Here is a 59687-nt window from a genome sequence, read left to right on the forward strand (position 1 = left end):
CCAAATTCCATCCAGATCGAAGTTTTTATTAGGGCGTGTCAGCCTCACCAATGTTCCTCACTTTATCCTTTGTTGTGGCCCATATGAGTTATGGATTACGATGGGTTTTGGGATCTAGGTTTAACATTGAGGGCCCATCTAATGTATGGGTTGGATGGTGGTTATACATCATAGTGAGCCACACGCAACTACAATGTATGGTGATTACAAGACATTCGAACGTATCGGATCATTCCCTCCGGGCAATGCTGCAAATATTGCGACATCCAAACCCTTCATCAGGTGAAGCTCCCGAATCGTGGATTCGGTGAGGCTGGGGAAACACCGACTTCGGTGAGTCTGTGACCATGGGGCTCACCTTGATGTATGTGTTGTATATCCACACCTTCCGTCCATTTTTTCAGATCATTTTAGGGGATGATCCCACAAATGAAGTAGATCCAAATTAATCTCACGTGAACCACACCACAAGAAACATTGGTGATTGCACGCCGGCTATTAAAATTTTCCTAGGGCTCACGCTAATGTTTATTTGCCGTTCAACATGTTGATAAGGTCACACCGGCGTAGATGAAGGAAAAACAAAAATATCAGTTTGATCCAAAACTTTTGTGCCTATAATAAGTTTTTATTGATAAATCACCATTGTTTCTTGTTGTTTGGTCCACCTGAGATTTGGATTTGCTTCGCTTTTGGGTCCATTATGTAAAATGAGCTGAAAAATCTAATGGACGGTGTGGACATAAAACCCATACATTAAGGTGGCTCCCACGGTGACGGCCTCACTAGTGCTGTACATGAGCCGAATGGGTTGAGCTGGACAGCTCGGCTCAGCCAGTAGCTAACCCCGCTCGAACTTGACTCGGCTTAGTTCTCGAGCCCATCTTGTTAGCTTGGATTGGTTCTGTCAGTATCTCAGGTCAGTTCAAGTTGAGTTCAAACTTGTTCAAAATTTTCTTAAACAAGTAGAATGCAACTTTAATTTATCATACAATCATAATGTAAAACAGTAACAATATTTCACAGGTATTTTATTAAACACCTAGACAGCAGTATTAAAATTAAACATCAGGGTGAGCAACATCAAAATTAAATAGCCCACATATTCATTCCTTTCTCACTAACACTTTGTAACGCCCTGGAAATTGGGGGTCGTGCATATACTCGATTCCCGAGTTCCCGAGGTCACTTATAGCCAATTTTCATTAATATGCAATCCAGTCTAAATGCGCAGCCTGGAATCTCCTGGAACATGAAGTACATCCACACAAGTCCACTGAAAAGAAAGAGACAGAATACAAATATATATATATACAAGTCCAAAGAATACATGAGTCGCATAAGACGCTACTCAACAAAATCTCAAAAGAATAGTAAGTCTAAAAAGGAATAAAACTGAGCCCTTGCTCAGCGATCCAATCCCGCCTCTCAAGCTAGCGGAGAACCGCCATCAACTGGGAGTAGGACAGCTCGTCTTCCTCGTCGAAGCTCGCCTCACCAGGCTCCTCTGCCCCTGAACCACCTGCATTTATAAACGGGTCTGGTTGGTGTTTTAAAACACCGTCCCAGAGTGGGAGTGAGTGATCAACTTAGTGGGTGCTATTAGTCTTAAGTTATCACAGGCATCAATTATAATATGATCTTAATGAAAAGCATGCAATCACATACATCTAAGTAATCTTATTAATGCGCATGTATGCAGCATGACATGATGCATGCCCTCACCACAACGCTCCCTCATGTGACACCATCTAACGATTGCCAATGCCAACACTCCCTCAGTGCGACCTCGACTGCCGAGTCGCCACCCTAACTAGTGCGATGCAATGATCATGTTAGCCGTGTGATTAGTTAGGTCCATTCATCCAGCAGATTTGGAAATCTGGTACACCCTACGTATCAATGCCCTAAACGGGTTGCGGGGCCAAGACCCCCCAATGCGTGAGGCCGAGACCCCGCGGTCCGTCATCCCGTCGGGTTCCTCATCCCCGACTTCAAGCACATGAGGAGTGCCATGAGAAAGGGATCGCTCGCGGTCACTATGGGGAGGCGCGGTACCCCAGCATAGGCCGACAGCTCGGATACAGTGTCTCATTCCACCATGCCCGGCTTACGAGGCTGTGGACCAAATTTCAAGTAGGTTATTGATGAGCTTCAACGGTTGCAGGGTGTTCCAGGTTCCATACAAGTGTGAACAAGCAGGGTTAACAATCAAGGTTGGTCAGACAGTAGGCTAGACCTCACGAGTCAGGCGAGCGTGAGACGTGTGACATCGGGCACGAGGGTCCCATGTAGTCGAACTACAGCCACCCGATCACACCCGCCCAAACTCACAAGTCCAACCATAGCGTAGTCCTACCGATGGGACTACCGTCTCTCCTCAAGTTCCTGACCAACCTAAGGGTATGGATAGGGACTCATAGCATGCCAACTACCAAAGTAACATCAAGCATATTCAACACCATATTCTCATGTTGCTCAACATACAATTTAAATTTCTCTAACAAGCAATTATTAATATCATGAATAAAGTGTATGTGTGTGGTGTGGGTTGGTGAGGAAGTAAACACTTCCTCCATGTTGAGAAATCATATGTACAAGAGTAATAAATCATACATCCAATGAAGCAACATCACATGGGAAAATTAAACAAGGCATGAACATGTAATCATCCATACACCAAATCATGTGAGAGGCAAGAACAAGCATCACAAGAGTCAATCCAACAATTCCATATTATTTCAACAAACCTAAAATTTCTAGGCTTTCTCTAGATTCTCCTAATATGGCATCCAAGCAATCAAAATCATTAATCTCATACTAGAATTGGTGCTAGGCCACCTAAGATCAATAGTCCGCACCTATGGATCGTTGGAGACTTGGAAAACGACCTAGGAATGAGGCTTTTGGGGTCGGACGGCCGGATTTCCTAAAACAAAGCATTGCATGTTAGAATCTCATGTAAACCCCTCCTCATCATAAGGTTTTCAAGAAAAATGGGTGATAGATCTTACCTAGGCGATCAACGGAATGAAATGGTGGTTGTGGTGGAGGTTTTCTTGGAGAAGAGGTGGAGAGTTGTAAGGTTGAGCTCCCTTGGGCCCCACCATGAATACCACCTTCCTTCACTCTCTTCTTCCTCTCTCTTTCTCCTCTTTCTCTTCTCATTTTCCTCTCTTCTCTCTTTCCTTCTATAGGGCAAAATCGTATGGGGAGAGAGAGCCCAAATGAGGCCCTTTTATAATGCCAGGTTTGGTGGAAATGGCCCCAAGTGTTGGGTTTTTACTATACTAGACCTATGGGAGGGTCCTTTCAAGATCTAGGGCCCACTATGAGGTGTACACATTGATTTACACTGTAGAATAGTTAGCCCTAATGATGATCTACGTATGGACATGATCGGCCCGCCATTTGGATGCGGCGATCAACAGATATGATTAGAAGTCTATTCAACGGTCACCGATGGTCGATCGGGGCCAAGACTATACGGATATGAGCAGGGAAATATTCTTACTCCACGTGCGAAGTTTGGTCACAAACCGACGGTCCGAAATCCTCCACTTTGCATAAGAGTGGATGACTCAATTCACTTAAGTTTCAACTCATTTCTTTAGGGTATTTGCGCTTCTCATGCACTCGTCCTACGGCTCAAGTTGAGCGGTTCTGGACACTACCCAGGTCCGACTCCCGCGATGGACATCGAGCCCAGTAAGACGAACATTACTCTATAATTTTGGAACTAATGGCCCACCAACAAGCGGTCTAGAGCTTGTTCAAAAAATCGAGGCAGTTCTGGTGGCCCTCTGACCATGAAACTTATTGGATAGGTGCTTCATGGCCCGATGAAGGGCCATGCAAAATTTGAGAATGATCAGATATGGGGTTTGGTCACACGGGTCTGATTTGCGATCAACGGTCACCGTGCCACGATCGGGTCCCAGAGTTTGTGGGCGGGTGTAGAAAAATTCATTAGACCTCCACCGTGAATGTGGAAGAGATCCGATGGTTGGATAGTCTGGTATCTCGATTTCATTTGCAAGTGCCAGATTTCGGTCCTGGCATTGGTGGGGTGCATTCAGTCAGTGTCAGATCCCTCTTCTGGGTGTCCGCTAGGTCCATGGTCCGCGATGGTCCACAAGGCCAGTGAGATTTATGGTTCCCTTTATTTTTAAAATTTTCTGACCTTCCTGCGTCGCGGTACAGCCCGTACGGGCTGTCGCTAGGTGTAAACGGTCATCTAGCTTGGAGGCCCGCACCAGGTTCTATCAGGACCCATCTGGCCTAATCAATTGGGCAAATCTTGGTCTAATTTATTTGTGATATCTCACTACGAGTAGCTTAAACGAACGGTCTTGTGGCAAATCCTTCGTGGACGCCCCAGGACACTGTTCTGGTTGGCGGGACGTTACACTACACCTGATGTTCAAGTGATCGGGCGGATTTATTGGCTTCCTACGATTGATTAATCGGACCGGTACTGTTCTTTACTGGTACTACCCCTGTATAAACTAACATTGAGTGTTAATGGTTAATAAGTAATATTATAAGTTAATTAAATTAAAAAAAAATTTAAAGGAATTTTGGAAATCCAAAACAGTGAAAATTCAGGATGTTACACACTTCGTTGAGTTATTTTATTGAACACTCGTCAAGCAGCATTCATATTAAAATAACTAAGTCACTAAGCTGGTTTGATTTGAGTTTATTCAAGTTGAAGTTCATTAGAGCCGAGCCAAGCTCGGGCAAGTCCGAACTAGGCTCGAAATTTTTTTGAACTGAAAAAACCAACACGACTCATTCTGAATCCAATTCCGAGCCGAGGCGAGGAGCTTTTTCGAGTCGAATCTAGCATGTTGACCGAGGTAACTCGACTCGTGTACAGGTCAGGCCTCTCTGAATCTGCCTTGGAAGCTCAAGCGAAACATAGTCCACTCATCTGATGGGAGGGAGGCCCGTGAAAAAACAAAAGGATAATTCAAAACATCGGTGGATGGTCCGCTCATCTGATGGGAGGGAGACGTATGAAAAATAAAAAGGATAATTTAAAATATTGGCGGATGGCCCACATTGAAAGTTCATGTGTGGCCCACCTGTAATCGGACCAACCTGATTTTGGGCCTGATGGATTAACCAAGATCTAATCTGTTCATTAGTTGGGGGTCCACCATATACCCACAGCGGCCCAGAAATAGGCTGGTCCAACGATCGGGTACATCTAGGTGGAATCAAGACCGTTGGTTTATCCTTTTAAACCGTGTACTTTTTGCATCATAATCCACCTACCTGATGACAAGAGCGGACTGAGTTTTGGACAATAGCACGTAAACAGTAGATCCCACCTGCTGAACGGTCTAGATCTAACACACGTGACGTGGAAGCATGACTTTGGATCCTCCTCTCATCAGTAGCCATTCAGTTACTCTTCCACTGTCGTTCTCTCCATTGCACGTGGCCGTTGGTATGGTGATCGAGCTATCATCTGGTGTGTCCCACTAGGAATGGATTCAAAAGTGACTCCTAACCGTTGGATCCATGAACGTTTCGTTTGTTGATGTGGACGGTGTACATCTACTACCCTCCCCATCAGAGATGATAATCGAAATGGTTTCGTTTTTATCGTGTGGTCCATCCATGATGTGGCACACCAAATGGACGGTTGGATCAGAGTATATGTGGCACGTGTTTGTGGAGATAGGCCTTATGGACTTCATATAAAGAAATAAGACATCGTATTCCCATGAAATGTGTGGAAAATGCTGACCACATGTATCAGGTTTCCCACTTAAACAATCAGAACCTTACATATCTTCATGGCCCACCATAGAAATTTACGAAGTACCCTTGATTTTCTTTCATTAATCTAAAAGCCTTTTACATTCAACCCCTTTCTTTATCGTATTTGGAAATTACCCCTTATGTACGTTTTTACATGTAGGGCCCAGGTTTTAGCGATCCAGACCGTTGAGATGATGATGCCCATTATGGATAAGGGATGTCTGAAATCTTCTTATGTTCCACGTGTACAATTTGGTAACTATGATTGGTACAGTTCAATTTGAATTACTTATGTGACACTTGTACAATGTCTCGGAGCAGAGTATCATCCATCAGACTCAGCTTTCATCTTTCATTACAGCTGTGTCATGGTTACTCATTTATGGTATATAATATTGAAATTTTGGTTTTGAAAAAATAAAATATTTAAAAATTTTATTTAGCCCTGTTTAGGAGGAAGAAAAATATTTTGTGCTTTATATATGGAGTTGTGTGTAATATTCTTATTTAGAGATTTGGAGGTCAAAAAATTTTCGGTACAATTAAACACCAATGGATTTAGGATGGAGTGTCCAAAAATTACTTATTTTCAGCATTTGGATATGTATTTATTATTATAACTCTATGAGTAGTTGTTTCTAACTTTTGGAGCCCGGATAGAGGTGTGAGAGTCAATTATGGCGTAGGATAGCTGGCCCTATTGATGATCTATGTAGGTATTTGATCGCCCCGCAAATCAGACACAGGTCAGTTTAACTATCATTGATCATCGATTGAAACCACGACTATGGGAATAGGTGTAAGGTATTAATTTAGAATGGTGCCCTAAATTTGGTTGCGATCTAACGATCTGAAAGTCACAATTTTGGCAAAGACCAAACGTTGATTTTTAACTATTCAAGTTGAACAATTCGAAATGCGATCTCCGCGATTCATTGCATAATGAACGTCAAGCTCGTCAAGACGAAGGTCTTTTTATAGTTTCGCGTCTAGCAATCCAATAAAAAGAGGTGTAGAGCTTTTTTGGATAATTATGGCATTTCTGAAATGAATTTGGTAAGGTGATTTCATGTACGCAATTATTAGGGTTTAGATTAGATATGTTCATAATGTAGCCTATTCACAATTAGCAAAAAATAGTGATTCGATTATAATTACCCCAAATTTTTCGATTTTTAGATTAAAAGGGTAATTTGGTTGAATTGATTTCTGTACATAAAATAATCACGATCGAACCCATTAGTTGAGTAAGCAATATGTAAATTCTTATTAAACTTCAATTGTTCTGATTAGTTGATGATGAATTGTGTAGATCTTGGCCCTAAATGAATAAATCATAAAAATAGACCGAGCACATTCTATGGTTCATTAATGATAATTATTTGAGATTGTACAATTTTCTGACAATAACACTCGTGTATATATCACGGTCGATTACAAAAATAAAAATAAAAAATCGAGATATTACAGCGTTGGACGTGCATCATTTTAGGGCTCATGCTCAATTTAAAATAATTGATAAATGGTGTGTATCTAACACATAAAACATGTGGACCAAAGAAGTTCCACGTGTTAGAACTTGCATAGGGTAGTAAGAGCAATCTATCAGGAGAGCAAATCCAATACTTTGTGAGCTGGTGTAATCGAAAATGACAAATCCACTATTTTGTGAGCCGGTGTCATCGAAGATGACGTGGGCCAAATGAGAATCGCAATCTGTCGGTACGCAATCCGCGTCTCACGGTGGGCATGCAAAGGGCGTGAGTTGGGCCATCCAAGCACCACGTGAGGAACGAAAACAAGATCCACTCCGTCCATTGGGTGTGTTGCCTCATCTACACCGTATATACCAAAATTGGTGGGCATTGGGAACGGTGTAAAACCATAACTAAAACCACTAAATTTACCGGTGTGGCTCACATGTTGGAATGGACTGATTTTTGGTTGCGTCCTTTCATTCAGGTGGATGCGTCAGATAAATGGATTGTATGGTACATCGCACCACGATGAACCCTGCACACAATTTCCAAGGTTTTAATGGTGGGATCTCCATCCCTACCGTCCATGTGGTGTGGCCCACCTAATGTTTGGAACAGACAGATTTTTGGGATCTGGCCCAGAAATGGAGTGGCCCGGATTAGGTGAGAGGGGGTTAACAGCTTAGCAGGTGAGGCCCATGACTGTGGGGACCACTTTTGATGTATACCTTGCATATCCATCTGTTTATTTATTTTTCAGTTCATTTTAGTACACACATGGGCTCAAAAATAAAGCAAATCCAAATATAAAGGGGATGCGGTTTGGCTAGTGACGCTGACACCGGACAGGTGGCTAGTGTTCGGTGTTATGTAGACTCCACCCTGATGTAAGTGTTTTATCCACTCCATCCATCCATTTTGAAAGATAATTTTAGGGCTTGAACTAAATAATAGGTAGACATAAATCTCAGGTAAACTACACCATGGGAAAACAGCATTGATTGAATGTCCACCATTAAAAACCTCTTAGGACTACTTTAATGGTTATTTGACATTTAATATGTTGATTAGGTCATGAAGACTTGGATGAGGGGGAAAAAATGTATTAACTTGATCCAAAACTTTTATGGTCCACATCTACCTCATTTTTAGGCTAATGCCCTGAAATTAGCTGCAAAAACAGATTGGACTGTGGAGATATACAACACATACATCAAGGTGGGCCCCACGGTTAGGGACCTCACCCACTAAGCTATTATCCAGCCCTCCTCTAATCCGCGGCCACATGGGAGACGCACCTTGGATTTGTATCTGCATCAGTTTTTCGGCTTGTATCCTTAAAATGATTTGAAAAAAATGGATGGACAGCCTGAATGTTGAATACATATATCAAGGTGAGCCCCACAGTAAGGGCCGAACCATCTTGGGTGAGGCCGGCCCCACCTAGTCTGCTCCCAATGAATAAAATGGATTTGAAGCCATGACTGAATGGTTACCAACAATTACTAAATGCCACCTATCTTTTTTCCAAATTTTCTTTTTTAAATTAAAAGTTCTTTCTCTTTATTATGAAAAAAATCCAACGGAAGTCACACCCCCTGTATGTAGAGGTGTACTAGCTCGGTTAACTTGCTGGACTCGACTCGAAAAAGCTTGTATTGACTCAATTCGAAGTTGAGTTCGAGTTGATTTTTTGAGCTCGAAAATGAGTTCAATCCAAGTTCGAGCGGACCCCAGCTCGAATTGACTCGGATCAAACCCAGCTCGAATCGAACCAGTTCGGTGACTCGGTTACTTAGATATTAATGTTGCTCACCAAGTGTTTGATGAAATGACTCAAAAAAGTGTGGCTGATGGCAAGGAAGGTATGTATATGAAACTAATACCTTTTTTTTCTTGATTTTTATGTTGCTTAAAAGGTGTTTGATAAAATACCTATATAACCATTATTGTTGTCTCAAATACAGTGAGATTTTGAAGGTGTAGTTCAGGTGTTTGTGAAAGTGCTGCAATGGCAAACTCAGCTCGAACTAGGTTCGAACTAACCCGAGCTGCTGACCAAACCGAGCTGAGCTGGAGAGTCAAGCTTGAGGACCGAGCTGAGCCAAGTTCGAGCTGAGGCCAGCTAGTGGCTGAGCCGAGTCGAGCTGAGGCCAACTCAACTCGGTTCAACTCGATGTACACCCCTACTTGTGCACCTACACATGTTACGCTAACTTTTAGGGAGCAAATTAGGTGCGGCACTAGAACAGGGATTGTGTCCTACCCCGCGTGTCTCTATCCATGAACGGGTAGTTCGGCAAAAAAATGAGAAAAATCCTACAAAAATGAGAAAAATGTAATGCTTAAGTGGACCACAACAAATAATAAGCTTGGTTACATTAACATTTATATTTGGTGTGGCCCACTTGAGGGGTTTTTTTTTTTTTTTTACACATGCACACGCACCACCACACACTCACGCCATAGTGGGCTTTCACCACCTATGGGTACTCGAACCCTCAACCAGGTGTTGAAACTCCGGGGAGTCTACCACCAGGTAGGCCCACCGGATTAGCTTGTTAGTACACACCATGTCATAGCACACACTCCATGTTAGCCACCCCCACTAGGGATTGATACCAAGACCTCACTCGAGGGTTGGATCACCCTATTTTTGTGTATATATCCTAAAATGATTTGGCAGAAGGTATAAACAGTGTAGATAAATAGATACATCACGGTGGGCCTACCCACAGAACTGCCCGTTTGTGTTTGTGGCTAGAGATAGTCGGGGTAGGACTCAATCCACGTCGGCGGCCCGGCCTCGTAAACGGATTGATACTGATGCACTTTTATCGTACTTAGTAAAATTGGTTGGGCCCACCATGAATATATGCAGTTTATCCACGCGGTCCCTGAGTTTTTCAAGCTCATTTTAAGGGTTGAGTCCAAAATCGGAGCATATCCAATGGACCACATCACAAGAAATAGTGTGAATAATGATTTTCACAGTTGAAACCTTGGTAGGACCCACAATGATGTTTATTTGTCATCCAACATGTTTATAATCTTAGAAATACATGGATGAATGGAAAACAAAAACATCAGTTTGATCCAAAACTTCCATGGCCCCAAGAATTTTCAACGGTAGATGTTCAATTCACACTATTTCTTGTGGTGTAGTCCAGTTGAGGTTTATATATGCTTCGATTTTGGGTTCAAGCCCTATAATTATCTCGTAAAATGGATGAACGGAGTGGATAAAATATATAAATCATGGTGGACCCCACAAAGTTAAGCAATCTCGTCGAGATAGTGCGGCCCTTGCTGTGGAGCTCATCCACACCGTCCATCCATTTTTCTATATCATTTTAGGACATGATCCTAAAAATGAAGCAGATCAACTTCTAAGGTAGACCATACCATAAAAAACAGTGGTGAATGCTCTTGCTCCGGTGGCAGACTCTTAGGAGTTTCAACACCTGGTTAAGGGTTCGAGCCCATGGGTGGTGAAATCCCACTAAGGCGTGAGTGTGTGGTGGTTTGTGTGCGTGTGTTAAAAAATAAAAATAAAAAAATAAAAAAATAAAAAAAAATAAAAATGGAAGAAGCTGATATTTGTTTTTCTATTCATTGACATTTATGTGACTTCATCACCAGGTTGAATGGAAAATAAGCATTCCAGAAACATTAAGGTGGGCCCGTGGAAGTTTTTAACGGTAGGGTATTCAATCACCACTGTTTCCTATAGTATCGTCCACTTGATATATGGATCTCTATATATTTTGGGACCATACTCTAAAATGATATGGAAAAACGGATGGACGGAGTGGATATGTAATACATACATCAATGTGGGCCCTACGGTAAGAGCCAGCACCATCTTGGGTGAGGCAGGGCCGTACATAATCCGCTTCCAGCTTTTCTCATTTAAAATGAAAACAAAGCTTAAATATTCAACTTGAGTGGGATGAATGATACGCAGGCACTTAGAAATTAAGTACGTTCACTAAACCCCCATAAGTTCTATTACACATTTACCGTTGCTTGATACTAACCAACAAATGGACGGCTAAGATAATTTATATGTAAATTAGGCCCATTAAAAATTTTGATACATTTATTTGTTGGATCCCATCATGGATTGACTCTTGTTTCTGAAGAGTCACTTTAAAGAGATGATCCTAACCATCCCATCAATATCTTCAAAAATGGATGGCTAAGAAAAAATGTCTAACTTGTAGAGCGATGAATCATCCAATCAGTATATTTTTTAAATGGTACACCAAAAAACTTTTGTTGCACCTAATGGATAGTCAGGATGAATATATTGGACCGTCCAAATGTCTCAATGAAACTAGGGTCATTATAACTTATAAGTGCTCTTGAGAGCACTCGATTTTATCTTTTTCGCTGAGAATGACGAGAGCAGGCGCTTTGCTAAGCGAACATGCGTGTGAAAAAAGCTAGTGTGAACGCTACACACGTACACACGAGCCAGCATGGCATATATGTATGAGATCTAATCCATCCATCAGTTTTGTCCTACCTGGAAGATGATTTTTCATCCGTACAATCAGTAAGTGGGCCCCAATATTTGAAACTGGTGGATTGGCTAGAAGCTTCATACAAGTTTTTCAGATCCGTACATTTGTTTTGAAAAGTATGGTCCATATGACACGTGGATCAATCTGATTATTATTTATAGAATTGATATAGTGTTACCATTCTGATGGATGGATTGGATTGGATTAGATCTCAGACATATCGTATCACACTGGCACATGTGTGGCGTGTACATAAGCTTTATTCTACATGCGTGGGGACTGAGGAAATCTCTGAGAGCATTTTTTAAAATCTTCAAAGTCAAGTTACAAAATGCCCCCACAAACTCAACTTGCTGGTCCTATAAAAGAAGGCCCTCTTGCTTCAAACTTCTAAGCATTTCTAGCCCTCTCTCTCTCTCTCTCTCTCTCTTCAAAATTCTAAGCATTTCTAGCGCTTGATATATCTCTCTCGTGATGAAGTCTGAGGAAGGGAAGAGATATGCACTGCTCTTGGCAGCTGCTGACTCAGAGTACGCGAAGAAGGTGTATGGAGGATATTTCAACGTGTTTGTAGGAGCATTTGGAGAAGAGGGACAAACATGGGATTTGTATAGGGTGGTTGAAGGGGAGTTTCCAAACATGGAAGAGCTTGATAAATACCATGGTTTTGTGGTTAGTGGTAGTCCATATGATGCATATGGGAATGATATGTGGATTCTCAAGCTTTGTTATCTACTTCAGATCTTGGATGCCATGCAAAAGAAAGTTCTAGGCATTTGCTTTGGCCACCAGGTATGTATGTATGCATGCATGCATGCATGTATAGGTATGGTTTTTGTTCATGTTTGTGTATTTTGTGACATGGGTTTTGTATGGCACTTCTAAAAAATGCTATCTAGGCATTTGTTTGGGTATCATTTATGTATGTATGTATGTATGTATCTATGTATGTATGTGATGCTGGTGACTTTTTCTTCATTTTTTTGGAATTGATTACATGGACTGTGTTGACCCTTTTGGAAAAAATGATATGGGTTGGACCCATGCAGAAGAAAGTGATAGCCATTTGTCAGGGCACATGTATGTTATGCTTGCGATGGTGGTGATTTTTGTCTTGTATTTGTCTTTGCTGACGGACCTTTGTCTTGTGTACGGGATGTCATGCAAAAGAAAGTGATAGTTCTATGTTTGGGCACCATGTATGTATGTATGAATGCATGTATGTGTGTGTATGGGATGGTGGTGATTTTTATTTATGTTTTTGTGTTTGATGAAATGGGTTTTTATTTTTTCATGTATAGGTGTTGTGTCGTGCATTGGGTGGAAGGGTGGGGAAGGCAGATGGAGGATGGGACATTGGATTGAGGAAGGTAATGATGGTCGAGGACATGCCCCCATGCAAATTCCTTGATGGGTTAGAAGACATCCCTCCTTGTGTTTCTATCATTGAATGCCATCAAGATGAGGTACATGCTCTCTCTCTCTCTCTCTCTCTCTCTCTCTCTCTCTCTCTCTCTCTCTCTCTCTATATATATATATATATATATATATATATATATATCCCAAGCTTATATTGATGGGAATTTTTAGAGAACCGTTAGTGCGCCTAGTTGCATGGTGAAACTTAGACACTTGAATCGATCCATCAGGATCATTCGTTTGGTCTGGAACATGGATTTATGGGTACCATGAAAAAATTACACTGATCAAGTGGTTCAATCCATCTTCAATTTGGCCTTATCTTTTAGAACCGTTCATTTTCCAAGCTACGCTGGGATGGTTATGATTGCCTGATAAAAGGGACGCTTTAGAACAACAAGCAATCCACGACGGTCACCAACAAATGGATGGCTCAAATAAATGATTGATCTTGTTTTATATGTAGGCCATTGATTTGATGCATTGAAGGGTACGAACGGTGTGGGTTTTGCACGGAAGCCAATAACATGTAATCCAGACGTAATGAACGGACTGGATTGATTGATGGGATTGATAAAATAACTCGACGCAGCTAGTGCACCGAGAGCACTGGATGGATCATCACTGTTATAAAAAAAAAATGCATTAGGACGAATTATTTGATACTCTGTAAGAATATTATGCTTGATACACAGGCACTCAGAAATTACTCACGTGCCTGAAATTAAACCGACTAAATTACCGGACGCATAGTCGTTAAGTCACACTTAAAAGAAAAAAAAAATCAGATTTATTGAATAATCCTAACATCTTGACTAGTGGACACTTGACCGTTGAAATAGAGCCACTGTATATTTTATTTTTAATGGTCAGAAAAATCCGGTTAGTTTTCGGTGCATGATACATCTAACGTGGGGCCCATTTTTGGACATTTTAATTTGTATAAACCGTGCGCCAAGTTTGCAATTTCTAAGTGGCTGCGTATCAGGCACCACACTCTACCAGAGTATGGAAGTTTTCCGCACGTGGTTAAAGTCATAAAAACCTCTGCAAATTTTCAATTTAGTCGGCGGGGTTATTCCGTAAATAAAAGGTTGTATTAGGGCAAAACTGTTTTAATCGGAATAACCACTTTTCTGACGTTCGCAAGATAGTAGGAAAAAGACCCCACGTATTTTGGTCGGTGGATTTAAATGGTCCGTACAAGCTGAACGTTGCTTTGAAATTGAGTGGGCCCCACAGTGGATAGTGATAAGGCAAGAATCGCCCGGATTGGAAGATCCTCACCGTTGGATCTGGAGCCAAAAATGACAGATAATTACCTGACATTGATGTAGCTAGGTTTGCAATAGTTAGGGCCACTTGGAGAATGAGTGGTATACGGAGATTACACGTGTGTATGGGTACGTGTTAGGGCAGTAAATGGGCTGGGCCATGGTTTGCTTGGGCCTACATATGGACCCCACCAGGCCGAACTGGCCAGACCTGATCAGACTCTTGATCTTTACATGCACCCAAGGTGTGTGTATGAGGTAGGATGAATCGTGATGGAGCTAATCATGAGGTCGAGCGCATAGTACCTTTTCCAATATATATATATATATATATATATATATATATATATATATATATATATAAATAAATTCTATAAAATTGATAATTTGATTGATGAATACAAGAAATAAGTTCACAGCCCTTTAAATAGGAATACTAAGTAATAAGAGAAATTTCAGAATCAGACTATAACTAAAACTCTTAGAAGCAAAAATTAATATAAATAGTAAATTTTCTATTTATAATAAAAACAGAAATAAACATGGAATTCGACCGTTGATGTGATGGAATTTCGCAAATTCGGCGTAGGCAACCCAGCTATACCGGGTTATTTGGATAAAGTAGCTTGTCCTACCTTAAAATTATGTATGGTACATTGGCTAACTCATTCCGATTTACGAGATATACATGTTTCAAGGTTCTGATAATCTTGATGACTTCTGCTTCTGATTGGACCTTCTATGATCCATTTTGGACATGAAAGTGTCTACAACCGCTCTACGTCAATGTAGGTATGCACATAGAATCACAAATGGACTAAGATAAAGGATGTCCAAGTCCTGGCCGTTGAACGGCCAACCCATGACCCTTTAAAAGCAGACCTGGACCCAGGTTGGGACAAGCCAGCCCAACCCAACCACCCTGTATGCATGTATGCATGTGTATGTATATATACTATTGTTTTAAAAATACCATCCACCAATCAATGGCCCATGGCACAGGTATAAGAGGTCCCCATTGGATATATGTATGTATGTATGCGTGCATATATATGATGTATTTTTAAAGAGAAGATTCACCAATCAATAGACAATGGTACTAGTGCATCAGGTCACATTGTATATGTGTATGTATGTATGTATGGTGTAGTTTTAAAGAGACCATCATCAATCAATGGACAATGGCATAAGCATGGTAGGTCCCTACTATGTGTGTATGTATATTGGTGTAGTTTTAAAAAGAGCATTCACCAATCAATGGACAATGACACTAGTGTGAGAGGTCCCACTCTATATATGCATACATGTATGCATGTATGTGGTGCATTAAAGAGATCATTAATCAATTAATAGAGAATCTCACCGTGTAGGAGGTCTAATTCTATGTATGTATGTATATGTAAGTAGAGCACCTTCTTACGTGAGCAGCCATGAGCACCTTTGCACACATGTCATGGGCATAGAATCTGAATGGTCCACATGATTTGGCATCCCTTAAAACCTTGCAAGCCCAATTTCTAACCTAATCCAAGACTCTAGTGGGCCATGGAAAAGAGAAATGCAAATCAAGGGAGAAAATTGTTTCCTTTTTTCATGTTCCACCAGAGTTTTATATCCGGCTGAAAGTTGGACTTGTAAGGTTTCAAGGGGTGCTGCATCATGTAGATGTTCAAATTCTACACCCACAACACATGTACAAAGGTTCTCACATAAGGTGAGCAAGTGAGCATTCCTTTATGTATGTATAGATATAGTGTACTTTAAAGAGACCATTCACCAATCAATGGATGATGGCGCCATCATCCATTGATTGGTGAATGGCCTCTGTATAGTTATATATATAGAGAGAGGAGGAGGTTCAGGTACCATGAGGTCAACCTGCTCAATTGGAGTGGAGATTCCTCGTTTCCACACTTGAGGTCTTGGCATCGATCCCTAGCGGGGGTGGCGGGTGGCTAACATGTGTGTACTGACATGGTGTGTACTAACAAGCTAACCTATAAAAAATAAAAAAATAAAAAATAAAAACAAAAGAGGTCAACCTCATGAAGTAAAGGTTCTATGCGGATGCATCTACCCCGTCAGTCAAACCCACCATTCCATGGTGGGCCTAGGGCTTAAAAATCAAGTCAATCAATGACTTGTGTGGGCCACACCACATACAAAAGTTGAGAGGATTTCCCTCCATTAAAACATTCATAATCATTTGTTGGGCCCACTGAGATGTGGTTCACAAATCCAAATTTCAGGTGGGCTCCACCAAATGCCTTTATATGTTTTAGGCATGTCTTGGTATGATTTTAGATGGTATGACCCACTGAGTTCCGTACACAACTAATTTTTGGGATGTCCCATAATTTAAAGAACCATCAAATGCACAGTATTAATGTTTAACATGCGTCACGGTGAGGCCCACACAGCTCGACCTTATGGGAAATTCCCATGAGCTCAACCCTATAGAACCTTTTCCCACTATATATATATACACACACACACACATGATATTTTTTTCAAGAGACCATTCACCAATCAATGGACAATTGGCACAGGTATGGGAGGTCCCACCAGGGGCAGAGGTGATCGCCATTTCAGAGAAAACCGGAGTGGAGATGTTCACAATCGGGGACCACATGTTAGGCATCCAAGGCCACCCAGAATACACCAAAGACATTCTATGCAACCTTATAGACCGCCTCCTCATTAACAACTCTATAGAGGTAACTAAACATTGTATCACATGCAAACAACATCCGAGCCGTCCAAATGGTGGACCCCACCATGAAGATCATCTAACCCAAAAATCATGCGAACCCACTTGTGAATCGACCTGATCTTTTACACCACCTTTTGGACTGCTCAGATGGTGCAAGCATGTGATGTGTTGGTTGATTGTGTTATGTGAACCGTTTAATCGTCGATTATGATTATTTGATTGAATTTTTATATATATATTCAGGTAGGGTTCGCCAACGATGCGAAAGCTACATTGGAGGCAGGTGAGCCATGCAGGGAATTTTGGGAGAAGATCTGCAAGAGCTTTTTAAAAGGAGATAATTCATGATGGCATGGATGTTCTTCTTGCCATTGCATGAAGTCATTATCATGTATGGTGTCTTTCTTTAATCAAAGAAAATGTAAACATGCCTAACAATGCATGGTTAGATGTTGATTATGCTAATACATCCACATCTATCATAAAACAACTGATGATGTAATAACATCTTGCTTTGGGTATTTTATATGAGCAATTTTACCTTTTTTTTTTCAATATTTTGAGGCCCACCTGGGAGAGTTGGCTGGTCAAATCATTGATCCAGACCGTCCATTAGGTTTGGGCCGCTCTTTATCAGTCACCGTGAAAAAATTACATCGATCAAAGGGACTTTCCATGGAATCAATGGGACATATCATTTGATATTTGTGGCCCACTTCCGATGGACGTTGGGATTTGGTTGACAATGGTGGTTTTCGGCACATGATGGTCAAATCATTGATCCAGACCGTCCATTATGTTTGAACTGCATTTCATGGCCTACCATGAAAATTTTACACAGATCTGAGGAAATTTTCCGTCCAATCAATGGAATGTGTCATTTGATCTGGTCTGGACCACTGGTGTTAATGCACACCCGTGACAATATGAAATCTTCACGTTTTTTTCTTTTCTATTTTTGTATTCGTAATACCAACCGTTTTGATTGTATGTTTTGGACAGCTATGGCATGTGGGCCATGCCTTCCAAAGGAAGGTAACAGATGTGGACGAGAATAATGGTAATGAAAGAGACAGACAGAGTGAGGAATTATATTATAGTTAGCTAGCTCGAAGACATGCATAAAATGTTCGTGTTTTTTTAAAAAAAAAAATCTTGCGGTACGTTGCGGCCATGATTCAATGATCCAGACCATTGATATGTTAGGTCCGATCATGGAGATCTAGACCATTGGTATGCTAGGTTCAAGTGTGGATGGACCATTTGTCAAAAATCTACTTGGTATGATAATCCTAACCTTTATGGGTTGCAAATGGAAAGTCGAGAAGGGAAACACATGAAAGGCCAACATTCAACTGAAAAGGGACATGATTGGTGTCCAAGATCTTTGAATTGGAAAATTTTTGTGGTATGGCCTATCTATGATGGGGCCCAAATGACCAATGGTCCGGATCATTAAAACATGAGCCTCACTTGTACAAATGGAAAACTTGAACAAAAATGCATATCCTCCATTCCGAATTATACTACTGGTGTGTTAATGGAGTACAGAGGTTGTGACGTGGAATCATATTTCTTGGTGATAAGTAAATTTAAATATTACGGTTGAGTAACTGCAATGGGCCTCGCTAGGGCTGGACTCAGGGGCTCAGTGGCGCCCACAGTGATATATGTGTTTTATCCAAGCTGTCCATTCATTTTGAAAGACTAGTTTAAGGCATGAGCCCAAAAAGGAAGCAGATCGAAGGCTCAAGCGGACCGCACCACAGAAAGTAGCGGTGACAATGACCCCACCGTTGAAACCTTCCTAAGGCCCACTATGATGTTTACTTGCCATATAACTTGTTCATAAGGTCACGTACCTGGATGAAGGAAAACATAAATATCAGCTTGATCCACAACTTCTATTGCCCCTAAGAAGTTTTCTATGGTAAGCATTCAATTCCCACTATTTCCTGTGATGCGGTCCACTTGATTATCCAATTAGCCTCATTTTTTATCTCAACACATAAAATTATTTTTCAAAATGGATAGATGGCATGGACAAAACAAATACATCACCATGGGTTCAATAAGCCCCTGACAAGACATCCCTTTCTAGCTAGTTCCTAATAGTACCCAATGGTGCGCTAGCCTTGGCCCTAGCCTGCCTATAAGGAAAAGATTTAAATGATCAAAGATTTGAAATAATCTAATTTAAAATTTTCTTTTGGTATCTTATATTCACAACGTTTTTCATGATATAAACACTTCGGCCGATTGAAAAAAATGACCCAGATCCAAAAATATCTTTAAAACACATATACGATGAATAAGAACTACTAACAAATGTCTTTAAATCGCCTTTATTTTACACGATAGTGGACCACTTGATGATTGGACTAGGCTAATGGATTAGCCCTGGCCACTCATCATTAGCCTAGACCGAACACTGGACCAACTTTTAAGCTTGAGCACTTTAAGGGAGTTATGAAACTCCATAATACCCATAGTCATACGTAATTTATCGAAGTGTTAAACCTAAATATACTAACGTTCATCTTTAATCACCTCACATGTGCCACACATATGGTAAATGAGCCAGTGATCATCTTCGATTGCACCCCCGAATTGCCATTATGTCAAATGTGCCAACATGCCATATATGCCACCATCCACATTCTCTTGTCCCACATATACATAGTCCCATACGAGCTAACGTGCCACATGTGCCATTGTCCATCTTCTCTTGAACCCAGGTATGCTAATGTGCCACATGTACCATGAATCTTCTTCTCTTGTATCCCACATGTGTATACTTTCCTCATATCACATGCACTAACATGCCACATGTGCGAACTGCCAATGTGCACAACCATTACCATCTAGCTTTTTAACAGCCCACATGTGTCATATGTGCCAATGCATATCTTGTGCCACGTGTGCCATTGTACAAGTGAGAGCACTTCACATGTGCCACAGTTTAGCTTTCCAATCCCACATACATTACACATACCACGTGTGCCGCCGGTCATCTTTAAGCATCCCACATGTGCCACATGTGGTAAACATGCACATGGCAGTGACTATCAAGAAATTTGTTTACTCGGGCAAACAACAAACTTGGAAATAGACAGTAAATTTATAGAAAAATCTTATTGAAAAACAAATGAAGAAAATAATATTTCATTTTCCATGGTTCCTTGAAAATTAGGACCAATACTAGGACCCTTTTCAGTTAAATCTGGAATGTTTTTGTATCTCTTCTTAACCGTCTATCCGTGGCCCACGAATTGAAAGGTTAAGAATGTTTCATTGAGATAACCATGGGCTTTAGTATAAGAATTGAAAATCCAAAGTATGTAGACTGGATGGGAGAGCTGATAAAGAGCTGAAAGACAGAAGTTTGGTTGAGACCTGATAATGACGTGGAAAGGGTCATGAGAATGGACCAAAAGACGGTGAGAGACTATTAATGGGGAGAAAATCAACTTGTTTTTCTGAAGATGGGCCTGTTTGGACACACTTGAGCTAAAGAGGGTTTCCACAAAAGGAGATTTTAAGCCAACTTTTTTAAGTCTACCATATGAAAACCAATATCGTTGAGTCGCATTTTAGCACCTATTTTGTCAAGTGGGATGGTGAAACGGGGGTTTGCAATGTGCATCCAAACGCGTATAAAAAATTCCAGCTTGGATTAGATGGGAATTTACGCCTCAAACGCCCCTTTGGAGGGTGTTCAAACAGGCCCTAAGAAAGATTAAAAACCGATATCGAGAAAGCATATCTTACCTAACAATTTCTTGCTCTTTGCTTTCGACTTTCGACTTTGGTTTTACTAAGTTGCAAAGACTTTGCAAGCGAGTCGGGCCCCAACTGTCTAACAAACCTTAGATAACCAAATGGCTATCATTGTTTGTGTCTAGCCCAAACGACAGGCAGCCAATGGAACAGTTAGGATCATCCAATGAATGCCATTTTTAGGTTGTGGCATCTTTACACTAGACCCCACCTGATGAATATTCCAAATCATGCTGGCGTCGCATGGTTCGGCCCAATCACGAGCGTCCATTGGGTGTCTCCCGAATGGGTTTCACTAGCACCACCCTCTGTAGTTTATATGCACAGCCATTCATCTTTATGATTGATGTTTGTTATAATAATCCATCTCAAAAGACTAGATATTGCAATTCACTCAAACATGGAAAGTGAGTAGTTTACAAACTTCTCAGCTAGACTGGGGAAGAAACCAACCTAGTGAATAAAACAGAATCCAAAAAATGGAAGAGGATGGAGCATAGTTCCAAAAATCAGTGACTCAACTCGATACTTGGCAAGACAACTCGATAGTGCATAACTCACTGCATATCGAGTTGAGTCGAGTTTTCAGGTTTTTGAACTATGGGATGGAGCAATCTGATCAGCAGGGGACATCCACCATGCAACACCGGATGCGTGGCAGGTAGGTCAGCGGATCTGGACCTCTATCTAATGGTACTGTTTGCAGATGGCCCACATGAAAATCACGCTGAAAAGATGAACATAGCCATCAGTTTGAATGTTGACCATTAATCATTTACAATTTCAGGCCACTCTGCTTCTAGGTAGGATGGTCCAATCGGTGTGATTTCCAGCTGTGGGGCATGGCCCGCCAGATGAACAGAGTGAAATAAACAACCTTACCTGCCATTAATTAGGTAGCAGGCAACCGAAAGCGTCTCGCTGATCAAGCACGCCAAAGGTAAAACCTCCACACCAATCTATTACAATCCTCTCTGCATGCTCCACCAACAGATGAATGCTAACCTTGCTGATGCTGCCTCAACATAAGTCTAGAGAGTGTTGATTACCTTTAAAATCACATCTTGTTAGTATCAAAATCCGCAAACGATCTCTTCATAATCTGCATCATGCGTTGAAAAATCCACATTAGCAACATAATCAGACCTCCCAATCTCCTCCATCAGCTCCCCCAACATCTCATAAATCTCTTCGACTCGTGGGTGAGACCTATCTTCAGCATTGAATGTGTGGACCTTGTTCTTCACTTCAATCCAACTCCAACCAGGGACCTTTCTCAGCCCTCTATCCCTCATCACCCTCTTGATCATAGCTTGTTCACCCCACCTTCCGAAGCCTGCATACATATTTGAGAGAAGAACGTATGTGGAGTGCTCTTCAGGCTCAAGTACTAGAAAAAGCCTTGCTATCTCAATAGCCATCTCAATATTTCCATGATTTCTGCATGCACCCAACAGAGTCTTCCACACCATGGCATCTGGTTCGAATGGCATTGATTCTATCAGTGCTTTTGCCTCGTCAAGATGCCCAGCTCGGCCAAAAATATCGACCCCACAAGCATAATGTTCCATCCGAAGTGGGATCCCATGGACGGGTTCCATTGATCTTAGAAAATTCGAGCCTTCTTCTACTAAACCAACATGACCACAGGCAGACAGAATGCCAACAAATGTTATGTGATTAGGTTTTACCATGCTTTCTTGCATTTGGGAGAAGAGATCAAGAGCGGTTTTACCTAGCCCATGTTGAGAGTATCCAAAAATGATCGAATTCCACGTAATTGAGCTGTCTTTTTGTGTTTCATCAAAGGATCTTCTCGAATCTTCGAGGACCCCACATTTAGAATACATGAATATCAGGGAACTAGCGACGAAATCATTTGACTCAAAGCCCAATTTAAGAACCAAGGCATGAACTTGTCTACCCAATTGGAGGACTGCTAAATCCGAGCATGATCGCAGCACCACAGAAAAAGCATAGTGATCAATCTCCTGATGGGATGATCTCATCCTTCCGAAGAACCTTAAGGCCTCTTCACTCGATCCATTTTGTGAAAACCCAGTTAGGATTGAGTTGCAGGAGACATTGTCTCTTGAGTCCATAGAATCAAAGCACTTTATTGTGTCTTCCATAGATTTATCATCCGATTTGAGATACATCGCAATCAATGAATTTGCCACAAGGATTGTATGCTCAAATCCTGTTTTTGTTACTAACCCATGTAAGAATTTTCCTTAATTTTGTTGTTCTTGTTCGAAACAAGCGCTTATAACACTAGTGTATGTATACATATCTTGATCAATGCCGAGCTCTTTCATTTTGACAAAGAGCTCAATGGCATTGGCCACACGATCATGCCATGCATAAGCCGCCAACATAGAATTTCATGACACCAAATCTCGAGTGGCTTCCATGTCATCGAATACCTCTACAGCATCGTCAATGGACCCACATTCCGAATAGGCCGTGATGGTTGCATTGCAGGCGATGGTGTCAGATGTCCAGCCATTTTTAATAATCTTGGCATGGAGCTGAGATGTTAATTTATAAAACTCGGGTTCATCAAGCAATGTCAGGACACTGGCGAACGTGGCCTCGTCAGGCCGCATACTGATCCTTTCCATGCAGTTGAGAAGCCAGAAAGCATTAGCACAGTCATCCGCTAGACCGCACCCTGCGATCATGACATTCCATGACACTGAATTACGATCCTGCATCCTTTCGAAGACAGCACTAGCATCTTCAATCCTCCTGCATTTCGCATACATGTCCACAAGCACACCTCCTGAGAATACATTTTGTTCGAAACCCATCTTGATAACAACTGAATGAATTTGCCGGCCAAAACCAACGCAATTCACGCTCGCGATGGCTTTAAGAGTGCTCCCAAATGTATACTGATCAAGCCCGAATCCGCCCATTCTCATGGCCCTCAAAAGCAGCCACGCTGCTTCATAATCCCCGCCATTTACGTAGCCTGCGATCATTGAATTCGAAGAGACAGTGTCTCTTTGAGGAATTTCCTCGAACAGGTTGCGAGCATCGATTAGTACTTCGCATTTTGATTACGACGCAAGTACGGTGTTGGCCGTGTATGTGTCTGCAATCATTCCGGTCTTGATAACGTGCGCATGGGTTCTCACTGGCGTGTTCGACGGTTTGGTTTGGATGTAGCGCAGGATAAGGACAGGGCGGGTGCTGTGGCGGGAGCAACGGCCATAACGGTTTCTTCGAGAAAGGTATTGAAAGGGGCTCTTCAATGTTTCTATATAGAACATGTGAGTTCGTTGTTCTGACACCTTCTACTAACTCTTTTATTTCAATCTAGGGCTGACAATGGGCTGGGTCAAAGGCCTAGGGCCCACTGATCTCGGTCGGCGCATCTGGCCCGTTAGATTGGGCTAGGGCTATAAATTCACCGCCTTATAGATGAACAGCCCCTGTCAAAATAGGCCCATTTATTTTTAATCTGGCCCATTAAATCGGGCAACGGCTATAAATCCAGTTTTCAAAGAATAAACTGCAGTGTCTCACCCTTACGTTTACAGATGTTGTGAAAGCCCACTCAATGGCCCATTCACATTTCTAGTTAATCTGGACCATTAAATTGGGCTAGGTCATAAACCCAGTTTTAAAAGATAAACGGCCTAAGCTAGATCTTACATCTACATGTTTTCTAAAACTAGGTCCAATCACAGGCCCAGGCCCATTTATACTTAATCCAAACCGTTAGATTGCGCTAGGGCTGTAAATGAATTTTCCGATAGATAAACGGCTGGATCTTGAGCTTTGGTCTTCAAATTTTGTGAAAAGGCCCAATCATGGACCGGGGCCCATTTATAGTTAATCCTTCCTATTGGATTGGGCTAGGGCTGTAAATCCAGTTTCTGATGGATAAATGGCCTTGAGCCTAGATTTACAGATTTTGAAAAAACTACGCCCAGTCATGATCCCAGGCCCATATAAGTTAATCTGGCCCGCTAAGGCCATAACTCATTTTCTGACAGCTAGGTTTCGGGCTGCACACGAACCGAGTTAGCTCGCTCGACTTGACTCGAAAAATCTTGATTCGACTCGGTTCGAAACCGAGTTGGAGCAGAGCTGAGCTGATTTTTTGAGCTCAAAATTTTTTAAACCAAGTTCGAGCTTGCCCGAGCTCAACTCGACTCGGATCGAACCCAACTCATATCGAACCAGTCCAGTGACTCAGTTACTTTGATATTGATGTTGCTCACCAAATGTTTGATGAAATGACTCAACAAAGTGTTGGCCGGTGGCAAGAAGGTATGTCTCATCAAACAAATACATTTTTTTTTCTTCTTTCTTTTTATGTTGCCTACAAGGTGTTTGATGAAATACATGTAAAACCGCTGATAGTGTTTTACATACAATGAGAATTTGAAGGTGCAATCGATGTGTTTGTGAAAATGCCGCACAGGTGAACTTGGCTCGATCTTGGCTCGAACTGGCCCGAGCTGCTGATCGAACCGAGCCAAGCTGGCCAGTCATGCTCGAGGATCGAGCCGAGCCAAGTTGGAGCTGAGTCGAGCTGTGCCAAGCTCGACTTGGATCGACTCGTGTACACCTCTAGCTAGGTTGGACTGCAGCTATAAATCTAGTTTCCAAAATATAAATAGCTTGGCCTGTTGATGGCTTTTGTAAGACTAGGCCGAAATAAGGGCCCAGGCCCAGTTATAATTAATTTGAACGGTTAGATTCGACTAGTGTTATAAATCCAGTTTTCACTTATGTTTACTTATGTAAAACTAGGTGCAGTCATGGGCTCAGGCCCATTTATAGTTGTAATGGGCTAAGCTTGGTCCTAATATATATTTGTTGGATAAAAAATTTGAATGGCATAGTGGGCCTAGTTTTGAGCTTTAAAATAGATGGGATGGAATGGCATAGTAGGGCAAATTTAGGACCATGAGTCAGTACTGAAAATAGGCCTAACTTGAATGAGTTGCATCCTCTACTTAGATGAGTCATGATTCAACTTAGGAGTGAATGAGTTAGTTAAGTTGTTGTTCTAAAACAATGACGTATAAAGTATTTAAGTTGATTAAATTCCTTGTTTTTTTTTTCAAAGCTCGGGTTCTATTTACTGACAATAAGATCTCATTCTATTGTACGGATGGGATTAGAAATCCGTCTAGTACCTAAATAGATACGTACATAAATATACACACATGTATATATACATACATACGTATGTATATCTATGTTGGAAATTATACATATTAATGTATTTCTGTATAATGTGGAAACTGAAAATTGCATAATAATCTGAAATCAAGATAGGCTGAAGCACGTCTGAAACACTGTCCTTAAAGCGTTATTTACCCCTACTCAAGTGAATTGAGTATGCTGATAGGTTACAGGCAAACCGCTTCTAGGATACGACGAGCCTGGTGTGAGTCTGCGTTTAGCAAACACGAAGGCCTACCAAATGGAACTCTTATACACTCTATTTAGCAGAATTACAATATAGAAAAAGTCTCAAAAGAGAAAGAAAGAGAAGAAATTTCTTTTGATTTAGACCACTCCACTGGTCAGTTCTTCAGCCGCTGGTTCAGATGAATCATTTTAGACCACACCGTTGGTCTGTTCTTCTAGCAAAGGTTCACCCTTGCTGTCTTGCTGGAACCACTGGAGTATTAGAGAGAAGTAGTGAGCTGTGTCTCAATTCGTATGGGTCTGCTAGAGTGGGGTGAGAGATGGTTTGGAAACCCAACCAGACCCTCCTTTTATAGGCTATGATGGCTGGGGGTTATGGTCCAGGGAGTTAAATCCCATGATCATTTTCTAGCCATTGGAGAAAACTAGCCGTTTTATAGCCATTTTCTGACTGTTGTGCATGGGCCATTAAGTTGTTGCATGCTGACTGTTGTGAGACAGCTGCTAGCCGTTTTCTAGCTGTTGGGCTAGCCATGCAGCATTACAGCTGGACCCTGCACTAACCGCATAGCTGTTACAGATCTGCTGCAACAGCTCTATTTTTCAACCCTCTATATATTCTGGAGGACTCTCATTCAGTCCTCTAGTCTTCCCTTCATCCAGTCATCCACCTTAGTCACTAGGTCGCACCGCGACTCGCACTCGTCTCGCTCCGGTTCACTCAAGGTCGCGAAGGAGCGACCCTCCGCGACACGATGCGGACGTGCGAAGTGCAAAGTGCGCCACTAGCGCCTCTACAGCCACACTGCCTCACATGCCCACGCCCTCGCACCAAGCCCGTGCCCGTGACCGAGACCTAGACCGAGACCGAGACCAAGTCCGAGTCCGAGTCCGAGTCTGAGACCGAGACCGAGCCCGAGCCCGTGCCTGTGCCCGAACCCGAGCACGAGCGCGGGCACTGGAACACGCAAGGTCCATAGTCCAAAGACTAGGTAGGTAAATATTATAATACTCCACATCTTTCATATAAACCACAGATTTTTCTCTTCTCTTTTCCATGTGGGACTATTCCCAAAAACCCACAAAATTATGTTTTTCAAAACAACTTTTTATATATTATATATTATTTTATTATTGAAATATATTTTATTAAAATCAATATTTTTTGCAATAATCACCCACTTGATTTTATAAAAAATATTTTCTCGATTAAGCAATACTGCCAGAATAATAAGCTTATATGCATAAAGAAAGATATCTTTCGATTTTAATCTTTCCTTAGTGTAAGTATCTCAAAACTCTATCGAAATGATTGGTAGTCGCAGCTTTGAACCAGTTATTCCTAGATAACAGAATTGGAAATACTACACACATATTCGTTATGTGTTTGTTAGAGTTCCCATAATGTTGCTCAGCACAATTAATGGCCATGTGCTTATCCTAATTCGTGAACGATCCTGAGAGAAAACTCCTAATTCTCATGAGAGATGGCACCATCTCAACGTTCATATAAGTAAAATCCTTTCAGTGTCTCCGTTACTATAAGATATTTGTCCTTATAGACCGAATTTCATTAAGAGTTCTAAGACTCAACCCTCTATCGTAACGCTCAACACTTATCTATTATGGATGAGGTTGTATAATTTGGTGCTGAAAACTTTTCACATATCAGTGACTTGTTATTACCCATTAAACCCAAAATTAGAGATTTTCTGACTTTAGGTTGGGTTACCATCACTGGTGGAACTTTGGTTGAAGAGTTTCAACCCCATCCCTCTAGATGTAGCCTTTACTGCCTCTCTCGGTAGAGGTTTAGTGAAAGGATCTGCTAGGTTATTGCTTGATTTCACATAAGAAATAGCAATAATTCCATCTCGAATCAATTATCTGACATAATCATGTAGAAGACTGATATGTCTAGACTTACCATTATAAGTGCCGCTATAGGCTCTAGCTAATGTGGCTTCACTATCACAATGTAGTGACACAGCCGATATAAGCTTTACACAGAAATGAATTTCTAATAGAAGATCCCTTAGCCACTCAGCCTCTTTGTTTGTTACATCCAGGGCTATAAATTCAGACTTCATAGTCGAATGCATTATGCAAATCTGTTTCTTGGATCCCCAAGATACAGCTGCACCTCTTAGGGTGAATACCCACCTTGTAGTAGACTTGTTGTCCCCTGCACTCGATATCCAGCTCGCATCGGTATATCCTTCCAATACGGCAAGAAACTCTGAATAAAATAGTCTTAAGTCTTTGGTTGCTTTTAAGTAACCAAGGACTCTATTGATTGCATTCCAGTGTTCAGTACTAGGGTTACTAGTAAACCTACTAAGTTTACTAACAGCATATGCGGCATCAGGTCTAGTGCATTGCATAGCATACATAAGACTCCCTATCGCACTCGCATATTCTAATTGTGCAACTGATCTTCCAGTATTTTCTTTTAGCTTGATACTTGGATCAAATGGGATCTTTGCTTCTTTTATATTTAGATGGTTAAACTTGTTTAGTATCTTCTCAATATAATGAGATTGACACAAAGCATAACCGTCACAATGTTTTTTAACTTTGATACCTAAAATGGTATCAACTTGTCCAAGATCCTTCATTTTAAATACAGAAGATAGAAACCTCTTTGTTTCAGTCACATTTTTCATTTCATTACTTCTTATTAACATGTCATCAACATATAGACAAATAATAACGATAGAACTACCATCTACTTTATAATATATGCATTTGTCAGCTACATTGTGCATGAAACCATGAGACAGTATTTTGGAATCAAACTTCTCATGCCACTGTTTTGGTGCTTGTTTTAATCCATACAAAGATTTGACTAATCTATATACTTTGTTTTCATTTCCTGGTAGAACGAAACCTTCAGGTTGTTCCATGTATACCTCCTCATTGAGGTCACCATTCAGGAATGCGGTCTTTACATTCATTTGGTGGATGTGAAGATGATGTATAAAAGCTAACGCAAATAATATCCTAATGGATGTTATCCTAGCTACAGGTGAGTATGTGTCAAAGTAATTTATCCCTTCTTTTTGTCTAAAATCTTTAGCTACTAGTCGAGCTTTAAAGGTTTGGATAGTCCCATCAGTGTAATATTTCTTCCTAAATACCCACTTACAACCTATGGGTCTAGAACCTGGAGGTAAGTTTACTAGTTCCCGTGTTTGGTTTGATAATATGGATTCTATTTCATCATTTATAGCTTCTTTCCAGAAAGCTGAGTCTCTAGAGGATACAGTCTCTTTATATGTTTTAGGATCATCTTCTATAGTCATCACTATAGGTATTTTTCTTATAACATTTTTTCTATCTCCTTCTACAAGATGATCCTAAGGATAGTGAGTTCTCAAAGAACTCAACATCTCTTGATTCTATTATTGTATTAGACTCTATGTCTAGAAGTCTATAAACTTTACTATTTTGTGCATACCTTATGAAGGCGCACTTAATAGCTCTTGGTCCTAACTTAGTTCTTTTTGGATCAGGGGTTCTGCAATATATAAGACACCCCCACACTTTTAGATATCCTAGGTTATGTTTTCTACCTCTCCATGTTTCATACGGAGATATTTTATATTTTTTAGACAGAATTCTGTTTATTATATGGCACGCTGCAAGCAGTGCCTCACCCCATTGACTTAGTAACAACTTTGCTCTTATCAGCATTGAGTTAACCATTTCTACTAATGTTCTATTTTTTCTTTCAGCTATTCCATTTTGTTGAGGTGTGTATGGCACTATACATTGATGTATCAGTCCATGTTCTTCACAGAAGTTATCAAATTCATTGGAGAAGTATTCTTCTCCTCTATTACTACGGAGAATTTTTATCTTCTTATTCAGTTGATTCTCTACTTCTGCTTTATATATTTTAAACATGCTTAATGTTTCATCTTTGCTCTTTAAGAGATAAACACACACATATCAAGAGCAATCATCTATAAAGGTTATGAAGTACCATTTACCTCCACGAGTAAGAATGTCGTTTAACTCACAGATATCACTGTGCACAATATCCAATACTTGAGACGATCTTTCAACACTTAGAAAATGTTTCTTTGTCATTTTGGATCTTATGCACACTTCACATTTTTCAGTTTCATTATCTCTGTACGACATTAAACCATTCTTAGCCATGAACTTCAAGGTACTATACCCTATATGGGCTAGTCTATCATGTCACAGTCCAGCGGATTCAACTATATACGCAGAAGTGCTACTTTCATTCAGAGAAAACTTAACCATTCCATTACAAGCATATCCATTTCTGATAAAATTATCATTTTTAGACAGAATCAGTTTACCTGACTCATACACCACCCGTATGCCTGGTTTTCCCAGAAGATCCCCAGAAACTAAGTTTCGCCTCATGTCTGGGAAGTGCAGTACATTAGTTAGAATCACTTTCTTTCCAGAGGTGAATATCAGTTCGACAGTTCCTTTGCCGATGACCTTAGATCGGACTTCATTCCCCATTTGGACTTCTTGACCATCGGTCAATTCCTCATAGGTTTTGAAGGTTGATTCATCGTAGCACACATGTACAGTAGCGGCAGTATCATACCACCACCCTGGAACTTTGCCTTAGATGGTATTCACCTTAGTGATCGTAGCTATGATATCGTCTTCTTCTACTACACTTGTCTCTTTTTTAGATTTGCGATTGCGGCATACTCGAGCATAGTGCCCGATTTTTCCACAGATATGGCATGGGCCCTTGAACTTTCCGTTCTTCTTTTGGGTGTTCTTCTTGAATTTTCCTTTATTAGGTTTCAGGGAATCGTCCTTCTCGGGATGTTTGTTATTAGTATTTTCTACAGCATGTACCTTGGACGAGGTATTCCCGTTATCATTCTTTCTATCGCAGTTACGGGATTCTTCCTCAATCCTGAGGTGTTTCTGGATTTGTTCTAGTATGTAGTCCTCGGTTTTATGCAGCAACTTCTTTCTATAGTCTTTCCACATCGGTGGCAATTTGGCGATTATAGCCCCGACTTAGAATAATTTAGGAAGATCGATTTTTATCGCTTTGATTTTGTTTATTATTAGCTGCAATCCTTGGATTTGGGGGAGCAACGGTTTATTATCTACCATGCTTAAGTCAAAATACCTGGCGATGAGAAACTTGTTGGTACCTTCTTCTTCGGCCTTGTATTTGAATTCCAGAGCGGCTCAAATCTCCTTTACTGATGACGTCTGTTGGTACAGATCATATAGGCAGTCAGAGAGAGCGTTCAGAATGTGTCCTCGACACAAGAGTTCATCTTCGGCTCGTTTGGTGCGGGCAGCCACCTGTTCAGGTGTGTCTTTGTCAAATGCTTCAGGTAGCGCTTGCAGATTTGGATCTAATATGTAATAGATCTTCAGTACTGTCAGGAGAAATTTCAGCTTATCTTACTATCTTGTAAAATTGGTTCCATCGAACCGATCAAGACGTATCAAGTCCTGATTCATCAACTTGATGGATGAAACACTATCGACTTCCATTACAGAATAACGCTTTAAGATTGTTGAAAATTATACAGATTAATGTATTTTTGTATAATGTGGAAACCGAAAATTGCAAAATAATTTGAAATCAGGACAGGTTGAAGCACGTCTGAAACGCTTCCTTAAAGCATTATTTGCCTCTACTCAAGTGAATTGAGTATGCTGATAGGTTACAGGCAAACCGCTTCTAGGATACGGCGAGCCTAGTGTGGGTCTGTGTTCAGCAAACACAAAGGTCCACCAAATGGAACTCTTACACACTCTATCTGGTAGAATTACAATATAGAAAAAGTTTCAAAAGAGAAAGAAAGAGAAGAAATTTCTTTTGATATAGACCACTGCACTGGTCAGTTATTCAGCCACTGGTTCAGATGAACCGTTCTAGACCACACTGTTGGTCTATTCTTCTAGCAAATGTTCAACCCTTGCTATCTTGCTGGAACCACTGGAGTATTAGAGAGAAGTAGTGAGTTGTGTCTCAATTCGTATGGGTCTGCTAAAGTGGGTTGAGAGATGGTTTGGAAACCCATCCAGACCCTCCTTTTATAGGCTATGATGGCTGGTGGTTATGGTCCAGGGAATTAAATCCCATGACCGTTTTCTAGCTGTTGGAGAAAACTAGCCATTTTATGGCCATTTTCTGACTATTGTGCATGGGACAATAAGCTGCTGCATGCTGACTGTTGTGAGACAGCAGCTAGCCATTTTCTAGCTGTTGGGCTAGCCATGCAGCAGTTACAGCTGGACCCTACACTAACTGCACAGCTATTACAGATCTGCTGCAACAGCTCTATTTTTCAATCCTCTATATATTCTGGAGGACTCTCATTCAGTCCTCTAGTCTCCCTTTCATCCAGTCATCCGCCTTAGTCACTTAGTCGCACCACAACTCGTACACGTCTCGCTCCGGTTCGCGAGTGAACCCTTAGAACTCGTGAGAACTTTCTTAGAACTAATCTCCTGTGATGTGGGCATAAAATCTAAAAGATTCATTAGATAAGTCATGCCATGAAACCACCGTGGCCAAAAAATTAGCTTGATCCTAACCTCTGGTGGCCATAGCCTGGTTAGAGCAAATTTCCACCCTCGATTTTCATTAGGCCCACTTACTTACAAGACAAAGTGAGTTTTTTTTTGTCTAACCTAAAATGAAGGGCCTTTATGGCCTAGATTGCATATACACATGACGTGAAATGAGTCCTCAAAGAGTTCTCACGAGTTCCAATGAGAACCGGTCCTAGGAGAGCATATCTCTACACACACATAAACACATGTATATATATAGGAATGCTCAGTTGCGCACCTTTGCACACATGTCATTGGCACAAAATCTTAATGGTCCATGTGATGCAGCACCCCTTGAAACTCTATAAGCCCAATTTTCAACCTAATTCAAAACTCTGGTGGGCCATGGCAAAGAGAAATGCAAATCAAGGGAGGAAACAAGTTTCTTTTGTCATGGCCCACCGGAGTTTTATATTGGGTTGAAAGTTGAACTAGTGAGGTTTCAAGTGGTGCCACATTACGTGGACCGTTCAAATTATGTGCCCATGACACGTGTGCAAAGGTGCACATGCTCACGTGAGAAGGTGCACAGGTGAGCATTCCTCTGTGTGTGTGTCCATGTGTATAATACACACACACACATACATACATATACATATACATTATATTTATTATTTTAAAACTACATGAATGGCATTTTTTGTGTGAACCCTGATTTGAATATGGTCAAAGGATGCTGATTTGGATATGACCAAAGAATCTTAATATGGATATGGGCAAAGAAATAAGTATGGACCTTATTATAGACCTAATTCTGGATTCAAATCTCATTTTGATTTCTATTTGAGAAAAAAACTTTAATAATGGAAAGTTATGGATGTACATGGGCGCTTAAAGAAGTACTTGAGTATATGCATTCAAATGTATGGAGCATGTCACCCATTGTTTCCACCGAGGGAATATCATTTTTTGTCTCATTCATAGATGGCTACTTTAGGAAAGTGTGGGTTTATTTCTTGAAAAATAAATCCGATGTATTCACCACATTCAAGGTAATGAAGTCAATTGATGAGAAGCAGACATGGCATGAACCGAAGGTTTTAATGACAGATAATTGAGTGAATTCACTTCAAAGGAATTCAACCAGTTTTGTAAGTATGAGAGATCATAAGGCACAGTACAGTAAAGCACACATTTAAACAAAATGGTATAGCTGAATGTATGAATCTAACTCTCGTGAAGAGAGCCTGAAGCATATTGAGTAATGTTGGATTGGGCAATGAGCTATGAACTGAGGTCGTGAATATGTCTTGTTATCTGGTGAATAGGCCCCCGTTTACCCCGATAAACTGTAAAATTCCTAAAGAAGTGTGAGTAGTCATGATGTTGACTACTTAGGGTTACGTGTATTTGGCCTCAATACTTACTCTCATGTGCCATCAGTTGAGAGGGATAAGTTAGACCAAAAGAGTGAAGAAACTTACCTTTGTGGTTTATGGTAATGGCGTGAAAGGGTACAAGCTATGCAACCGGGTCACTCAGAAAACCACATTGAGCAACAATGTCAGGTATAATGAGGATTTTTTGTTATGCATGGACAATAATAATATATTTAAAAAAATTAGCAGTGATTGATGTTAAAATCGAAAGGGACTAAACATAGTTTGAAGCTAAGCTACAAACAGAGGCACAGGTGCAAGTGGATCAGCCACCTCTCATAAGAAAACCGTCGAGAAATTGCAGATTACCGGCCAGATACAGAGATGACCCGAATATTGCATTCGTCGTCATTATGAATGGGGGTCTATTTACCTTACAGGAAACACTGAATGACACAGATGCTGAGAAGTAGATGGCAGTCATGCATGACGAGATGGACTTTCTGCATAAGAATGAGACATGGAAGCTACTAAAGCTTCCAATGGAGCGTAAATCGATCAGTTGTAAGTGGATTTACAAGAAGAAGCAAGATAAATACAAGACGAAATTGGTCGCGAAAGGGTATGCGCAGAAAGAGAGTATCGACTTTAGTGAGATTTTTAAGCCCGTGATTAAGCAAGTGTCTAAAGATTTGTATTAACACCGATTGCCCAATACAATATAGAATTAGAATAAATGAATGTAATGACTGCTTTCTTATATAGGGAGTTGGAAGAGCTGATTTACATAAAGCAACTAGAATGGTTCAATTTACAAGGGACCAATAATAAAGTTTGCAGGGTGAGGATGTCGCTATACGGCTTAAAGCAGTCGCATAGGCGGTGGTACAAAAGATTTAATACTTTTACGATGGGTTAGTGATTTACTAAGAGTGAGTATGATCATTATGTATATTACAAGACACTGGATGATGGATAATTCATTATAGTAGTATTGTACATAGATGACATGCGTATCACCAGTCATAGCATGTCTAAGATCAATACGTTGAAGACTCAGTAGTCAGGGACAGTTGAAATGAAAGATTTTGGGGATTGCAATGAATTTTTTTACTAGAGATATTCACAGATATAGATAGATAAGCACATTACAATTATCACAGGCATAATACCTTCATAATGTACTAGTTAAGTTCGATATGGACAAAGCGAAACTAGTTAGCACGCCTCCATACATGATGCTCACTTTAGGCTTTATTCAAAACAATTCCCTACTACAGATGAAAGGAAGTAGTGATGTCTTGTATGCTCTATTCAAGCGTCGTTGGCAGTTTGATGCATATCATGGTCTCTATGAGATCAAATATTTCACATGCAGTTAATGTTGTTAGTAGATACATGTCTAACCCCGGCATGCAACACTGGGAGGCAGTGAAATGGTTACTTTGGTATAAATGAGGTAAAGTAGATTACGTTTTAACATTTAAAAAGTCAGAGGACAGATTGATAGGCTATGTGAATGTCGATTAGGTGGGTAATATAGATAATAGAAGGTTGACTTCCGACTACTCATTTGTTATAGTGGGGTGCGATCAGTTGGATGTAGAAGCTTCAACTCTAGCAGCTCTTTTTACAACTGAATCTAAGTATAAGGTAGTGACAGATGATTTCAAAGAATGTGTTTGGTTGAGAGGAATGATAAATCAATTTGGGCTTCAACAGAAGGTCATGCCAGTTAATTGTGACAGCGAAAACACAATTAATTTGGCTAGAAACTCTGCTTAAGAGAGGCGGTGTGGCTTTAAAGAAAATCCACATAAGCGTGAATTCGACGACATGCTTGATGACGTATGATGAGGATCAAGCACATTCCTAATATACATGGACTAAAAGAAGTCTAAGGAGAAATCAATAAAATTTAGCATAGTTTAGACATGTCAACATGTCAAAATTCTGTCTGGAGATCCAAATATTGCTTGCTAGTTGATTTTTGTCAGATTAGACATGTCGAAATACTATTCCAGATTGCTTGCTAGCTGATTTATGCCAGTTTAGACAGGTCAACAAATCTTATCAACATGTCGAAATCTACTTTTACAGGTCGACATGTTGAAAATCGCAGAATTTTTTGTTTAAATTTCTAGACACTTTTTGGTTATTTCGACAGATCAACGACAAGTTGACAGAGGCACAAATTTATACATTTTTCAAAATTATTTTCCTTGTTTGATTAAAACTCTTTAATTACATTTTTAGGATTTGTTTAGGATTATTTAAATAGTGTTAAACTCATTTTTATTATTCAATCAATCAATAAACTTATAAATTTCTTATATTTCTCTCTTGGATTCGAGAAACCTTTCGTGGATTCAATTGTGCCTTGTGGATCAAGGTATTTATTGATCAAGGAAGATGGTGATCAACCTCATCATATCCTTCCCACATCAGTGGTATCAAAGAGAGGCTTTTCTTCACATTAGTGGCTTTTAGTGACGGGTTTGCCATGATCCCATGAACAGTGCTCCAAGGAGTTATCCTTTAAACGGGACAGCTTTTAAGGCAATGTAGCGAGAATATTGGCAAGTCATGCAAGGGTTGTAAGATGTCATTGATTGCATAATGGAGGCCTTAGGGCAACTTTGTATTCATGGTGATGATCCACCCCCGATAAGTACTGAAATTTGTAATCGCACTGATCATAGGGCGATGTTGGCGGTGAATCGCAAAATCACACCCAAAAAGGGGGATCCAACAACATGATTCCCCAAAATCCTGGATGAGGCATTGATCGAATAGATCGGACAAATAGAGAATTCAGCAAGAAAGTCGATCTTCATAGTTTCAACATTTAACTCTACATCGAGGACTTCCTCGATTGGCTGCTGGAAGTTGAGCACTTTTTTGACTACATAGAAATTCCTGAGGAGAAAATGGTTAAATTAGTGTTGTATAAGTTGAAGGGCAGAGCTTCAGCTTGGTGGGGCAACTTCAACTCGAGCAGACGAGGTAGATGAAAGCACCAATCCATATGTGATCGCATAGAAAGTAATTGTTGGGTACACAATTCCTCCATCACGACTACGATCAAGTATTGCTCCAACAATTCCAAAATTATCGGCATGATAGCCGATCATTGAGAGGATCATTCAGATAAGTCCTATTGTTTGTTGGCGAGAAGTGACCTAGTTGAGAAAGAGTCACTACAAGCCGTCAGATTTGTTAGTGGCGTACATGTGGCTTGTGTGGAAACGAAGAACTAATCCAATGCTTTTAAAGTAGATGAACATTTCATGAATGAATGAGATTTCATCGAACACTCTGAGAAGACGACAGTGATGGTGGCATTCGTATAAAAGGAAGCGGATAAGGAGTCCGTAAATATTCTAGAAGATGCAAAACTAGTGTCACAAGAATTGAAGGTAGTTGTGCTCAGCGAACTTCCTGACGAATTGTCCCTTATGCAAGAGATTGGTCTTTCTCAAGTTAAATTTGTTTTCAACAATCCAAAGAATCAACCTACCGACCCTTGCCCAATTTGAGGTTGTATATGCCCGTGTTTCTAAACCTGTACTCAACTTATTTCCATTGCCTAAATTACCTGGGTTGAGTATTGTGGTGAAGAATATGGCAATTCAGGTAGCAACTATTCATGCTGATGTCCAAGAGAAATCAGAGAAGCCTATTGTAGAATACAAGGAAGAGACCAATAAATGTTGACACCTGAAGTTGAATACGTATTGTGAACCAAGTTCGTTGAAGAGCTCGAGAAAGTTGAACACATACCGTGAACTAAACTCAATGATGAATATTTTTTTTTAATGGAGGGGTATGATGTAGGACGAGGATCAAGCACATTCCTAACACACGTGGACTGGCAAAAGCCGGAGGAGAAATTGACAAAATTCAATATAATGTCAATCGGTTGACCTTTGTGGTCGATAAGTCGAAATTTTGCCAAATATCTTAAATTTCTTGCTAGCTGATTTCTATCAATTTAGACAGGTCGAAACGGGTCAAAATATTGTTTCAGATTGTTTGCTGGCTGATTTATGCCAGTTTAGACAGGTCGATAAATATTGTTGGCAGGTTTAAATCCAGTTCTATATGTCAATAAATCGGGTCGACGAGTCGAAAATTGCATAATTTCTGGTTTAAATCTCTAGACACTTTTTGGTTGTTTCGACCTATCAACTCAATAGGTCGATAAATGACGAAAATTTAAACATTTTTAAATTTGTTTCCTTATTTGATTAAAACTTGTTGATTATGTTTTTAGTGTTTGTTTAGGGTTATTTGAAGGGTGTTAAACTCGCTTTTATTATTCATTCATCTATTAACTAAAAACTTCTTATAAATTCTATTTATTCTTATGGATTCGAGATTTTTCTTTCGTTGATTCAAGAGCACCTTATGGATTCAAGGTATTTATCGATTACGGAAGACGGTGATCGACCTTATAACGTTACTCCCTACGTCACTTACGAAGGTGATTCCTATATAGCAGTTCAAGTTCTGTGCAACTTCTTTAGGCTTGGTGAAGGCTTAATGAAAGAAAAGTGTACACAATAAGCAATGATGAAGCTGTTGTGATGGAAACGTGAGAGATGGTGATGACAATGGAGCAGTGGAGCGTGAAGATTGAATCCATAGTGGATATTGTTAAATGGATGTCTTCAATCTATGCAAAATCAGGGGATATCGATCGGTCGATAGTCTTGCTCGATTGATCGAACGTCTCTTGAATTAGACAGATTACTCACTGAACAATTTTGGACCATGCTCGGTCAATCAATCAACAATATTCAGAAAAATCCTTATTTACTCTCTGGACAATTTTAAATTAGTTCGATCACTCGAGCTTTGGTCCGCTCGATCGATTGACACTGAGATTGACGATGCGCTCGGTTATGTGTAAGTGCACGATTTATTTCCTATTCTGATAGTGATAGTATATATATCAGGTGTATTTGGGATTAAGGAAGGCTAAGGGTTTTTTAAGACATTCTTAAGGATTTTAGAGAAGAAAAACTAGGGTTTCAGGATATTCTAATAATCAAAGGGATTCTCATCACTCATCACTGTAAGTGCAACATATTTTCTAATATTATTTCATAGTGGATTGCTTATCGTTCTACATGTTTGGTTTACGCTTTATTTCCGTGTCGTTTGATTGAATTTGGGTTTGCTTTTGCGTGATACCCAACAATGCCATGCCCTACGCAGGACTGGGCTCGGATATGTTTTCGTTCAAGCTTCATTCGATCCAGTTGTGCTAAGAATATTTCTATGGCCCGCTTTACATTTGAAACCCACCCGAGGCTCGAAGTTTCCTCATTTTTAATTACCAAAAAATATATATTTTGATGGGCTTATTATTGTCACTATGTCAAATATTACATGTGTACGCTAATTTTTGTATTAATGTTACTAAATCAAGTTCAAATTCATATGAATACATAATCAAATTGTAATGTGTTTTAATCATAGGTAGCCAAACATAAATAAAAATTTCAATGCACATTGATTCATTGTAGTTGTAATTTGGATTACAATTCATACCTAATACAGGCTAAACACAACAAAAGGTTTCAACGCACACTGATTTCATGGTTATTGTAATTTAGATTCTGATTCATACCTAAAATAAGCTACCAAACGAGCTCAAGCAAGTCATATATCAATACACCACCTGGATTGAACTTAAGCCATTCGTAAAATGTGAAATAAGAAAATCTAATTCATTTGAGCATCCAAACAAGCCCGCTTGCTTGCATGCAACAGTGTTAAGTTGGGCATGCCACGAGAGAGCTTTACTTACCAAAAGAAGTATATGGTAGACGGAGTTAGGTGGGTAGTAAATGATGCTGCATTAAGTCAGAAGGCAGTTTGTGTTGCTTAAAACATCAAGGACATGATAATCATTAATGCCACTTGATCAATGTAGCTTAGTATGAATCAATAGGCCAATGGTACAAATTAACTAATAGTGGGTCCCACTTGCAAGAGTCGAAGACGATGGTATATCGTGCAAAGATTTAGCACACATTATCATAAATAGAAGAACTTTGATACTCTAATAGTATGTGGTGGATGATACGTGGGCACTTAAAAATTAACAACTTACATGCATAATGCATGGTTGCAGATCAATTTTTGTTGTCCCACCCTAGATGGGCAATTCCAGCAAATAATTATTCTATGGAACAACCTCTGTTGAAGACAAAATCTGGATGGCTCTTCGCTTCAACTCTTGAGGTCCGACCCGCTTCAACATCTCGACCCTGCACACTAACAAACAAAGGAGACCTTGGCTAAGCTGGGGGACCCTTAGATGCCTAAGTCAGGTCAAGGGAATCTAGGTCTAAGTTGAGGAGCTAAGGTAGAGTGTAAGATGTTGCATACCTGTAACAATGGAGTCTTATTGTATTTATACCTGACCATCGGACAGTATGGGTCCATTAATCTTGGCACGATTTGCTCAATTAATAAGATTTTCGGATCGTGGAGATATTGCACACAATCCAAGGATCGTGTAGCGTATCCGTGGGCGAGGTTATCGGTCATGTCTGCTTAAGGCAGTTGCCTAGTTTAGCATTTGAGGCATTCACATTTCACCATGGTCTCGGATCAGGATATCTCTCTTTGGAAGAAGATGAGGATGAGGATGAGAACGAGCCCTCGGCTCGGACGTCCTTCTTCAAATGCAGAAGAGGACCAGGATGAGGCCCCGGCTAGGCCATCGTTCATCAGTGAAAGCTCACCTTGCCCGAACTAGGGCCGGTGTCTGGAAACTCGTTTGCGCCTGATGTGATGTTCTTTTTCTGAGACCCTTCTGTTGGTTTGTTAGACGCGTATTGTGTCATGAGTCCGAGCCGAGCTTTGGTCTGAATGGAGTGTGACTTAACTTAATTTATCTGTTAAGCATTCTGGATGCCTTCCTTCCGAACTCCGAGTCAAGCAGCGGACCTATGCTATCGAGTTGAGTTTTCCTATAACTCGGAGTAGGAGTGTCGCTATGACTTAATAGATATCCCTTTCGTTGTGTATTACATCGGATGTTCGTGTGTCCGATCGAATTAGTATGATGTTGGCCCTCGAAATTATTAGGGGTTCAGATCTTCCCATAAGAGAAGCCCCCTCCATATAAAGAAAAAATCACCATCCATGTGCCCTCTCCAGATGGTCAAAAATCATCATTCACATGCCCTCTTCAGAGGGTCAAAATATTCTCCATCACATCATTCATAAAAAAAATCAAGTTTTTAGAATTCTTGAAAAAAGGTAAAATCTACGAGGTCAAAGGGGGAGGAGGAGCTTAGGAGCTGGGACCCTAATCCGGGCGGACCTCTTCAGTAGGCTTCTCTCCGGCGTCTTCGGGCAACAACAGCTCAAGGTTGAGGTTCGGGTATAGGTCTTGGACCGCTTCAATACAGGCGTCGAAGCCACAGTTGTAAAACTTCGTGGCTTCAATGGCCCTTTCCTTCGAGGCTTTGAAGGCCTCTACGGCATTGCTCACGGCCAGGGCCAGAGACGCCTTATCCTTAGCCCATTGAGCGTCCCTCGCCTGGGAAACCGCTCTGCGTTGTTCTTCTGCTGCTTCAGCCCTAGTCCGCTCTAGCGCTTCACTGAGCCTAGCACTCTCCTGGGCGAGCGAGTTTGCATGGGCCCTGGCTCGGGTCAGCTCCGCCACGACAGCACTACATCGGGCCTCGAGATCACTCACGATGCCCTGCAGCTGAAGCTCTCAAACCTTCCCATCTTCAAGTTGCCAGTGTAGCTCACTCTACTCCAACCGGAGGAAAGTAGCCTCATCCCGCAAGACTCTTACCTCGTTCTTGAGAATCTCCACCTCAGTCTCTCTCTTTTCTAGTTTCCGCACTCTCCCGCGAGTTAAAAGAAGCATCGGGACGAACTGAATGAAAAACAAAAGTATGAGCACAAAAAAATGGAAATGAAGGCTAAAAAACAGGAGTAATGGAAGATACCCTGTAGAATACGGAAGCCATGTCATTCAGAAAAGAGTCGTCTGACTTGGTGAGAAGGCTGGCTATCTCAGTCATTCCGAACCCTTTTTTTTTTTTTTTTTTTTTTTTTTTTTTTTTTTTTTTTTTTTTTTTTTTTTTTTTTTTTTTTTTTTTTTTTTTTTTTTTTTTTTTTTTTTTTTTTTTTTTTTTTTTTTTTTTTTTTTTTTTTTTTTTGTTTTGTTTTTTGTTTTTTTGTTTTATTTTTTTTTTTTTTTTTTTTGTTTTTTTTTTTTGTTTTATTATTTTTTTTTTTTAGTTGATTGTTTTTCTATGGATCGGCCCTTGATGATTATATATTCATGCTTCAAATCCATGTGGACCTACAAGGTGGTTGATCGACCTAATTTTTAGGGAGTTGGATTTTCATGGTGGTCAATCATTCGGTATGGGTAGGATACGATACAAATATTGAGGTGGGCCCTACATTATTCGGTGCTGCTTTAATGGGACCCACGTGATGTATGTGCCTTACATCCACTCCGTCCATCTTTTCGATAGCTCATTTTAAGGTTTGTTCCAAAAATAAAGCACATCCAAATCTTAGGTGGACTACACCACAAAAAATAGTGGTGATAGAATGGCAACTATTAAAAACTTTTTAGGGACCATCGGAATGTTTATTTTCCATTCAATTAATCTGTTAATAAGGTTACAAAGACTTAAATGAAGGGACCACACAAATGTTAACTTAACCCGAGACATTTGTCGCCCACGACAAGTTTTTAATGATCAATCACCATTGTTTCCCATGGTGTGGTCTACTTGAGAATTAGATTTACTCAAATTTTTGAATCATAATCTAAAAGAATATTTAGGAATGGATGGATGGCTTGGATGTAATGTACATACATCAATGTCAAAGTAACGGATATAGTTTTTTTGGATCCACTGAAGTCGCGCAGAATATATAACTCTAGCAGAGGTAGAGGTGTAGATGAGTTGAACTGAGTTGAGCTTGGCATGGCTTGACTCGTCTCGGCCACTAGCTGACCCCAACTTGAACTCAGCTTGGCTCGGTCCTCTAGCCTCACTGGCCAGCTCAGCTCGGTTCTGTCAACAACTCGAGCCAATTCAAGCCGAGTTCGTCTAGGCAACATTTTCACAAATCAAGAAAAAAGAATATACCTTCCTTGCCACCAGCCCACACTTTGTTAAGTCATTTCATCAAACACTTGGTGAGCAACATCAATATCAAAGTAACTGAGTCATCGAACCGGTTCGATCCGAGTTCGATTTGAGTTGGGTTCGATTGGAGCCAAGCCGAGCCCCAGGAAGCTCAAAATCAATTCAAAAATTTTCAAGCTCAAAAAATCAACTCGTCTCGGATCGGCTCGAAATTTCAAACCGAGTGGAATCGACCGAGCTAACTTCGTTAGGGTACAGGCGTACAGCCCTAAGCAGAGGAATGATACCGTCGATACGATAATATCTTGGTAGAAATTATTAAAATGTAAGTTGGCACTACACATCACTTGACAGTGGCAACTCATGCAACACATACACATCATCCTTTAATGCCACCCCTTGCAGTCCAAGTAGTGGGACCCACTGTTACAGAGGATGGCACAAAATTCATGATAATTAAGACAACCAATCCTCTATTGCATTCATCAAACGGATGGCTGAAAAGAAAATAATCAATGGTCTACATCCATCAGGTGAAATAACGAGCTAAAATCATCCATTCAGTTAGATATTCAGGTCATGCTCCATCCACAGTGGACCCCACAATTTGGATGGTCTGACTTACCTCCAATGTACACCAACCGGATGAGTTGCCACAATTTAGTCAGTTGTGGAAAACTGCCGTTGCAGTCTTCCCTAGAATTTTATACCAAACTGACGTAGGGCCTGCAACATCTAAGACCTGTGGTCCCAAAATGTTGTATATTTAAAATCCACTCCGCTCATCAAGTTATCTACATTATTTCAACCGTACATATAAAATTTCATCTAGATTAAAAATTCAGGTGGGCCACGCCATGGGAAACGATGTCTAATGATGCTTAAAATCTCTTAAGATCACGCGATATGGCTAGCCCCAGTTCTTTTTAAGGATGATTTTGTAATATCCCTTCATACAAACACCATGATGGGTCCCGCACACGGTCATATGGTTGGCGTCCCATCGCCAAGACGAGTCATGCCGAGTTCACTTATACAAAATCTAATTCCTGAGAAATTTACAACTGTACGACCCATTTGTGGCCCATTAACATTTTTAAGCCCACTTCTTTTTACCCTGCGAGAATAATCCTTTTATGTACGGATGACTTGCTAAAGGTCGAAATGCCCTAAATGAATGTGAAGGTTTCCTATAGCTACGGATTATAACCGTAGCTATAGCCGTAGCCCTACTTTTTCAATATTCTTTTGATATAATCAAAAAAGGTCTAGAACTATGCCTAAAAATCCCATAAGTTATTTTTACCTATGGCTACGAATTATAACCGCAGCTATAGCTATAGTCCGTGGCCATTTGTGCAATTATTATTATTATTATTTTTTTAATACATGAAGAACTTTATTCTACATATAATTTTCTCTAATACATGTTTATATAAATATGTATATGTAACCATATAAAAAAAAATTCTCACTTTTTTAAATTTCTTTCTTTATTCATTTAACAAGAATATCTTTTAAACCAAAATTAGTTACTTGACGTACCTTATATAATTTTGGGGTAGGAGAAGCTACTTTATCCAACCAACCTGGTTATTTTCCAAGATTCCATCAGGTTGATGCTCTGCCTTTACTGTTGTTGTTAATGTGCATGCACTTTAACAGTATTCACGTGGCTTACAGTCTCTTCAATTATGCATTTCATAGTCACAAATAACCCCAAAATCTAGACATCTGATTTCTGATTGATTGACATTTTCCGGTGGAATCAGGACAGTTGATACGCATGGATTGGCAAGTTTGGACGCCATTGTTGTTGTCTTTTGTTCTATTCCCCATCTAAAGAGAGGTCCATAATTTCAACGGTCTTATTTTAGCCACACGGCGTCTAGAAACTCATTTGCGCCTAATGTGATATTCTTTTTCTGAGACCCTTCTGTTGATTTGTTAGACGCGTGCTGTGTCATGAGTCCGAGCCGAGCTTTGGTCTGAACGGAGTGTGACTTAACTTCATTTATCTGTTAAGCATTCTGGATGCCTTCCTTCCGAGCTCCAAGTCAAGCAGCGGACCTGTCTTGTCGAGTTGAGTTTTCCTGTAACTCGGAGTAGGAGTGTCGCTATGACTTAATAGATATCCCTTTCGTTGTGTATTACATCGGATGTTCGTGTGTCCGATCGAATTAGTATGATGTTGGCCCTCGAAATTATTAGGGGTTCAGATCTTCCCATAAGAGAAGCCCCCTCCATATAAAGAAAAAATCATCATCTAGGTGCCCTCTCCAGAGGGTCAAAAATCATCATTCACACGCCCTCTTTAGAGGGTCAAAATTTCTCAATCACATCATTCAAAAAAAAAAACCAAGTTTCTAAGTCTTGAAAAAAGGTAAAATCTACGAGGTCGGAGGGGGAGGAGGAGCTTGGGAGCTGGGACCCTGATCCAGGCGGACATCTTCAGTAGGCTTCTCTCCGGCGTCTTCGGTAACAACGGCTCAAGGTTAAGGTCCGGGTATAGGTCCTGGACCGATTCAATACAGGCGTCGAAGCCACAGTTATAAAGCTTCATGGCTTCAGCAGCCCTTTCCTTCAAGGCTTTGAAGGCCTCTACTGCGTTGCTCACGGCCAGGGCCAGAGACACCTCATCCTCAGCTCGTTGAGCGTCCCTCGCCTGGGAAACTGCTCTGTGTTGTTCTTCTGCTACTTCAGCCCTGGTCCGCTCCAGTGCTTCACCGAGCCTAGCACTCTCCTGAGCGAGCGAGTCCGCGTGGGCCCTGGTTCGGGTCAGCTTTGCCACGGCAGCACCACATCGGGCCTCGAGATCACTCACGATGCCCTGCAGCTGAAGCTCTCGAACCTTCCCATCTTCAAGTTGCTAGCGTAGCTCACCTTGCACCAACTGGAGGAAAGTAGCCTCATCCTGCAAGACTCCTGCCTCGTTCCTGAGAACCTCCACCTTGGTCTCTCTCTTTTCCAGTTCCCACACTCTCTCCTGAGTCAAAAGAAGCCTTGGGACGAACTGAATGAAAAACAAAAGTATGAGCACAAAAAAATGGAAATGAAGGCTAAAAAACAGGAGTAACGGAAGATACCTTGTAAAATACGGAAGCCATGTCATTCAGAAAAGAGTCATCCGACTTGGTGAGAAGGCTGGCTATCTCCTCCTCCTGAGTGTGCTTGGCAGCCCAAGGAACCAAGCAAGACATATGGTAGCCCGGCTCGAATCTCCCTGCACTTGTCCCCACTCGGGCCAACCCGATCGCTTCCTCGGCCCTAACCCTGCTGCCTGCTGAGGCCTGAGCCTCGGCCCCAAGGTCATTCCCAGCCTCAAGAGGAGAGATCATGGCATCAACCATTCAAACAACCTCCTCCCACTTAGATAAAGAAGGGACGACAATGCAAGGCTCGGGGGCTGTGAGAGGAGCCTCTGCAGTAGGGGGAGCAGCGACATATGGGGGGGTCGGTACTGGGACATCGATGGCAGCAGCCTGAGCTGCGACAGGCACTATAGCCGGAGCTGCAACAATAGAAATTGAAGCTGCAGCTGGAGCCGCAGCAATAGAAACTGGGACGGAGGGGCCCTCCTCGCGAGGAGCAAACTGCTTCCTTCGAACGGTGGTGTTCGTCCAAGGCTCGACCCTCAACATCTCCCCAACCGTTGGGGCGGCCTTTCTCTTCTGAGACCTAGATGTCTTGGCCATACCTGTGTAAAAAATAATGGATCAGTTGTCAAACTAAAAGATGCAATCCTTCCAAAGAAGCAGCAGAAAGACTTACTGAAGGAGGTGGGGAGCGGCTTAGATCTACACAGCCCAGACCAATAGAGATTAGCGGCAGTGAACAGATCTGACCAGGAGCAAAGTTCTCATGTCGCGCCTTGGCCTTAGCGACCTGGTTCTTTTGGTCTGAAGTGAGGAGAGGCAAACCCCTTGAAAAATCTACAAGGATAAGAGAAAAATATTAGTCCGACTACGACAGAAGGAAGAAGGATATAGAAAAAATGTACGAAGTCCGACCTGGGGTAGTGAATCGGGTGGGGACCCGAGTCGTCAAGCTTCCGAGTTCCGCTACGGGCGCCTCCCATTTGCCCAAAACCCAGAACCATTTATTTTTTCAGTCCTTGTTAGAGGACGGAAGATTCATAACCAGTCTTGACCCTTTGCTGCCTCGAGTCGTGAAGTAGTACCATGGCTCGTGACTATCGTGCTTAACTAGATACAGGCTTACTAACTCCTCTGGTGTCAGCTCGGGGTTACCAACTTGACGCCAGATGATGAAGGAAGAGATTAGAACCCTTCAAGCGTTGAGGGTAAATTGACCAAGAGCTGGTCCCAGGTGAGCGATCAGGGCGCGGATGAAAGGGTACACGGGGAGTCGGAGCCCACATTGCAGCGCGCAGAGAAAAACGATACTTCCCCTTCAACAGGCATGCTAGCAATATCCAGGGGCTCGGGTGCCCTTATCTACACGGAGTTCGGGATATCGAACTCCAAACAGATCCACCCCATCTGAGACTCCGTGAGCACGAAGCCTCCCGGGACAGCCTCCGAGGCCTGCCCACTCGCAGCCATCTTGGTCGCTTTTGTCGCTGGAGCTCAGGGGGCTCGAGCAGCCTTCTTCCTGCCAACTTGGCTAGTCCGAGCCCCTGCCTCCTTCTGTCTATGGGGTAAAGGGTGCAAAGGTACAGCTTCAAAGGGGCCCTCAGATGCCCCTCTTCTGTCATCAGAGCTCCCCGGCTGAAAGTCGTCATAAAAATCCCAGACCATCTCCAGATCGAACGACATCTTATGAGGGAGGAGTATAGAAAGGCACAAGAAAGAAGACTCACCGGACGATCATCGAAAATCGCCTTTGCCGTAAATGTTTGGTTGGTCGGAATCGTTTTCACTAAAAATCGCCTCCTCCAATACATACTGAAATACAGAATGCAAAAGTGGAGAGAGCATTTCCTGGAAGACCTTAGATGGGTCATACAGAATCTTCACATTAATGGTGAGGAACGATGGCTGCAGCCGAATCATCGCGAGCTGACTTCATAACACACATGGCCATATGCTACTAGCTTGGGCTCTACCATGCGGTACGCTTCTGACATCGAGCTACGTGCTTTGGGTAAACGAAACAGCGCCCGAGCAAGAGAAGTGTCGCTTGAACGCCTCGCAGAGCATACATGGTTGTCGGCCATTGGTGAATGACGATTCAAAATCTTAACCGTTGTCACGCATCCACTGAAGACTGGCTCGAGGACGGGAAATCCCGAAGATGCGATGCTTCGAATGCAGAGGTCTTGATGATAATAGCGCACAGGAGGAGCGTGGCAGAGGAAACGACTGATCTTCCAAATACTATTACTCTTCGAGTCTGTATCCGACCTCGAAGAGTAGAGGGCTTCTGTTATAGGAAGATCCAAACCCCTAATAATTCTGAGGGCCAACATTATACTAATCCGATCGGACACACGAACATCCGATGTGATACACAACGGAAGGGTTATTTATTAAGTCATAGCGACACTCGTACTCCGAGTTATAAGAAAACTCAACTCGACAAGATAGGTCCGCCGCTTGACTCGGAGTTCGGAAGGAAGGCATCCAAAATGCTTAACAAATAAATGAAGTTAAGTCACACTCCATTCAGACCAAAGCTCGGCTTTTTAATACATGAAGAACTTTATTCTACATATAATTTTCTCTAATACATGTTTATATAAATATGTATATGTAACCATATAAAAAAAAATTCTCACTTTTTTAAATTTCTTTCTTTATTCATTTAACAAGAATATCTTTTAAACCAAAATTAGTTACTTGACGTACCTTATATAATTTTGGGGTAGGAGAAGCTACTTTATCCAACCAACCTGGTTATTTTCCAAGATTCCATCAGGTCGATGGTCGAAAATCCATTTCATTTACTTTGCAGTCAATTTCATTCATTTCATTTACTTCGCGATCAATTCCATGTATTTCACGGTCAATCCTGGCGATTCCCCTTCACTTCACGGTCAATTCCATGCATTTCACGATCAATTCCCTTCACTTCACGGTCAATTCCCTTCATTTCATTGTTAATTCCATGCATTTCACAGTCAATTCCGCTGATTCTCCTTCACTTCATAGTTAATTCCATGCATTTCACAGTCAATTCCCTTCACTTCATGGTCAATTCCCTTCATTTCATGGTCAATTCCCTTTACTTCACGGTTAGTTTAATGCATTTCATGATCAATTCCATTCACTTCACGGTCATTTCCATGCATTTCACAGTCAATTTCGGCGATTCCCCTTCACTTCATGGTTAATTCCATGCATTTCATGGTCAATTCCTTTTACTTCACGGTCAATTCAATGCATTTCACGGTCAATTCCCTTCATTTCATGGTCAATTCCATGCATTTCACGGTTAATTCCAGCGATTCCCCTTCACTTCACGGTCAATTCCATGCATTTCACAGTCAATTCCTTTACTTCATGGTCAATTTAATGCATTTCACAGTCAATTCCCTTCACTTCACGGTCATTTCCATGCATTTCACGGTCAAGTCCCTTTACTTCACGATCAATTCAATGCATTTCACAGTCAATTCCCTTCACTTCACGGTCATTTCCATGCACTTCACGGTCAATTCCGGCGATTCCCCTTCACTTCACGGTTAATTTCATGCATTTCATGGTCAATTCCTTTTACTTCACAGTCAATTCAATGCATTTCACGGTCAATTCCGGTGATTCCCCTTCACTTCATGATCAATTCCATGCATTTCACGGTCAATTCCCTTTACTACACGGTCAATTCAATGCATTTCATGGTCAATTCCCGTGACTTCATGGTCATTTCCATGCATTTCACAGTCAATTCCATTTACTTCAAGGTCAATTCAATGCATTTCATGGTCAATTCCCTTCACTTCACAGTCATTTCCATGCATTTCACTGTCATTTCCCTTTACTTCACGGTCAATTCAATGCATTTCACGGTCATTTCCCTTCACTTCTCGGTTATTTCCATGCATTTCACGGTCAATTCCAGCGTTTCCCGTTCACTTCACGGTCAATTCCATGCATATCACGATCAATTCCCTTTACTTCACGGTCAATTCAATGCATTTCACAGTCAATTTCCTTCATTTCATGGTCAATTCCATGCATTTCATGGTCAATTCCAGCGATTCCCCTTTACTTCACAGTCAATTCCATGCATATCACGATCAATTCCCTTTACTTCACGGTCAATTCAATGCATTTCACAGTCAATTTCCTTCATTTCATGGTCAATTCCATGCATTTCATGGTCAATTCCAGCGATTCCCCTTTACTTCACAGTCAATTCCATGCATTTCACGATCAATTCCCTTTACTTCACGGTCATTTCAAATGAATTGACCGTGAACTAAAGGGAAATAACCGTGAAATGCATGAAATTGACTGTGAAGTGAAGCGAATTGACCGTGAAATGCATTGAAATGACCGTGAAGTAAAGAGAATTGACCGTGAAATGCATTGAATTGACCGTGAAGTAAAGGGAAGTGACCTTGAAATGCATTGAATTGACCGTGAAGCGAAGGGGAATCGCCGGAATTAACCGTGAAATACATGGAAATGACCGTGAAGTGAAGGGAATTGACTGTGAAATGCATTGAATTGACCGTGATATGCATGGAATTGATCCTGAAGTGGAGAGGAATCATCGGAATTGACCGTGAAATGCATGGAATTGTCCTTGAAATGAAGGGAATTGAACGTGAAATGCACAGAATTGACTGTGAAGTGAAGGGAATTGAACGTGAAATGAAGAGTTGAAGCGGAGAGCCGTCCAGATTTTGTCTTCAACAACCGTAACTGTTCCAATTCTCTCATATAGGTTGAGAGCTGATAAGTAAAACAAACCAATGGTCCATATTTAACTTTAAAATATATTTTCTTTGAATTATTCATCGATGGACTCAATGTATCAATCATCTGGATAGTAAACCATCTATCTCTCTCATGAGAACTGGAAACACGCATACAATATGCGGCCACATCATATATCATAAAATTATTCTTTTGGCGGATCATATGGAGGCTAGTTTCTTTACCATTGTTGTAAAGGAAGTTGAACTCTACAACAATTGCGTTTGGGTCATCACATGTGTATCTCTTCAAACCAATTAACACGTAGGCACCACGTGAATTTAAAGGCTTTTGGTGGTAGTTGATTGTTTTTCTATGGTTCGGCCCTTAATGATTTTATATTCATGCTTCAAATCCATGTGGGCCTACAAGGTGGTTGATTGACCTAATTTTTAGGGAGTTGGATTTTCATGGTGGTCAATTATTCTGTATGGGTAGGATGCGAGACAAATATTGAGGTGGGCCCTACATTATTCGGTGCTGCTTTAATGGAACCCACGTGATGTATGTGCCTTACATCCACTCCGTCCATCTTTTCGATAGCTCATTTTAAGGTTTGTTCCAAAAAAAAAGCACATCCAGATCTTAGGTGGACCACACCACAAAAAATAGTGGTGATAGAATGACAACTATTAAAAACTTTTTAGGGACCACCGGAATGTTTATTTTCCATCCAAACTGTTAATAAGGTTACAAAGACTTAAATGAAGGGACCACACGAATATTAGCTTAACTCGAGACATTTGTCGCCCACGACAAGTTTTTAATGATCAATCACCATTATTTCCCATGGTGTGGTCCACCTAAGAATTGGATTTACTCAATTTTTTGAATCATCACCTAAAATAATATTTAAGAACGGATGGATGGCTTGGATGTAATGTACATACATCAATGTTAAAGTAACGGATATGGTTTTTTAGGATCCACTAAGTCGCGCAGAATATATGACTCTAGCAGAGGTAGAGGTGTAGATGAGTTGAACAGAGTTGAGCTTGGCACAGCTCAACTTGTCTTGGCCACTAGCTGACCCCAACTCGAACTCGACTTGGCTTGGTCCTCTAGCCCGACTGGCCAGCTCGACTCGGTTCTATCAACAGCTTGGGCTGATTTGAGCCGAGTTTGTCTATGCAACATTTTCACAAACACATGAACTGCACCTTCAAATTCTCACTGTATGTAAAACAACAGCGGTGGTTTTACAGGTATTTCATCAAACATTGTAGGCAACATCGAAATCAAGAAAAAAGAATATATCTTCCTTGCCACCATCCGACACTTGGTTGAGTCATTTCATCTAACACTTGGTGAGCAACATCAATATCAAAGTAACCGAGTCACTGAACCAGTCTGATCCGAGTTCGATTTGAGTTGGGTTCGATCCGAGTCAAGTCGAGCCAGGGAAGCTCAAAATCAATTCAAAAATTTTCAAGCTCAAAAAATCAGCTCGACTTAGACTCAGCTCGAACAAAATTTCGAACCGAGTGGAATCGACCGAGCTAACTTCGTTAGGGTACAGGCGTGCAGCCCTAAGCAGAGGAATGACAGAGTGGATACGATAATATCTTGGTAGAAAATATTAAAATGTAAGTTGGCACTACACATCACTTGACAGTGGCAACTCATGCAACACATAAACATCATCCTTTAATGCCACCCCTTGCAGTCCAAGTAGTGGAACCCACTGTTACAGAGGATGGCACAAAATTCACGATAATTAAGACAATCAATCCTCTATTGCATTCATCAAACGGATGGCTGAAAAGAAAGTAATCAATGGTCTACATCCATCAGGTGAAATAACAAGTTAAAATCATCCATTCAGTTCGATATTCAGGTCATGCTCCATCCACAGTGGACCCCACAATTTGGATGGTCTGACTTACCTCTAATGTACACCAACCGGATGAGTTGCCACAATTTAGTCAGTTGTGGTAAACTGCCGTTACAGTCTTCCCGAGAATTTTATACTAAACTCACGTAGGGCCTGCAACATGCAAGACCTGTGGTCCCAAAATGTTGTATATTTGAAATCCACTCCGTTCATCAAGTTATCCACATTATTTCAACTGTACATATAAAATTTCATTCAGATTAAAATTTCAGCTGGGCCACGCCATGGGGAACGATGTTTAATGATGCTTAAAATTTCTTAAGTTCACGCGATATGGCTAGCCCAAGTTCTTTTGAAGGATGATTTTGTATTATCCCTTCGTCATGTGGATTCAAACTTGATGAACTTGTTGGATGAAACACAAACACCATGATGGGTCCCGCACACGGTCATATGGTTGGCGTCCCATCGCCAAGACGAGTCACGGCGAGTCCACTCATACAAAATCTAATTCCTCAGCAATTTACAACTGTACGACCCATTTACATTTTAAGTCCACTTCTTTTTACCTCGCAAGTATAATCTCCCTATGTACGGACGACTTGCCAATGCCCCTGCTTTTCAGAAACGTGGAAGGGGGAAGCCGGGGGGGATTCCTATAGCTACGAATTATAACCGTAGCTATAACCGTAGCCCCAACTTTTTCAATATCTTTTTTGATTGAACTATCTAGTGAGTTTGTCTCAAATTTTGTAATTTTTACCTATAACTACGGATTATAACCGTACCTATAACTGTGGTCTGTGCCAATTCACCAAATTTTTATTATTATTATTTTTTTTAATACATGGAGAACTTTATTCTACCTGCAATTTTTTCTAATACATATTTATATAAATATGTATATATACGCATATAAAAAAATTTATCACTTTTTTTTATTTCTTTATTTATTTATTTAACAAGAATATCTTTTAAACCAAAATTAGTTACTTGACATACCCTATATGATTTTGGGGTAGGAGAAGATACTTTATCCAACCAACGTGGTTATTTTCCAAGATTCCATCAGGTCGATGGTTGAAAATCTATTTCATTCACTTTACAGTCAATTTCAATCAGTTCGCAGTCAATTTCATTTACTTCGCGATCAATTTCATGCATTTCACGGTCAATCCTGGCGATTCCCCTTCACTTCACGGCCAATTCCATGCATTTCACGATCAATTCCTTTCACTTCATGGTCAATTCCGGCAATTCCCCTTCACTTCACGGTCAATTCCATGCATTTCACAGTCAATTCCCTTCACTTCACGGTCAATTCAATGCATTTCACGGTCAATTCCCCTTCATCTCACCTTCAATTCAATGCATTTCATGGTTAATTCCCTTCACTTCACGATCATTTCCATGCATTTCACGGTCAATTTCGGCGATTCTCCTTCACTTCACGGTTAATTCCATGCATTTCACGGTCAATTCCTTTTACTTCACGGTCAATTCCATGCATTTCACGGTCAATTCCTTTTACTTCACGGTCAATTCCATGCATTTCACGGTCAATTCCGGCGATTCCCCTTCACTTCACGGTCAATTCCATGCATTTCACAGTCAATTCCGGCGATTCCCCTTCACTTCACGGTCAATTCCCTTTACTTCACAGTCAATTCAATGCATTTCATGGTCAATTCCCTTTACTTCACGGTTAATTCAATGCATTTCATGGTCATTTCCATGCATTTCACGGTCAATTCCGGCGATTTCCCTTCACTTCACGGTCAATTCCATGCATTTTACGATCAATTCCCTTTACTTTATGGTCAATTCATTGCATTTCATGGTCAATTCCCTTCATTTCATGGTCAATTCCATGCATTTCACTGTCAATTCCAGCGATTCCCCTTCACTTTATGATCAATTCCATGAATTTTATGGTCAATTCCCTTTACTTCTGCATTTCACAATCAATTTCCTTTACTTTACGGTCATTTCCATGCATTTCACGGTCAATTCCCTTTACTTCACGGTCAATTCAATGCATTTCACGGTCAATTCCCTTCACTTCACGGTCATTTCCATGCATTACACGGTCAATTCCCTTTACTTCACGATCAATTCAATGCATTTCACGGTCAATTCCCTAAACTTCACGGTCATTTTCATGCATTTCACGGTCAATTCTAGCGATTCCCCTTTACTTCATGGTCAATTACATGCATTTCACGGTCAATTCCCTTTACTTCACGATCAATTCAATGCATTTCACGGTCAATTCCCTTCATTTCACGGTCAATTCCACGCATTTCACAGTCAATTCTGGCGATTCCCCTTCACTTCACAGTCAATTCCATGCATTTCACGATCAATTCCCTTTACTTCATGGTCATTTTTAATTGAATTGACCGTAAAGTAAAGGGAAATAACCGTGAAATGCATGAAATTAACAGTGAAGTGAAGTGAAATGACCATGAAATGCATTGAAATGACCATGAAGTAAAGGGAATTGACTGTGAAATGCATTGAATTGACCGTGAAGTGAAGGGGAATCGCCGGAATTGACCATGAAATGCATGGAAATGACCATGAAGTGAAGGGAATTAGTCGTGATATGCATGGAATTGGTCGTGATGTGAAGGGGAATCATCGGAATTGACTGTGAAATGCATGGAATTGTCCGTGAAATGAAGGGAATTGACTATAAAATGCACAAAATTGACTGTGAAGTGAAGGGAATTGAACATGAAATGCATGAAATTGACCGTGAAGTGAAGGGGAGTCGCCGAGTTTGACCGTGAAATGCATGAAATTGATCGCGAAGTAAATGAAACGAATGAAATTGACCACGAACTGATTGAAATTGACCGCGAAGTGAATGAAATGGATTCTCGACCATCGACCTGATGGAATCTTGAAAAATAACCAAGTTAGTTGGAGCTTTTCCTACCCCAAAATCATATAAGGTGCGTTAGGTAACGAATTTTGGTTTAAAAGATATTCTTATTAAATGAATAAAGAAAGAAATGAAAAAAAGAGAGAAAAAAAATTATATGCTAATATATACATATTTATATAAAATTGTAGGTAGAATAAAGTTCTCGATGTAAAAAATAATAATAACAAAATAAAATAAAATTGTACAAACTGCCACAGACTACAATTATGGCTACGGTTATAATCCGTAGGTAAAATACCTTCAATATATATCAAATACTCTTCGATATGTATCGAAAATTGTAAGATTTTTGAGGCAAACTTGCTGGACAGTTCTGAACCTTTTTCAATCATATCGAAAGACCTTTGATACATATCGAAAGACATATCTAAAAAGTAGGGGCCATGGTTATGACTACGGTTATAATCCGTAGCCATAAGAAACCCCAACTTTCAGAAATCACATTTCTAAAAAAGTAGGGGCATTTTTGACCTTTGGCAAGTCATCCGCACGTATGGGGATTATTCTTGCAATGTAAAAAGAAGTGGGCTTTAAAATGTAAATGGGCCATAAATGGGTCGTACAATTGTAAATTTCTCCTAATTCCTTTGTGGCTGTTTGATTTTTGAAAGCTTGTGTAATTACTCCTGTAAATGGATAATTATTACCATTTCGCCCCGTTTGAAAATCAAACGATATTCTACCTTGGAAACTGATTCAGGATAGGTTAAATTTGTGGATCCGAATGTGATGTGTATTATATATCCATTATGACCATCCGTTTTACCACAATATTTTAAAGCATGATCTGAAAAAATGAGGCTGATCCAACACTCAAGTGGCCCACACCAAAAGAAACAATAGCCCCAAGAGGTTTTTAACGGTAAGTGTTCAATTCTTCTTCTTTTTTTTTCACGTGGCGTGGTCTACTTGAGCTTTGGATATGCCTCGTTTTTTGGCTAATGCCATAAATTCAGTTGGCATAATGGATGAACAGTGTGGATAAGTAATATGCATCACGGTGGGACCCACAAATATTTTGTGGCCTTTTCGGTTTTTGCTCTCTAAGGAGCAACTAGTCAAATCAAGCACAAGAATAGTGTCGTAAATATTTATTACCCATTTACAAGGTATTTACCACTGAATTAATAATAATTACACATTTTGTATGCGTTTGGCACCGTATAATAGTGTTAAATGAAAAGGTGCATTTTTATGTGTTTTAAAATCCCTTCTCTTGTCATGAAGCCATTTAGGTTTGTATAAAAGTACCTTTGTTAGCTCCCTTTTAAAGGTTGGAGAGTCACACGTGTAGCCTAGTCTACGTACATACACGGATAATATCATGAAACAATCCAATTATCATTCACATTACTAAAATCATATAAGTATAATGATCCAAACTGTCCAAACATTGGTAATTCGTTTGGATCCTTTACAATAGGCCCCCCCCTAAGACCCGTAATTTCATCAATTTTTTTTTACTAGACTATATATTCTAATTGACTTATTACAATAATTCTGCCAAATATCATGTATGCACGCTAATGTGTGGTATTAAAGCCAATTTACTCAATCAAACTCAAATTCACGTGCACATTTAACAAAATGGAATGCATTTCAATTATAGGAAGCCAAACACACCTAAAGATTCTAATACACATGGATTCTAATTCATACCTAATATAAGCTAAACACCACTAAAGATTCCAAGGCACATTGATTCTATAGTAATTGTGATTTGGGTTATGATTTATACTTAATATAAGCTATTAAATGAGCCCAAACATGTCACATATGTGCACACCACTTGGCTTGAACTTAAACTATCCACATAACATGGAAAAATCCAATTCACTTGGGCATCCAAACAATAATGCCTGCTTGCATACAATGGTACTAGCTTGGGCATGCCATGAGAGTGCTCCACTCACCGAAAGAAATGTGTGGTGGATGATGGAGTTAGGTGAGCAGTAGATAATGCTGTATTTAGTTTGAATGTCGTTTGGGTGGTGGGTACTTGGAATTGTTTGTTTGATGGGCCATTAGCTAGACAGACTAACCTTAAAATGTTTAGGATATGATAATTACAACCATTTGATCATTGTTAGCTCGGTATGGATAAACAGACCAACGGTACAGATTACCTAATAACGGGTCGCACTTGTAAGAGTTGAAGATGAGGGAAGCGGATTGCAGCATGGTGTGCCACACACCGCCAACGCCGTTAGTGTGTCGACATCACCAAATTTTGTGGGGCCCAGCATGATGTATATATATTATCTATGGAACACTCTCAACCGTTCAAATTCTCTCACATAGATAGATGGTTGAGAGGTGAAGCAAACCATTGGTCTAAAATTAACTTGAAAAGGTTTTTTTTTTTTTAACAAAAAAAATATATTTATTTACGAGAATTACCGATCAACTTTGGTGCTTGATAAATTCAATGTATCAATGGTCTAGATAGGAAAACATAGACCCTCTTATAAGAACTAGGAACACATGTAAAGCCTTTAACAGGAAATTCCTGCGCTGGGAATGCAGTGGGACCCACTGTGATGTTCGTGAGAAATCTTCACTGTTCATCTGTTTTGTAAGTTCATTTTAAGACATGAGGCGGAAAATGATCTGTTTCCTACGCTTAAGTGGATCAAAAATATGATAATTAAACATTCACTATTGGAATATTAATGGGACCAAATAAGTTATAAATCAAGCTAATATTTTTGTTTTGAGTTCATCCCAATGGAAATTAGTATATTAACCATATGTATGGCATGTGAACATCATTGTCGAACCCTTCCTAACTATCTTTTCCTTTAGTATAGCACACTTAAGTCAGGGATCCTACTTACTTTTGGTCTAATCTCTTATAATGAGCTCACAAAACGGGTGGACAAAGTGGATTCCTAACAAACAACATGATGAGCCCCACCTAAGTTTCCAAGCGCAGGAACTTTCTGCGAAAGGCCTCTGCAGAAATCCGCGTCCCATGTATAGCATAAAATTCCTCCTTCACCGCATTACGATGGAGCCCGGTTACTTTGCCACAATTGCAAAGGCAATTGAACTCTTCAATAGTTGCAGATGGGGCCAATGTGATGTATTTATCGCTTCAAGTCAAATACCACGTGGCCCAAGTGGATTTAGAGTCTTTTAGGTGGTTATTGGTCGTTTTTCCATGATGGTGACTCACCTAATGATTTGATTTTCGTTTTCTAAATTGATTAACCCCTGCAAGGTGGTTGATCAACTAATTTTTAGAGAGTCCATTTTTCATGGTGAGGCAATCATTCTACATGATAGGATGCGATGCGATGCATACACTGAGGTGGCCCCATACATGATTTCTGTAGTGGTCAGTTCCTATAGAACCGGCAGTGGGTGGATCCTTGACAGTGAGGCCCATAGATTTATGTGCTTTACATCCACACCATTCATCCATTTTTCACAGCTCATTTTAGTGTTTGATCAATAAAAATAAATAAAAAATGAATTATATTCAAATCAAAGGTGGACCACATCACACGAAATGGTGGTGATTGAATACCCATTATTAAAACTTCCCAGGGCATCTTAATGTTTTTTCCGTCAACCTGTCTTAAGGCTTGTTT

At 40.6% G+C, this 59687-nt stretch overlaps 2 protein-coding genes and 1 pseudogene across 2 annotated transcripts; 1 reads left to right on the plus strand and 2 right to left on the minus strand.

Moving 5' to 3' along the window:
- Nucleotides 1-12188: 12188 nt before the first annotated feature.
- Nucleotides 12189-17738, plus strand: LOC131256889 (gamma-glutamyl peptidase 3-like). Its single transcript, XM_058257973.1, has 4 exons — nucleotides 12189-12574; nucleotides 13084-13248; nucleotides 17025-17192; nucleotides 17432-17738. Exons 1-4 carry the CDS (start codon nucleotides 12257-12259, stop codon nucleotides 17534-17536), a joined length of 756 nt encoding a protein of 251 aa, XP_058113956.1. The 5' UTR covers nucleotides 12189-12256; the 3' UTR covers nucleotides 17537-17738.
- A 3315-nt stretch (nucleotides 17739-21053) lies between these two features.
- On the minus strand, nucleotides 21054-24246 carry LOC131254866 (putative pentatricopeptide repeat-containing protein At3g25970; annotated as a pseudogene).
- Nucleotides 24247-46768: 22522 nt separating this feature from the next.
- On the minus strand, nucleotides 46769-47983 carry LOC131254867 (uncharacterized). Its single transcript, XM_058255570.1, has 3 exons — nucleotides 47908-47983; nucleotides 47264-47350; nucleotides 46769-47115 (listed from the first exon to the last, which is right to left on the minus strand). Exons 1-3 carry the CDS (start codon nucleotides 47981-47983, stop codon nucleotides 46769-46771), a joined length of 510 nt encoding a protein of 169 aa, XP_058111553.1.
- Nucleotides 47984-59687: the final 11704 nt, after the last annotated feature.

The sequence above is a fragment of the Magnolia sinica genome, chromosome 9, assembly GCF_029962835.1.
Source record: "Magnolia sinica isolate HGM2019 chromosome 9, MsV1, whole genome shotgun sequence".
Lineage (NCBI taxonomy): Eukaryota > Viridiplantae > Streptophyta > Magnoliopsida > Magnoliales > Magnoliaceae > Magnolia > Magnolia sinica.

Bases quoted from the DNA above. Each gene is read 5' to 3' on its own strand.
- LOC131256889 (XM_058257973.1), top strand. From the start codon at position 12,257: ATGAAGTCTGAGGAAGGGAAGAGATATGCACTGCTCTTGGCAGCTGCT. The intron at 12,575-13,083 runs GTATGTATGTAT...TTTCATGTATAG, and splicing joins GCATTTGCTTTGGCCACCAG to GTGTTGTGTCGTGCATTGGG. The intron at 17,193-17,431 runs GTAACTAAACAT...ATATATATTCAG, and splicing joins TCATTAACAACTCTATAGAG to GTAGGGTTCGCCAACGATGC.
- LOC131254867 (XM_058255570.1), bottom strand. From the start codon at position 47,983: ATGGCTGCGAGTGGGCAGGCCTCGGAGGCTGTCCCGGGAGGCTTCGTG. The intron at 47,351-47,907 runs GTTTGGAGTTCG...TTATCCTTGTAG, and splicing joins GTCTCAGATGGGGTGGATCT to ATTTTTCAAGGGGTTTGCCT. The intron at 47,116-47,263 runs GTCAGATCTGTT...TTTTTTACACAG, and splicing joins ACATGAGAACTTTGCTCCTG to GTATGGCCAAGACATCTAGG.